At 43.7% G+C, this 61,847-nt stretch overlaps 4 protein-coding genes across 6 annotated transcripts in view; 3 read left to right on the forward strand and 1 right to left on the reverse strand.

Moving 5' to 3' along the window:
* Positions 1 to 1,327: 1,327 nt before the first annotated feature.
* On the forward strand, positions 1,328 to 21,430 carry hap1 (huntingtin associated protein 1). Of its 2 annotated transcripts, XM_062544275.1 has the most exons (15): positions 1,329 to 1,712; positions 8,164 to 8,240; positions 8,460 to 8,576; positions 9,221 to 9,318; positions 9,987 to 10,098; positions 10,404 to 10,482; positions 10,980 to 11,110; positions 11,377 to 11,451; positions 11,694 to 11,905; positions 13,252 to 13,470; positions 13,773 to 14,119; positions 15,104 to 15,307; positions 17,049 to 17,166; positions 17,689 to 17,747; positions 19,322 to 19,451. In XM_062544275.1, exons 1-14 carry the CDS (start codon positions 1,565 to 1,567, stop codon positions 17,726 to 17,728), a joined length of 1,977 nt encoding a protein of 658 aa, XP_062400259.1. In that variant the 5' UTR covers positions 1,329 to 1,564; the 3' UTR covers positions 17,729 to 17,747; positions 19,322 to 19,451. The 2 variants fall into 2 exon arrangements, with proteins under 2 accessions (XP_062400258.1, XP_062400259.1); XM_062544274.1 differs by lacking the exon at positions 17,689 to 17,747 and having other exon boundaries at positions 1,328 to 1,712; positions 19,322 to 21,430.
* A 5,372-nt stretch (positions 21,431 to 26,802) lies between these two features.
* Positions 26,803 to 40,566, forward strand: LOC134091020 (keratin, type I cytoskeletal 19-like). 2 transcript variants are annotated; one of them, XM_062544300.1, is made up of 10 exons: positions 26,803 to 26,884; positions 26,918 to 27,155; positions 27,311 to 27,436; positions 27,609 to 27,691; positions 27,897 to 28,053; positions 28,712 to 28,873; positions 31,028 to 31,153; positions 31,718 to 31,935; positions 32,691 to 32,770; positions 39,357 to 40,566. In XM_062544300.1, exons 1-10 carry the CDS (start codon positions 26,844 to 26,846, stop codon positions 39,461 to 39,463), a joined length of 1,338 nt encoding a protein of 445 aa, XP_062400284.1. In that variant the 5' UTR covers positions 26,803 to 26,843; the 3' UTR covers positions 39,464 to 40,566. The 2 variants fall into 2 exon arrangements, with proteins under 2 accessions (XP_062400284.1, XP_062400283.1); XM_062544299.1 differs by having other exon boundaries at positions 26,806 to 27,155.
* Positions 40,567 to 55,865: 15,299 nt separating this feature from the next.
* On the forward strand, positions 55,866 to 59,663 carry krt15 (keratin 15). The gene is made up of 7 exons (XM_062544298.1): positions 55,866 to 56,490; positions 56,834 to 56,916; positions 57,144 to 57,300; positions 57,715 to 57,876; positions 58,135 to 58,260; positions 58,897 to 59,117; positions 59,459 to 59,663. The coding sequence occupies exons 1-7, from the start codon at positions 55,957 to 55,959 to the stop codon at positions 59,568 to 59,570; spliced, it is 1,395 nt and encodes a 464-aa protein (XP_062400282.1). The 5' UTR covers positions 55,866 to 55,956; the 3' UTR covers positions 59,571 to 59,663.
* Positions 59,664 to 59,940: 277 nt separating this feature from the next.
* The window catches only part of krt98 (keratin 98), an 8,136-nt gene continuing 6,229 nt past the window's right edge, over positions 59,941 to 61,847 (reverse strand). The window contains exons 6-7 of the mRNA XM_062544313.1: positions 60,733 to 61,291; positions 59,941 to 60,246 (exon numbers count right to left, since the gene is read on the reverse strand). Coding sequence (XP_062400297.1) covers positions 61,070 to 61,291 — 222 coding nt within the window. The 3' untranslated portion in view covers positions 59,941 to 60,246; positions 60,733 to 61,069. The remainder of the gene's footprint in view (positions 60,247 to 60,732; positions 61,292 to 61,847) is intronic.

A 61,847-nucleotide genomic window follows, 5' to 3' on the forward strand; every position in this document is an offset into this window, starting at 1 on the left:
ACACAGAACTAATGCAATGCGTTTTACAATGGCTTTTCAAATGACACAGAAATAATAATGTCTTTTGAACCTGTAATGGCAATGTTGCAAATATGACAAAATAAAAAAAATTCTAAATCTAGCACCCCCATCCTACATCAAATGCACCTACAGCGACAGATATCTGGACTTTTGTTGGTTTTCCATTCCCCTATGACAAGTGTTTTTGGAGACATACTGCTGTATGTTATTTTGACCTGAGACAATGTCATGAGGATGTCTTTGTTTGGAAATGCTCCATGCACAGTGATGCACGCAATGGAAAATCACATGGTGCAAGCATAGCTGTAATATTGATCAGCACACTCTATAATGTGATATCATCCGCTCTGTTATGTGAGCGTGCACTTGCGTGGGTTCACACCCATTAATTGAATTGGATCTCTCCCCTATGACAGATTAATGTTGCGCGTCACAATATATCAGAGGATATCTCTACACAGAATGCACACGCACACACACACACACACACACACTTGTTCATGCACACACACACACACACTTGTTCATACACACACACACACACACACACTCTTGTTCATGCACACACACACACTTACTCATGCACGCACGCACACACAGACGCACGCATGCACGCACGCACACACACACACACACACACACACACACACACACACACACACACACACACACACACACACACACACACAGTCTGAGTGCCTCAGCATGCCTAGCCGAGGGGGGCAGTCTGAGTCTCTGCTGCAGCATTACGTCTCCAGTTCCAACACGGCACTTTCAGAGCGTACCATCTGCCGCAGCATCACAGGGGGGGATCCCGGCATTTAATACCCTCTCCATCCTGCCTGCAGCAATGCTTCACCCTCTTCTGGGAAAAGGTAATCGAACATCCTGGATGCAGTATAACTGAATGCGACTTGCTCAGTTATTGATTTTTGTTGTGGGCCGAGGGATTTTTATTTGATTTGATCCTCACACAACAACCCCCCCCCCCCCCTCCTCCCTCTTTCCCTGAGCAGAGTGGTGCAGTCCTGCCTCTCCATCTGCCCAGGTGAATAAGAGCAGCAGAGCCGTATGCCGTCAGCACGCTCTAGCCCCGCCCACTCTTATCGGATTTGCCACCTATCTCGGAGAGAGAGGCTGACCAACATAGCACCGACTGGGGCACCAGCACACACACACACACACACTTAGACACACACGCGTACACCAACTCTCTCTCTCTCTCTCTCTCTCTCTCTCTCTCTCTCTCTCTCTCTCTTTCGCACACACATTCAAACACCCACAAGGGGGTGGGAGACGACCATGCTGCCAAAGCAGGCGGGCATCAGACAATAGGAGTGTAGCCTCGAGAGTGGACGTACACGTCTGTGGTCAAGACCCCATCTAAAGGATACCCGCAAAGGAGCCGTTATCAGTGAGAGGATTATACCAGCGACCGCGTGCCGCGTATTCGAGACCCGAGAGGAATAGGCAGAGAAGAGGGGCGCAAGGGGGAAGAATTACGAGAGGACGAGAGGAGCGTCGCGGTCCGGCAGCGGTCAGCATGGAGGTGTGGAGCTCGTCGTCGCTGGAGGACAGCGAGAAGGAGGAGAGCAGCAGTAGCTGCAGCCAGGACGAGGAAGAAGAGGAGGAGGAGGATGAAGGGCAGCAGGGGCCGGAGGCTGAGGCTCTGTGCAGGGAGCTGATGCAAGGTAACACGGACGGAGGGACAGAGAGAGAGAGAGGGAGAGAGAGAGAGAGAGAGAGGAGAAAAGAGAGGGAGAGGAGAACGAGATAGCAATAGAACGCAGGTGTGTGTGTGTGTGTAACACGGATGGAGGGACAGAGAGAGAGAGGGAGAGAGAGAGGAGAAAAGAGAGGGAGATAGCAACAGAACGGAGGTGTGTGTGTGTGTGCAAGGTAACGCGGACGGAGGGACCGAGAGAGGAGAACGAGATAGCAATAGAATGGAGGTGTGTGTGTGCGTGTGTGTTAGTGCGTGTGTGTGTGAAGAGAAACAGACTGAAGGAAAAAGGAGGGAAAATCCGATGGAGTGTAGAGGAATGAAGCTGATGGACAGACGATAAGAGGCAGACAGAGAGAGAGAGAGTGATAGAGAGAAGATGAGGAGGAGAGGCAACACGAGAGGCAATGATTGATAGATGAGAGAAAGGGAACATAATAGGAGGAGGAGAGGGAAGGAAAAGTCTTTGTTCTCTCTCTGAGGTGAACTAGGCGGTTACTAGCACACCATCACATGGGCAAACACCCATTCAGAAATATTGTGAATTAATTAAAGCTTGAATTGATGAATGGACGCTGAATGCAGTAACAGCGTGTGGGTGTGTGTGTGTGTCTGGTGCACATCGTTCCTCCTGCTCTCGTCCTCACACTTTTGAACGCTCACACTCCTGTGAAGCGAGACCCTCTTTGCAGAAGCCATGGCGGCGTGCCCAAATGCGTTGGTTCTCTGTGCCCAGTTGTGTTGGTTCTCTGTGCTGTTGGTTCTCTGTGCCCAGTTGTGTTGGTTCTCTGTGCTGTTGGTTCCCTGTGCCCAGCTGTGTTGGTTCCCTGTGCCCAGCTGTGTTGGTTCTCTGTGCCCAGTTGTGTCTGTTCCCTGTGTTGTAACGTCCCTGTGCCTGAAGGTCATCACGCTGGCAGTGAATGGCACACAGAGCCCTCTGCAGGGGCTGCCACTGTGATTCATTCACAACGAGCCGCAGCACTGACATCACACTCGTCTCCACGGCAACTCTTTATGCTCAGCAGCACGTGGTGGAATAGCAGGAATATTCAAAATATTTGTGTTGTTTTGTATTTGGTTCTGTCGTCCATTTTAATAATACACAATTATAACCAAAGGAGTTCGTACAAGCGAAAAAATAATAACATGAAGAAAATAGGGGAGTAAGAAGGTGCTTTCTTATAACTGTTGCTTGTTATATTACTGTAATACTAATATTATCATCTAATAGTGTTTGTGCTGTTTGTGTTGTGACTATAGTTGATCTATTAATAAGCGTCTCCCTTTTCGCTTGTCCACTGGACTCAATGTAAGTCACCTGGTTAGAGCTACAGTACGTGTGTGGCGTCAGCGGTAGACCGTTATGGCTGCAGTCGGAGGTGAAGCTCGCGCTAAGCTGCTTATCGGCGCCCACAAACCAACTGGGCCTGCATGGGCCCACGAGCAACCAGCCCTGTGTTTGGGCTGCCCGGCTCAGGTGCGCCATGTTTGTGCACTGCTCTTAATCTATGGGACAGGGTCAGATAAGCATAGACACACACACACACACACACACACACACACACACACACACAGGCCTCATTTGTTTCTGGTTGAATTGAATCAGTAGCACTTGTCTTCGTATCTTACTTCTGTCAACAAAGGCAGGCAGTTTTGCATTTCTGTGTGTTTACTTTCGTCTTCTACTTTTCTTAACCATCTTCCTAGCAGTAAATCCGAGAAAAGATGTGGAGGTGAAATGATCTCACTTTATATAACATACCACACAGTATGGTAGGCTTCTCGTGCTGTTTATGGTCCAGTTGTTTTCACGCTGTGGTGAACTGTGTGCATGTTTAAGTGTTACAGTTATATAACAAACAGCAATTTGATGCTGACTTTCCCTTGTACTCTGTCCAGATTCACAAGCAAACAGCACTCCTTGGAACTGACCATACTCATAGATGATTACATTTTGAGATGTCTCTAGTCATGTTTAGCCATGTATATTTTTGATCCCCTTTCTGTCAACTAGTTTCTCTACCAAAGCTGCTATTTCACACTCACTTCAGCCTGACATAGGTCAATATTCTTTCCCATTTTCAAAATGATTTCAATCATAAGGATAAGTAAAAGCATATGTCATTATGTGCACTGTCTGACCTATTTTATCTGGTGAGCTGAAACAGTAGTAGACTTGCTTTCTAGATCTTTCTACAACCTGACTGTCATTCACACCTCGTATCCTATCCAGCTTTGAAAAATCCCACGAGTCTAAGGTGATGACATTGATGAGATCTGTCATTTACTAAAGGAGAAAATGTGAACACTTATAGCTGAGAGAGAGGGAGAGAGAAAGAGAGAGAGAGAGAGAGAGAGAAAGGGAGAGAGAGAGAGAGAGAGAGAGAGAAAGAGAGAGAGAGAGATATTCATCTCATCTCAGGTGGGGTTGTGTCCGTATCATGTCAGCCCTCACTGGGCCGAGCGTGGCTCAGGCGCTGACAGGGTCATGTTGTGGAAAGCATGAATGAGACGGCGTTAGTGCAGGAGCCTGGAGGAGGCTATAAGAAGGTGGAAGGTGGCTGAGGGGATGGGGGGTAGGGGGGGGGGGATTAAGACCAATTAAGCCCATCAGCTGCCCCACCGTGTGTGTGTGTGTGTGGTGGACACAGGTTAAAAATAAACGTGCAGCCAGGCTAAGCGAGCTAATGACTTCATGGCTACGTAGCGCCGTGAGCATACTTGTTTTGGTTGGATGTTTTTAGGCTCGCACAGCTAAGCCCGGTGGGAAGTGTTGGCAGCACAGCGCCTCTCCCATCTCGGAGACGTCTGAGGAATGCCACAGTCATCCGTTCAGCTTGACGTCGCACTGCTGTACTGTACCTGTTCTGTTTGTTTTATCAAGCGATATTTATTTACCTTGAGCACTTAAAGTCAGGGTGTATGTACACCGATTGATTGATTGATTGATTGATTGATTGATTGATGGATCTGACTACTGTTCAGAAGTTTGGAGTCACTTAGAAATGTCCTTGTTTTCGTCATTAATGTTGTAAATGACTGCTGTAGAAAGATATGGTTGATCTTTAATGCAATAGCCGCATAAGTATACAGATGTCCGTTATCAACAACCATTCATCCAATGTCCCATAGGCTCATTCTGTTTAGGCTAAATGAGAAAAGTATGCACAGTAATCTGAAAACTGCTGCCCTAATTAAAAAAAAAATACAACTGATCTCTAATTCTGTCTATAATGAAGTGGAATTGACATTTCTAAGTGACTCAAAACCTTTGAACGGCAGTGTACAGTATGCTTTGGCCTTGCTGTAGGGCCACCATTGTCAGCCAGACACATTTATGTCCTTCAGCTGATGATTGGAAGCAGTTGTGGTGTGGGCAACAGCCCTACACGTATGGACTACTCAGTGGATGAGGCAGGAGGAGGTTGTGTTGGACAGCTGACATGGTCTTGGGTGTAGAGCTTTTGTTTCTGTTTTGGACAAACTCTCAATGAAAGGATTGCCTGATGGCTTTCACATATCCGTTCGCTCAGTGGACAACACACAGGCCATGCTGGGTTTTACACGCTGGCATTTTTGAGTCATGGATAATGCTGATCTGCGCCGCTAGTTGAGGCTATGTTGAGCAGGGTGAGTGGTAAAGCCTGCTGAAACAACACAGTGTGTTCACCCTGTGTGGGCTAATCTGGTTACCCGAGACAAGAGGCTGGGTAGTGTGTCACAGCCACGGCTTCAGGAGCTCATGTTGACAGCTCTGGCCTCCTACAGGGAGTCTTCAAGAGGTTGGGTGAATTGAATTCAGGATGGTTTCACACTAGTCAGTCATCCTATGTATGTCTGAAGGCATCAAGCTTTTATTTCAAAAATATCTTTTCCTATTTAGTCTGCAACAAAGTGCTCTTTCCCTTATCACATCATACAGTATGTCTGGCAAGACATTGACTTGTGCACACTTTACCATTTTTTCATCAAGTTTGATCCACTGTGAGAAAAGCTGTGGCACAAGCACAGTATGTTCTCCTAAACAAGAACTTCTGTTTGTACTACGTTACATGAAGTCAATGGATGTATTTTCATATCATACTTTGGCAGCACTTTATCATAACCACACACTATTAAGCATTTATCAGCATTTCCTCATTTATAAAGCGTTGTTCCCACATTAATTCTCACCAGTAAAGCATTTGTACACATGGTTATAAATGGTTTGTTCATAATAAATAAACCTATATCTAAAATATGTGTATAAATGCGTTTATATTTAATAAGTGCGGAACAAAACATTTAGTAATAGTTTACAAATACTTAACTAATGCTTAATAGGGTGTAGTTATTATTAAGTGTTACTCGACGTTTTTCCATAACACTTGCGTGTGTAGCTGGTTGTGTTTGTAAACGGCAGGAGTGTGTTTGTTAATGGAGGGCAGTCTGTTTTCAGTGTGTGAGAGGAACTGCAGCACTGGAACGCACTCAGCACCAGCTGTCCTCCTCCCCCTGAGAGACGGAACTAGGTGTCCTTGTCATTTTTATGCCCCTTCTCTCTCTCTTTCTCTCTCTCTCTCTCTCTCTCTCTCTCTCTCTCTCTCTCACACACACACAACACTCTCTCTCACCCTTTATCACTCTCTCTCTCACCCTCTCTCTCTGTCCCGCATTGCAGATTAAACTCACCTTTGAAGGGTACAGTGTGTTTGGCACACACACTCAGGCCCTGTGATATACAACACTGGCCTGCTGGGGGGGAGTCTGTTCCATTTAATCACCAGTCTGTTGACTAATGGGTGTTGGTGCAGATTGCAGAAGGGCAAAAAAAAAATCACTCCCATGCACTGGAGCACTCAGGCGTAATGTGTATACTCAGTAAATACAGCCATCGATGTGCTCAGAGTGCACACTGAACAACCCTGGACTGTGACTGTCCTGCCGTGTTCTCTATGAATGAGACTGCCTCTGCAATTCAGCCGTAATGAGGAAGACTCATTAGTCCAATAACTTGTACTTATGCTCCTGATGACAGTCTTGTTATTTAATATGTTGTGTGTATGTCTTGTGTGTATTTTGTTGTGGGAGTTCAAAATGGTCATACGGCGCACATTAACGCTTTCAAAAGCAACAGACTCGTGAAAGAATCTATCTGGTATTTAGGCTGACTGCAGGTGAATTGAAGAACTCTGGCCTGTTGTCCTGGTGTGTTGGCTATGAATGAGACTGCCTCTGCAATTCAGTCATAACGAAGAAGACTCATCAGTCCAATAACTTGTATTGTACATACTCATGACAACAGTCTTGTTATTTAGTATGGTGTGTGTATGGCTTGTTCTTTAGTATGGCGTGTGTGTGTCTTGTTATTTACTGTGTTGTATGTTGTTGTGGGAGTTCAAAATGCTCATACGACACACACAATCGTTTGGAAAAGCAGCAGATTCGTGAAAGAATCTGTGTGATATTTAGACTGGACACAGCAGGACAGGTGAATTGGAAGATTCAGCTGCTTTGTGGACGGCATTGGCAGAAACGCATGCACAGGCTGCCATCTATGTCAAGTCCATCCTGAGGGGACAGGTGCAGGAGGGCAAGACGGCGTACGTGGAGATGGATGACGTTCTGTTTATAGGGCCACGGATAAACAGAGTAACGGAGACCTGTCAACAGCGCCAAGTAAACAAGTGGTTAATTGGCATAATGTCTATAACTGGCATTAATCCCATTGATAGACACTCTTCATGACCTGCTTTTAACCCTTGCTGAAGAGAGAGAGAGAGAGAGAGAGAGAGAGAGAGCAAGAGAGGGAAAGATGAAGTGAGCGAGAGAGAGAGAGAGAGAGAGAGAGAGAGAGAGAGAGAGAGAGACTCAAAGGAATTAATCCTCCTAATCTGGATCATGATAAGAGAGACTCAGTTCTTGGAGCAGTTTTGTGTGCATTAGGAGTTGTATAAGGGGATGTGTTATACAGGAACCAGTATGCATAAACATTGCCTGTCTCCAGTATTCCCTATGCCCAAAACAATGGCATGTTTACCGGGCACCTCATTTCCTCTTCTGCTATTGCCAAAATAGGCCCGGTTTGGACCGCAACGTTGTTTAGTATGAATGTAATACAATGAGTTGTGTAAAGAGTGTTGTCTTCCAATAGTGTGAAGCCATGCGGCCTTTTGAACTCACTACGACAAAGTTGGCTTCCCAAATTAGAACAGAAAATGATCTGAGACTGAGTGGTCTGTTGTTGTTTTTATATTGATTTATTTATTTTAAGTTCTTACTACTGGATTCCATTCAGACTGGTCTGATTAATGTGAAAGGTTACTAATGTTTTCATTTTGCTGTAAGGTTAAACGTATAATCTCTCTTTTTCTCTCTCTCTCCCTCTCTCTCTCTCTCTCTCTCTCTCTTTCTCTCTATTTCTCTATTTCTCCCTACAGTGATCTGCTCAGAGAGAGTGGGCCAAGTCACCAAGACCTACCATGACATTGAGGCAGTAACACACTTGCTGGAGGAGGTAAGGCATTTTCATGGAAGGATGACTACTAGCCACATGACGTACGCTCAACGTCCATACTATTTGTGGGTGGTATAAACATCCCTCCCCTTTGGCTATTGGATAATTGGTGCCACTCTCAATCTCCTTCGGATTTAGCCCTTAATAACCAGTTCATTAGGGTGCTGCGCTCTCATGTCCTGACTTAGTCCTGATTCACGTCTGGCTTCCGTCCAACAGAAAGAACGGGACCTGGAGTTGGCAGCGCGAATCGGCCAATCGCTGCTCAAGCAGAACCGGGAGCTGACGGAGCGCAACGAGCTATTGGACGAGCAACTGGAGATTGCCAAAGAAGAGGTAGGCTGCTCGGCCAGTGTTATAAGGCAGTGTGCTCAGCTGACTCTGACTGGCCTGTTATAGGTGAACTAGTGGAGTTAAGCACTCACTAAACCCAACTAAACTCTTGTCTCAACTAAACCAGTTGTTCTCAAAGTGCGGGGCGGGCTCCACTAGTGGGGAATAGAGGTGGGGCGCGAGGAACAGGAGGGAACCGTTTTTTTGTCCCTTTCTTTATAAATACTTTTCTTTTTTTTACCACATTCTATACCACGTTCCTAGCCATCTGTCAGCATCTTTTAGGATCGGCACAGTCATACAGTGCATGTAATCATCGGAGAATCATGGATAGGAGACAACACATAGTAGCATTGTTAGGTTAGAATCACTAGCTCATTCCAGGACATGCAATGTAATGTTGATGACCAGACATGTGTAATGACCAGACATGCTATACACTGGACCTGCATTTACCCACATGTCTCACTATGGTCATTGATGTGGTCATTTCTATTGTTCGTTGGATATGAGGAGACACGTAAGAGAGCAGTGTTGTGAGACAGGTGCATTTCGGGCCAGTTTACGGTGTTAGCAACAGGTATGATGGAGTCCATGTTGACCTCGGTCCACTGACCCGTGCTTGGTCCGTCTGTGACCCCGTACAGATTTCACAGCTGCGCCACGAGCTGACCATGAGGGACGACCTGCTGCACTTCTACGCCAGCACGGAGGAGCTGGAGGCTGCGGCCGAGGCCCGCACACCGTGAGTCACACACACACGCACACACACACACACACACACACACACACACACACACACACACACACACACACACACACTATTCCTCATAACATCAAGTTTAAGACTGCAGTACTGCTTGGTAATACTGCTCTAATGCCTGGGAAGGTTATGAGTTCATGTTAAGGAGGGGATCAGTGTAATCTTTACAAGGCGAGCAGGACCCTTACAATAGAGTCTGCTTAAGCCTGGTTAAGCAACATTATGACCCAGAGAGGTGGACTCTCTCCAGACCAGTGTTATCCCCAATCCACTGGCACGGATCCAGAATCGAAAGAGATTAATTATTAATGCTTAATTATTCATTATTAATTATTGATATTAATGCAGCAAAATAAATAGATAACTTCCCATGTTTCTGTCATTAATGATTGACGAAGTGAAACGAGCCTCTTGAGAAATAATGTCCAAAAACCCGCCTCTCAGGTTTTGTGCAGGTTGTTCCTCAGAAATGCCAACACCCAAGGCCCACAAATAAATGTCAATCTGTGGGTTTAGTTTGAATTTCATCCCATACAAGTCGCAGAGTTCCCGGGAAGAACAAGTTTTACAGTCTTATTGCAGCCTTTTATGGTATTGTGAAGTCACTGGTTGAAGTCTCACCTGACCTGTGTAATGGCATGTGTGTCCAGATTGAAGAGGAACGATTCGTCGTCGTCCTCACTCGGTCACCTCATCCAGTACGACTTCCTGCAGCAGAAACTCAAGGGCCTGGAGGAGGAGAACCTCAAGCTGCGCTCGGAGGTGAGTCAACACGGACATACACAAACATACGCACATACGCACACACACACAGACACATACACACACTCACTCACTCACTCACTCACTCACTCACTCACTCACTCACTCACTCACTCACTCACTCACTCACTCACTCACTCACCTATGCAAATACATACAGTGCACACACACTCACACACACACACGCACACACACACACCGACAAACACACACGTACAGACACCCAATCACATGCCCTGCATTAGTTTGTGTTCTTGAGGAAGTGCCCGTTGTGATGCCATGCCCCCTGCCTCTTCCCACCGCAGGCGCACGACCTGACCTCCGAGACCACCGACTACGAGGAGAAGGAGCAGCAGCTGATGATGGTGTGTGTGGAGGAGCTGTGTAAGTCCATCCCCCGATACAGTCACACTATCACACACACACACACACACACACACACACACACACACACACACACACACACACACACACTCGCGCACGCACACACACACACACACACACACACACACACACACACTATCACAGCACACATGCAAAACTTCACTCATTTGCCTGACCTGCTGTCTCTTAGAATAGCCAGAGGTCAAAAACTGACCAGGTGTTGGACTCATAGCATGGTACTCACACTGCTCAATATGCTGTAGTAATACTCACCTTAGTGTAGGCAATGCAATATTATGACATTATAGGATTATGGGGCCTTGCTTTTGATATTGCTCACTGGTATTACTCTCCCTTTCTCTCTTTTCTCTCTCTCTTTCTCTTGCCCTCTCTCTCTCTCTTTTGCCATCTCTTCTCTCTCTTCTCTCTCTCTCTCTCTCTCTTCTCTCTCTCTTTCTCTCTTCTCTCTCACCCCAATCCTCTCCTCTCCTCCACAGCCTCGGTGAATAGGCAGGTGGTGGATCTGTCTGAGGAGCTGGCCCGTAAGGTGGAGGACTCGCTCCGACAGCAGGAGGAGATCAGCTCTCTGCTCGGACAGATAGTCGACCTGCAGCAACGCTGTAAAACAGTGAGTCACACACACACACACACACACACACACACAGATATGTGCGTGCGCGTGCACACACACAGACACACACACACACACACACACACACACAAACACAGACTGTACACATAGACAAACCCAAGCTTTACATACATACACGTACACATACATAGGTATGCACTCACTGACTCACTCACTCATTGACACACATTTCAAACACAGTGATCTGAATGCATCCATGTGTTCCATCTATTTCTCATCTATTTCTCATCTCTGTCTCTCAGCTCACCAATGAGAATGAAGAACTCAACCAGCACTTGAGTGCCTCCCGAGAATGCCAAACCCAACTCACTTCTGAGGTGAGAGCTGCCCCTGGTCATTTAGTTTTAACAATGATTGAAGAGCCCATTGAGTTTAAATGAAAATATAAAACCGATGTTGATTTGTTTGATCTCGAAATGCTGTGTGAGATTTTTCATGAGCAAAAGGCGTCCATTTTACAACTCCGTTTTATTAAACCCAATCAATAGCAATAAGGGCAGTTAAATAAGCAGGGCAGGTCAGGAGCGAGAGACTGACCTATATCGCCCCCTTGTGGCAGCTTCGAGACATTCAAGAGAAGTACTCTGAATGTGGAGACATGCTACGGGAAGCCAGGGAGGACATCAAGAACCTGCGCAACAAGACCCTCCCCAACAGCACAGTGCAACGCTACAGCGCCCTGGAGACGGTGATTCCAATGGACTCTCTGGCTGCGGAGATCGAAGGGACCTTCCGGAAAGGCATAGACAGTCCCGCACCATCCGAATACAAGTGAGTTGGGTCTACTACAGTCAGCATAACAAACAACTGCCTATCCCTAACCATAAGGTCTTAATGTATGCTACTTTTGTTGGTCTAAGAAGTTAACTTTCTAATGTTTGCACAGTGCTATTCAAAGCTAGAGATGATAATATGCTACTCAGATAAGCCATTTTAAGACAAGCTATTTACATGGAACCACAGAGAGAGATTAAGTAATTTGCTCACACTTGATCATCAGATTATTGAGGAAGATGATCCAGGACAAGATGAGTAACGTGTAGGTTGCTCAGTAGGTTTGGCCTCAGCTTTGGCAGGGACAAAAAGTGGTCGTCCTGGAGATGGACACTTATGAGGATTGAGGATGCATTCAAATGGATACGACTTCACAACAAAAGTAATACAAATGAGTTCACTAGGATGCCTTTATTCATCCCCAAAATTTTGGTGTGGAGTAGGCATGACCCTATGCTCTATCTAACATATGCCCCCTGAGACACACAATACACTCCCTCTCTCACACCAACCCACTCACTCAACCACATGGTTGCTTGCTCACCCACAAAAACAGTGTGCCTGTGTTTGGCAGAACTTAAGGACAACTTTGGGACAACTTTGACTGCGATGTGCATTGTGTCCTCCAAAGCTGTTGACACACGAGGCGCCTTCATGGGCGACGTTCCTGTGCATTGTTGTTCTGGCACATTACCAACTTATTTTTCTTGAGAACTTATGAAAGAACAACCATAAACGTAATCAGCCAATCAGAACGCAAGGAACCAGTTATGAGGTTGCGCTGCTCAAAAGGTGTGCCCATGCATCACCTAAAGCATACATTTGGGGAATTCATTCTCTGTAAAGATGTCAGTGTACCATGAGTTCAGAGAACTCTTTGTCCACAGCTTCAGCTTTAAGCCCACATTCTGTGGCTAATTGTGGCGGTTAGTTTGTACCACCTTCAGTGTGACGTCAGTTCAGTAATGGCTTTTTGAGTGCATCTCAGTATTTAGGCTACAGGCAGGTTAGCATAGCTGATCTGTTGACTGTTTACAGTTTATGGCATGTCTCCAGAAAAGCTGTTGCTCTCAAACTCTGTCCACTTGATCCACTTAATGAGTCAGTGTGGTGATGAAGGAACAGATTAATGGAAGGTTTAAAAAGTGATTTCATGCTCCCTTTAAAGAATACGACATGCCATCTGATGCATGCAATCATTAACTAATTATATACTGTACATTTCTGATCACGATTGGTAGATGTGTGATTTTATAGCGGAAGAACATAACTGATTGTTTGCGCGCCGGTGTGGATATAATAGACTGACGCGTGGCGTGTGTTTGTTGTGGCCGTGCCAACAGGACGCACCCGCTGCGCGTGTTTGAGACGGTGAAGGTGGTGAACCAGGCGGCGCGCCTGCGCTCGCGGTGCCAGTCCCCGCAGGTGCCCGGCTCCAGCCCGGTGTCGGCCCGCTCCAGCCGCACCAGCACGCCGCGCACCAGCTACTACGGGGGCAGCGACGGGGCCAGCCTGCAGATGGACGACAAGGCCCCCGCCACTGGACACACTGAAGACCAGAGGTGAGGGTCAACTAATTATTAGTTCACTTTAGTTACTTCATTAGTTAAGTATATTACTGTTTTCTATGTAAGCTATATGACTTTATTTCAAACTGTTCATTTTTATGCTTATGTTGAGTATTGTATGTCACTTTGGACATAACATCTGTTGAGAACCATAAACATAAACAATAAACAAAAGCAATAAACATGAACATAAAGGGATGCTTGTATCGTCTTACTACTACTGTACTGCTAAGAATCTGGAGTCTCGTCAGATTGGTTAACTCTTTCTCTCTCTCTCTCTCCGTCTCCTCCGTTAGCTCCACCCCCGGCCGGCGTCTGATTGGCCAGCCGGGCACGCCCGGGGGTCACGACCTGGAGGTGGCCCTGGCGAGCCTGTCGGCGCGGCAGGAGAGCCACTCATCGGAGCGGCCCTTCTTCGAGGTGGAGCGCGAGCGCAAGCTGCGGGCGCTGGCCTGGCAGGGCGGCGAAGGTGGCGAGGGTGGCGAGGGCGGCGAGGGCGAGACGTCCAGCGGCTTCCTGACGCCCTCGTCCACCTCCACGGGCACCAACTACTCGGGCAGCTCGCGCCACTCCTCGGGCCTGTCCTCGTCCACCTCGCGCTCCTGCCTGCCCGACCGCCTGCAGATCGTCAAGCCACTGGAGGGTGAGTGGACGTGACGACGATGATGATGATGATGATGATGAGGAGGAGGATCAAGATGTTGATGTTAAACACGGCGAAACACGTTTTACTTTTCGTTATTTACTTAGAATAAGGAAGCTATTTTCATGTGATTCGCAAAAACATTGCACACAGCCTACTAAAACATTTTTGCTTTAGTTTTCGAAATAATCCCGAATGGTACTTTGTAGTGTAAACAGAAGTGAAGTGGAGTGAGTTGTGTTTGTTCCCTTCGCCCCCGTATGGTCTCTCTAGCCTCGTGTTCCCACACATATAAGCCCCCCGCACTCCTCCTGAGCCTGTGATTTGGCCGCCCCCACGTTCACTCAGCCACACAATAAAAGGGCTTTGGGCCTCTCCACTTCAGATGTCTCGGCGGCGTGTACTTTTTGGTGCCATCTCCTCTTAAGTCATGATGATGACCTGTCAGCACCTGCACAGTCTATGTGTGCACTCCATTTTGGATTTTGAATGCAGCATGTGTCTCCCCACCCCCCGACTGTGCCATTTGTCGAGCTTATTGTAAGTGGCTGCTGTCAGGAGCGCTTGAAGTGAAAGAGCAGAGCTTAAGTTCAGGAGTTCAGCTGTAGGGTGGCACAAAGACCTGACAATGGCGTCTTCTGAAAAGCTGAAAGATGCCGTGTCCTCTCCCTTTTTTTTCTCTCCGAGCCGACTGTGTGTGAGAAAGTTAAGTGTTTTATCTACTCAGCGTCGGCTTCTCAGGTTTCTTTTTGTTTTGTGATTGTTGTTTTTTGGGGTGTGTGCTTGTCAGGCAGAAATCACCCGTAGGCTAACCGGCTGTGTCTCCCACACAGTATGTTCACTGGTACTTTAGTAAACTCATCCTCCTCAGATACTGTATATGAACTGAGTCTCATCGATTTTTAAACACAAGTTATATGTTTTAAGTTACAAGATACACATATATATATAAAATAACTTGTATTAATCCCTCCCCCCTCTCAGGCTCGGTCACTCTGCACCACTGGCAGCAGCTGGCCAGACCCAACCTGGGCGGCATCCTGCACCCGCGGCCGGGCGTCCTCACCAAAGACTTCCGTGAGCTGGAGGTGGACCTGCAGCACGTCTACAGCCTCAACGACCTGGAGGAGGACGAGGACGACGCCGCTCCGCTGGCCAGGCTGTCCTCCGCGCAGTACAGCAATATGGGTAAGGAGGGCACCTGGGTCTGGGGCAGTACAGCAGTATGGGTAAGGGGGGGGCACCTGGGTCTGGGTCTGGGGCAGTACAGCAATATGGGTAAGGAGGGCACCTGGGTCTGGGGCAGTACAGCAATATGGGTAAGGGGGGGGCACCTGGGTCTGGGTCTGGGGCAGTACAGCAATATGGGTAAGGAGGGCACCTGGGTCTGGGGCAGTACAGCAATATGGGTAAGGGGGGGGCACCTGGGTCTGGGTCTGGGGCAGTACAGCAATATGGGTAAGGGGGGGCACCTGGGTCTGGGGCAGTACAGCAATATGGGTAAGGGGGGGCACCTGGGTCTGGGGCAGTACAGCAATATGGGTAAGGGGGGGGCACCTGGGTCTGGGTCTGGGGCAGTACAGCAATATGGGTAAGGGGGGGCACCTGGGTCTGGGGCAGTACAGCAATATGGGTAAGGGGGGGCACCTGGGTCTGGGGCAGTACAGCAATATGGGTAAGGGGGGGCACCTGGGTCTGGGTCTGGGGCAGTACAGCAATATGGGTAAGGGGGGGCACCTGGGTCTGGGGCAGTACAGCAATATGGGTAAGGGGGGGCACCTGCGTCTGGGGCAGTACAGCAATATGGGTAAGGGGGGGCACCTGGGTCTGGGGCAGTACAGCAATATGGGTAAGGGGGGGCACCTGGGTCTGGGGCAGTACAGCAATATGGGTAAGGGGGGGCACCTGGGTCTGGGGCAGTACAGCAATATGGGTAAGGGGGGCACCTGAGTCTGGGTCTGGGGCAGTACAGCAGTATGGGTAAGGGGGGCACCTGGGTCTGGGGCAGTACAGCAATATGGGTAAGGGGGGCGTCTGGGTCTGGGTCTGGGGCAGTACAGCAATATGGGTAAGGGGGGGCACCTGGGTCTGGGGCAGTACAGCAATATGGGTAAGGGGGGGCACCTGGGTCTGGGGCAGTACACCAATATGGGTAAGGGGGGGCACCTGGGGCAGGGTCGAATAGGGGAGGAGGGAGGTAGGGAGGGGCAAGATGGTGAACCAATGGTGAACCAAGGACAAATCTGATCGACATGGTTGTTGCCTACTCATGGGAGAGGTTGACTCATCATTCTGATTGTAGATCAGAGTAAAGATCTGTATGAAATCACACACACACACACACACACACACACACACACACACACACACACACACACACACACACACACACACACAAGCACCATTCATTATCAAAACCATGACCCTCTACCATGGAATCATTTAGTTGGAGGAGGAGAACTCCATTGTCATAATTCTGTTGAACTCATCCCTCATGGTCATTGTTGTCAAACAGGTTGTGTGGTGCAAAACTATCCTACCAAAATTAGTTAGTATCAAATTAATTTGGTTATAATTATCAGAATTACCTTAATCCGGAGGAGATATTTTATGAAAATTAGATTTTCAAGTTCTTCTCTCAGAGAATTGGGTGTGATTTATAAACGCTATCTGTTTTCTCTAATGATAAGGCTTTGATTGATAATTCTCCTCTGATAATGAATTCAACCGCTCTTTCAAGTGCAGGACTTGCGGGTAGTGCCTGAAGCATAATTTAATAGTTTAATTATTTTCTTTGCACCACAAAAACTGCCCTCCTTCATCGTGTGTACCTGTGTCCTCCGTTGTGTGTGCCGTTGGTTGTGTGTGTAGCCGTGTTGTGTGTGGTGTGTAGTTCAGTGTTGCGTTTCTCATCCCTCCATCACCACAGCCCCTCCGCCCGGCCCAGGTCCCGGCCCCCACCTCCCTCACACCTCCCCCACCTTCACCGTCACCACCTGTCGGGTCGTGCACCACCCCTCCCTGTTCATCCCCGCCCTCTCCAACAGGTAAGACGTCCTCGTGCGCTCCCTCATGCATCTCCTTCTCATGTCACACATCTCCATTCTTCACACTCAGCAGCTCATAAAATAGTTCATAAGAGTGAGGAAAACGGTGGAGTTTTTCAAGGTTCCTCAAGGTCAAGGTCTTTTGATGTTGCGATCATTCAACACTGTATTAGACTACTGCATTGTGTGTTTACCCAATTATTATTCATGAAAAATGTCTTAAAATGTTTTGGTTTCTGTGAATGCACTCTTTACAAGTGTGAAACATTTTCAGGATTCAATGCTTCACCTTTGCCTCTTAAAACTTATGTGTTACTATTTTTGTGAGAAAGTCTCATGACAAACCTGAAAAACAGCAGTAAAGAAAAGTAACAGGAAGGAAACGCCTTTCTCCCTTTTGTTGCATTGTGTTAACAGTTTCCAGGGTCCTTTCTGAAAGGAAAGCTAAAAAGCTATTTTGATTGGTCCTTCCCTCACCCAATCCCTTTGTTCCTTTCCCCCTCCACCTTTCCTCCCAAACAGTAGCAGGAAGCGCTGGAATAGGCTCTTCCTACAGCTCTGACATGCCTTACCTCCGCAAAGTAAGCACCAGCGAGAGACGGCCGAGATCATCAAAGACACCTCTTACCTACTCATACTGCCCACGCTAATACTGTACTAACTTCACACTAATATTAATTTAAATTTTCCTCTAAGACTACTAACCTACTAACCCTCGGAATGAAAGGTGTGGACTAAACCTTCATTCCAGGCGTCTGCCACAGCAAAGCTAGCTATTGAGCACTACTGATGCATGCTACTGATTTAGAAATCTGTCTTGCGTTCAGCCTGCGTGTGATTGATGTTAGCCCTGCTGTGAGTCCTCGCAAGACAGGAATAACCTCGTTGTCCTTGTCCGCAGGCCTTTCATTGGTAACTAACTGAATAATTGCTAGGTTTGTTATCTTGTTGCCCAGACACATTTGTCATCTTGTGTGTGTCTGCTCATGGCTCAGACGAAGTAATTGTGAGAGAAGCAGTGAAAGTCTTCTCTGAGAAGACAGACTGAGTTCAGGCCAAACTCGCAGTGAAAGTCTTCTCTGAGAAGACCAACTTAGTTCAGGCCAAGTTCAAATACCTCGTAATGCACAAGTGCAATCATTTGTTTGTGTTCATAAGAAAACAACTGCTGAATTTGTCAAAGCCAAATACAAGTACAAGAATACCTACTACTATTTTAACCCTGCAGACATACAGTACATTCCAAAATAAACCCTTAAAAAACCCTTAGAAAATAACTGCACTACTTCAAGTTTGTATGTGAGAAATGCAGTATTTTTGACATGAACATTATGTTCTTTGAAAAAACTGCTGTCCTTTTTTGTAAGGGAAACGAAGCCATCATGATGGTGTGGTCAATGTGTTCCTAACACTTTTCAGACTAAAGGTACTATAAGCGATTCAAAGTGAAACACTTTTTGTCACATTCAAGGAATACACTGTTCTGAGTACACTGTAATAAAAAAAGAAAAAGAAAAAAAAGTTGCAAAACTGTTCCCGAACCCAAGGCCCCAGCCGTGGCGCAACTGGCTGGGGCACCTGCACCGCACGCCGGCGACCCGGGTTCGATTCCCGCCCCGTGGTCCTTTCCGGATCCCACCCCGACTCTCTCACCATTCGCTTCCTGTCTCTCTCTACTGTCCTGTAAAAATTAAAGGCACAAAAGCCCAAAAAATATACTAAAAAAAGAAAAAAACTGTTCCCGAAACCATAATTAAACTGTCCCTGCCAATGAATGGGCGGGGTGGGAGTTAATGGCGGCTAATGGTGGTCTGGAACAGGTGTTTTGGGGAGGGGAAGGGTGAGGCACCACCTGGTGTGGCGTCATCCAGAATCGCTAATGGTACCTTTAAATGCATCTCTCTAACCTATTAAACATGTCCTATTAACCTATTAAATATGTCTCCATTGCCCTCTAACCCTTGAGTAAGCTAATGAGTCAATGATCATATAATTCTATATTTGTTTCTGGTTTAATGTTGTCAATTGAATGTCTGTTGTTTATATTTCAATGCCCTTTGGTCATCTTAAACTGTATCTGAATGTGCTCTGGCAGTGAGCTGACTTGTGCTGTGTGTCTAACGGTCACTCCTGTGTCCCTCTCTTGTGTCCTCAGCCTTTCCGCTCACGGCGTGTCCGCTGGTGGGAGCTGTGAGCATGTGACTCGCACCTCCTCTTCCTCCTCCGTCCCCTTCCTCCGCACCTCCTTCTCCAGCCCCTCCCTCTCCCTCAGCGCCAGGACTCCTCCCCCTGCCGCTCCACTGGGCCTCGTCCACATCCTCCAGAAAAAAGGGATCTCGGCCCGGAAGTACCGGCCGACCGGCCCCAGGCCGCTGCCGGCCCCGTCCATCCCGCTCGCCGGGCGAGTGCTGCGGAGCTCGGGGCCTCAGGAAGAGGAAGAGGAGGAGGAGGACGCCGGGGCGCAGAGCGTGTTCAGCTTCAACCTGGTGGAGAAGCTGCTGAGCCTCGGGCTGCACCGCGTGGCGGCCAGAGGGATGACCTCGACCTCGGCCTCGGGCTCAGGCTCGGACTCCGCCGAGACGAGAGGCTGGCCCTGGCTGGCCAGTCTGGGAACTTTCGGCCCCTGACAAGGACCCCCCCCCCCTCCTCCCTCCCTGCTCCCTTTTTTTTTAAGTCCAGCTACAAGGCTCCGGGTCGTCCGAGGAGCCCATCGGGGAATATTCACAGAGCCATAAAGACTGTTGCTGTAGTGAACTCACCGTTTTTATTCTGATCCTGACCTTTGTCTATACCACACTGTACACTGTAGATGGTTGAGTGCCATTGTATGATCAAAGGCTTTGGCATCGCGTCGACATCTGGCTTTTTTTTTTGGGCCACTTTGTTGTCAGGGTTGTCTTTCGTTTCAAATCAAAACCTATAGGTGAATAATGAACGCTTTTTTTTACCATTTTATTTCTGGTGTCCTCAGGCACTCTACGAAAGGGAATAGCACTTTTTTTCTGTCTGTATTTAAAGAACCACCAAGTGTGTTGTCAATACAAATGTAAACATAGTCATGTAGACAATCCGTTTGCTGGATCTACATACGTTCACTGCTTCTTATATGTGTCATTATGTAAAAAAAACAAACTGTTCCTCACAACAACAATGTAAACAGGTGCTATCAATTTGGTTAGATAGCGGTGTTGTCCCATCTAAGGTACTATACCAATTGTCACTGAAATCCATTGTCCTTCATTAGGCACAGAGATTAGCCAGGAAGTGGTTCTGAGTAGTCATTTCAAACTCACCATTTCCTTAGTAGCAATACAGACATGAGACACAAAATGACTGAAATATTGTATTCAAACTGCTGTACATATAACTTGACAGGCTTGTGATTTTAGAGCTCTCACCCACGTGCACAGTAACTGACTTGACTATATACTCACACACCTCACACACTCCTCCTCTCCCCCCCCCCCCCGTAGTTCAGATAGCTAATCGTGGGATGGACCCTGACTCTGCTGTCTGGAGACCAGCTGATGTGTCGTGGTCCTAAGACATATACCCCTGCATGGCGTAACACTGGACCTCCAGTGCTTTCTGATGCTAGCGCTCACTGGGGTGTACGGAAGCCATCACGCCATCACGCCGTCATTTATGATGTGTATGACATACGATCAAGTCAGCTCTCACCAAATACGCTGAAATGCATGTAATAATGTGTCTCATGTGGGTATCGGCAGAGGAACAGGGACTTCGTAAAGATTTCATACTGGCGGACTGGGAGCCCAGTGCGGCCCCCTTTGGCCAGGGGCCAGTGTAGACGTTTGAGATTTTGACTGTGTGAGATTAATATCTTTTCAGGGGATCCATCAGTTGTGGCTACACCCTAAGACTGATGGTTGGTTCCAACACCGTCCAGTTCAGGCAAAAAGAAAGAAAAACAAACACACACATACACACACACACACACCTCAGCTGCTGTCAACTGTTGACTACTGACTTCACCTGCACTTCCAAAGCTTTTTCCTGACTGATCAAAGTCAAACTGTACTATGTAGCTCTCTCAATGTAAATGATACCAGCCAGCCCTATGGAGTGGCCAGTCCATGCATGGTTTCAAAAACAGAGGACGCAAACGCATCAGGACTGAGTTGACTAGGAATTTGTTTTAAGTCATTAGCAGTGCATGCTCGCTTAAAACTACGCTCAGGCAAGATTGTCATTGGGAAACAATCAGTAGTTTATAAAGACGTAGGATTTTGCTGATCATTTTTTTTTTTTTTAAAAAGGGAAAGCAGTGACCATAAATTGCATTGTCTTCCGTGTGAACAAAAATTAACCTCCATGCGGCTGTGTGATAATTGCATAGAAACCTGCTGAAATGGTCTTGTGCATTCTGTACTCTGCATCTCTCAAGTGTACCTGTGAGCGTTCAAGGCGTGCACTATTGTATAAATTATATTTCATGTGAATAAATGCTCAACCACAGCATTTCTGCAGAAGACTTTGTACCTTATTTGTTTTTGTTGTTTAAGAAAATATATACAGTAGGCCCTTCAAAAAATAAGTCAAGTCAAGTCATGCTTATGTCGCTAAGCTGTGCCATTTATTTCAAGTGAACAAGCAAATGTATATACACGGCAGGCCACTGAACCTTTATACATAGTAGACCTAATGCAAACACTAGCAGCTGCTTCATTTCCCAAAGTCTACCCAGCCTTTGTAGTCCCGGTCTACGAAGCATTCGTCTCGACTGATAATTTCTGTGGATCAAATGACAGTGACAGTGAGATTTCAGCACATTAATAGTAGTGCCCAGTGGTCCTGCTTTTGCGTCCATTTTACTGACACACACCTGCTAGGGCCTTCATGATCTGCCGGTTCATGAACTCGCGCTGGTCATCGGGAAGGGTGACCATCCGCTCCATCCGCGCGTCGCGAGTCTGGACGTCGTTGTCCCGCCGCGTCAGGGCCTTGCTGAGGACGTCTCTCCTGGCGCGGAACGCTGGCTCGGTCTTGGCCTCCGTCCCAGGTGGAGACAGAGGGGAGGCGAAGCACGAGACTCCGAGAAGTGCAATGAGTGCAATCACGTAGAGACGTTGCAGAGCCATACCTGTACCGAAAGAAAAGACCAAGGACGAGAAAAACTGAATTGTTGTTGAGTAGAAACGGGTGGATAAAATTACCACAAAAAGAAATGTGAGAAAAACAGAGAGGCCCGAATGTGTTGTTGAAGTAATCCTGTTAACTAACAGTCAACTAAAGGTCAACTGTTTTGAAGTAATCCTGTTAACAAACAGTCAACTAACCAACAAACACAGGTGAAAACATTACTTCCCATTATGTTTTCAGAATAGCCTGGAGTTTACTAATGTATTAGTCTCTTGTAGCAGAAATGAGTCTAAATCAGGTGTTTGTATGGTCTACTACATGAATCTGCAGTGGTGAGCTGTATTTTAAATGTTCAAAGAAAATAGAGAGACTTACCTGTGCCAAGGAGTGAATGATGAACCAGCCAATGTGTGAAAGGTAAATCAGCCTCTGCTATTCACTCTGATCTGAAAGAAAATCTCAACTTGCACCCTTTAAATAGGGAGCTGGCACTGATACTCCCAAATCAATTATCCAAACATATTGTGCTATGCATGAGACATGAATGAGACTTAGGTGAAGTTGGTGCGTAAAAGGAAATGGTAAAATTGACTAAAACAGGAGGAATGGGCTTTTAAGGGAGTTTCCGCAGACATTAACCTGAAATTAATTCTTCACTTTTACGAGGCCATTAGCCTACTCCTCCACCTCATTCAAACGAGAGAGGCGAGAGCCAGTGAGGCCATACACCTGCCTATTGATCCACAACACGTTTAATTGCAGGAGTAACGCAACTGTCAGTGTCCTTATCTAAACCGAACCACTGAATGCATCCAAAAGCATCGGCTTAACGGAAGATTCTGGAAATATTGATGATCTGAGTGGACTGACGAATAGAGCGCCCTCTGCCAAAATCAATCAACTGACTCTCTGCACTTTTATTTCTGTTCGAAGTGATGCCATTATAGCGCATCAAAGGCATTGGGGCTTTTGCATTTACGTATACAGTATATCTTACTTTTATACCATGTCACTTGATTCGCTAATCTACCATTATGTCCTGGACATGTGGGAAATGTGCATTTAAAAAAAAAAAAAAAAAGAGAGAGAGAGAGAGAGAGAGTAACAATTACTTCCAAAACATTTGCAACAACAATAAGTAAAACTTCCACAACTCTGGCGAAAAGTATCAAATTACTTTATAGGTGTGGATTTTTGTAGTTACTGGCACCAAGTTTTGCCACTTTTAGTTCTGATTTAGTCATTTGCCCATACTTGTAATGTAATCAGAGTATTGAGATTCAGGAAGATGATCTAGAGCCAGATGAGTATCGTGTAGGTTGCTCGCACATTCTCACATTCTCTCTCACACCAAACTCACATTTATTGAGAATTTGAATCATTCAACCGAAACATATGGAACCGGTTATGTGATTGCAGCACTTACACGGTATGAAGGTAGTTAAAAAAAATAAATAAAAGATTGAAATGGTCATGATTTTCTTGCTTCTTGGTCAGTAACATTACACAGTGCAAAATCAAGCAATCTGGGCATGCATTGAGAATCTTCCACTTTGTACCACTTGACAACTAGTTTGTCTGTTGACTGTTTGCAGGTTATGACATGTCTATAAGCAGGGAAAAGCTGCTGCTCTCAAATACTGCTCGCTTAATCAACAGAGTCAGTGTATCAGTGTGATGAAGGAATAGATTAAGGTTTGCAAAGTGGTCCACTCATGCTCCATTAAAGAGTATTTTTTAGCATTTTCAAAATGTAAAAATACAGTAGCCTATATTTTGCTATGTGTCGTGGCCACTGTATTTTGTAGTTTATTTTGATACACTTAAAACTGGGGTATTTGATATATGTTTTAATGTATTTTTGCCCATCATTGCCTAACTGGTATAGCCATTGCTGCTTTTTAAAAGTAGCATATTTTTGGGGCTTTTTATGATAGGACCGTGGAGAGTGACAGAAAGGGGATGGGAGAGATGAGAGACCAGGGCTGGGATCCGGAAAGGACCATGAGGCGAGAATGCATCCCGCCGGGTCGCCAGTGTTTGGTGCAGGTGACCCAGCAGTTGTGCCACAACTGGGGCCGCCTTTGCTGCTTTTAAACACAGGATCTGTATGGGTGAAGGTGTTCAAGGACCTGGATCATGGACAGAGCCTACGCCAAAGACATTTAACATAATCATCAAAAGTCAAGATTATCATTAATCTTGTCAAGATTATCATTAATCTTGTCAAGATTAAAAGTCAAGATTAATCAGTAATCTTTTATTTCCTTCCTGTCCCAAGTCTTTCAGTTAGAACTAATCAATTATGCTCCATAAAGACTTAAAGACCTTTGTACCTTTTCCTTTTCTTTTTAATTCCCCAAGTTAAAGTCTTTGTGTGGGAAATTACCCCAAAATATCTTTGGAGTTTACTTAGGTGGTTCTTGTTGTTACTGCTACACGCAAATGTGTAGTCAGCCAGCTGCACATCATTAAACTCGTAGGTGTGATGCCAAATTCAGCTTAAATGATGATGGATCAAGTTCCACGGAATTGTCCTCTATGACTTTTAGCACCCTGGGTGGTGCTGTCATCAAAGGTGTGGCGAGACAGGTGTACTTCTTAACACTTCATATGACTGCAAAAGGAACGTTAATTACCAAACATGGCTACAGCTCAAAAAACCATTAAACTGAAGGACAAATTATAGGGTTTCCTCTGTGCTCTGTAACTCCTGTGAGTGACAAACAACCAGGAGGATTTTTTTCCCCTTCCAATCTCCGTTCACACAGTTCTCAAGAACTGACAGTCTCTGTTGGTTACAGAGGCGTGGAGTTGAATGCTGTCTATAAATGAAAAATAACTTGCAACATGGGTGCAGTTGATAACAATTGAGTTTCTTAGATGTTTTGCTGTTGCTGTCATTGTTATTGTGGGTGGTGTCTTGTTTTCCTATGGTCCATTTCATGTGGTAGAATCTAGATTCCATAGAGCATCTTTGCTTAGTTCTTACATGCCGCTATCTGCAAGACTGATCTAATCCTGAGTAAGGTCATCTGATCGAACCATTAAAGTGCACTGAAATGCTGGGTTGACTATCTGCTGCAGAACGCCTTATCACTAGTACAACTATCTGCCCCATATACATCTTCTACAACATTATCTATTGTATAATCTGTACATTCTCAGACTGGGAAACTAAATGAGTAATAGATGTAGGCCTATTGAAAGAGGTACTTCTATGGTGAATGTCAGAACTAAGTTTACAATTCCTGACTATAACAAAACAATAAACAAAGAGATTGAAGAAATAAGAGAGTCTCTGACAAATATTTTGGACACCTGACCAATCCCATACTTACATAATCAAGAATACAAAAATGATGGGAGAGGGATTTGAAGGAGGACAGGTCTTTGCCTCAGTGGTCCTAGTGTTGGACAGATATCCAGTATGCATGCCCTGTAATTGTGTCATGTGACCTGCTGCTGAAGAGACACCCTTGCTCTACTTGAGAAGACACCTACAGTTTATTCCCATGCTGAGGTTCTGTCTGTGGCAGAATCCTCGAATGACTGTTGGCCTGAGGCTAAGCAAAAGAATTAAGCCCCACCTATTTTATGCGTAATGTTGCATAACGATATTCCAATCACAAAGGTGCGACACGACAATATGTTTTAAGTGGGAGGGTCGTTTCACTCGTCTGCACGCATAGCGATGGCTGCAGTCACAACATGCATCTTCTTTGTTCACGGTAATCCTTCTCAGTAAATCAGTGTTCTGTCAATCTTCCTGCATAAGAAAAGAAATGCATGTTTCCCTTTCAAAACGACTGGTCCATTTTATTTGAGCAGTCTTAAGGTCTAAATACTTAAAACCGTGGACTGTGGAGAGACAGATTCATAACGTCTGCCATCAGCGAAGGGCATGATCATTTCTGTCTCAGGCAACAGCTAATGCGTGACTAATGGCTTTTTGACAGCTCTCCTTTGTAAAATAGTTTAGATAGCCACACGCAGACAGAATTGAACACATAGATTCTGTTCGTAGAAACACACGTGTTATTAATGCACATTTCTCAGGAAATCTTCACCTGCTGATCAAATATCCAACTGACAACACAGAGCAACTTTTAGTGCAGAGCTGCCGGGCAATAATGTTCCTGAACATTGTGTTTCTGGCCCATCCCCATTGACTGTGACCATTGGCCAATTTTCATGATCATCCAATGAGAACACACGATTAAACGAGTGATAAACCACTTTGTGTTTCAACTTGGATGGAAATTTAAAATGTCATTTTTTTGACTTGGCATTAAGGAATTTCTTTATGGTGCCAACAAGGTGTGTGTTTAACAGTTTATATTGGCTGTAAATAAATAAAGCAAGCAAACAAAAAAAGACCCAGGTGAGGCGCCCACGCAGGGATTACTTAGAAATAGCTGCGTAAAAAAGGTTGTTAGTATGACAGACGTGACGTGCAAAATGACAGGCCCCTCCAGTGACGCTATATAAAGAAGTCACTGGGAAAGTGAGAGCACACTTTCAAAAGAAGAAAAGGACACGTCTGGGTAACTACGTCCGCCTCGAGCATCATCATGTCCGTGAGAGTCAGCCGAAGCAGCAGCAGCAGCAGCTACAGTAGCAGCGGTGGAGCCTACAGAGGCGGCTTCAGTTCCGCCAGTGGGATGCGTCTCGGCGGAATTGGCGGCAGTGGCTCGAGCATCTCCCTGTATGGAAGCCGCCGCGCGCCAAGCGTGTACGGAGGCGCGGGAGGATACGGCACGCGCATTTCCAGCTCTGTTTCTTCTGTTTCCATGGCAGCATCAGGTGGCGACATGATGCATGTCGCCAACGAGAAGCACACCATGCAAAATCTCAACGACCGCCTGGCGTCTTACCTCGAAAAGGTATGATTCAACATTGAGAAGGAGATCAGGATGAAACGCACAACGTAGAGAACGTGCCACTTAGTGTTTCATGTTTGCTCTATTATTTGGGCCATAATGTCAGGGCAATATCTGGGGAAGAACTAAACAGAATTTGCCCGCGCTTACCCCCGCAGGTAAGGTCACTGGAGGAAGCCAATCGGAAACTGGAGCTACAGATCAAAGGATTCTGTCAGAAGATAGCACCTGAACGCAAGGATCTCAGCGGCTATCATGTCACAATCGAAGACATCCGCAGGAAGGTAGAGTGTTATGCACTGCACATTGTAAATAATGGTTGGTGTTGCATTTTTAAATTAGTGAAAAGGTAGCCTAGATCTTGTCATAGTCCTCATACAGTATAGCCTAATCCTACTACAGTAGCCTATATGTTTGTTTTATATGTTCCATATATCTATATATTTTCTTGAAAAGATTTTGGACGGGCTGACAGAAAATGCCAGAATAACTCTGCAGATTGACAATGCAAAACTTGCTGCTGAGGACTTTCAGCTGAAGTGAGTGAATAAGCTACATTTGTTATGTAATATTGTCTTTAAACGATTAACTGTAGCTTTAGGCTACCACCCAGTGTGTCTTGTAAGTAGCCTATGGTTATGGTTTTATGGCCTATAAAAACATCAACCGAACCAATAATGTCATGCAGAATTTATTGTAATTTATTTAATATGTTCATGCTTCTCCAACCTTGTGGCCTCACAGGCACCAGAATGAGATGGCCATGCGTATGTCTGTGGAAGGAGACATTGCAGGCCTGAAGGCGGTCCTGTCGGAGATGCAGATGAGCTGTGGAGATATGAACATTGAGATTAAGGGGCTGAATGAGGAGCTGGTCTGGCTCAAGCGCAACCACGAGGAGGTAGCGTTAATTTCCCGACTATCAGCCGCAGCTTATAGTCCTACAGTACATTGATTTTGCAAAATCTCATCATCTATGAGGTTAATACATGGGGGCAGTTAATATGGTGTTAATATGGCTTTGTCTCTTTTAACTTGCATAAAACACTGTCCTGCGACTTATACACAATGTGGCTAATACACAGGAAATGACTGTAAGGCCACTCTCACACCACACTGCCCATCACCTCCTTTTATCTCTCGGGTGTTTTCAGTGGCATGACAAGACATGAAACCACAGGGACTTTGAAGTTCCTGTCTCAAGAACAAGTTACTAGATGTAGTTGCTGTCAATCAATATAATGGAAGATAATTAAAAGGGGGAGGCAGGTCACACTAGAGGTGCTTTAGGGTTGAAGTTTATCACCCATCACCCTGATTTTTTTTATCACCATAAGTCTCTCTCTCTCTCTCTCTCTCTCTCTCTCTCTTTCTTTCTTTCTCTCACTCACACACACACACACACACACACACACACACACACACACACACACACACACACACACATTAATACTCTCTATCTCTCTTTCTCTCTCGCTCACACACACACACACACATACACACACACACACACACACACACACTAATACTCTCTCTCTCTCTCTTTCTCTCTCTCTCAGGAATTGCAGGCGCTGAGGGTGCAGCAAAGTGGTTCTGTCAACGTGGAGGTGGACTGTGCGCCCCCTGTGGACCTGGAGAAGGTGATCCAGGAGGTCAGGGAGCAGTACGAGGCTGCCATCCAGAAGAGCCGGAGCACCGCAGAAAAATGGTTTGAGAGCAAGGTGAGCGACCGAACGAAGGTGAACGTTCTGGTAACGTTCGGATCAGGAACATTGTGTCTCGTAAAACAACAAAAGGAGAAAGGGACAGATGTTATGGTCACATTTTGATGTCTATTATGGTAACACCAGTATATTAAAATGAAGATTATCCCCCTTTATACCACTGCTTGGTCAAATTTCCTGTTGTGATACGCTATTTGGAACGTGCATTATTTTTCGATATACGCACGGCTATGAAGTAGTTCCTTATTTTTGGGCTTACTTGAATATTAATTCGCCAATATGAATTTAACGGTAAAAACAGAAATGTTGTATCTAAGACAGCGGCAATTTAAACGAAAATGATAGTAGCAGTGGTATAAGCGGGATAACCAACTCCGCGCTGTGCGTTTATAGGAAAATAATGCACTTATCCGTCTGCAGCGTTGGGACCTTATTACCACTTCGAACGTGCATTATTTTCCAATAAACGCATGGCGCGTTGTTGATTATCCCTTACATAGCATGGATATGCTTTGTACTGGTGACTGTACAGGGCTTTGATGCTGAAACTTGTTTATGGATAAGAGATGGATCTAAGGATATGATGTGTGCATCCATGGTTCCATCTTTATGATTCAATGCGAAACATGTTCAACTGCATTGTGTCTTTATCTCAGGTGGTATATTCAGTTTCCCTTACAGATATTTCAGGTTTCTGGTGAACAGATGCAGCAAATGTTTTCACATGCAAATTAGGTTTCTGGCAAACAGTTGCGGTTCACTTTTGGCACCAGAAGTTCACTGGAAGATTGCCATTATTGGTTAAGTGTGGTTGCAAATCACTGGTGAACCCATTTGCCACTAGTGGCAAACCTCTCATTGTTGCCAGAAGATTGCCTCTAGCGGGCAATTTTGGGAAACTTCTGGCAGTATTTTCTAGTGAACTGATTTGTTTCCCACAAATAACCCACAAGTTTGCCGCAAATCTGCCTCAAACATCGGATTTTTGTAAGGGTTAGCTTGTTAAGCTTGTTGCTTACATGAAAAGAGAAGTAAGTGAAAGATCAGAGCATGGAAAATTATGTCATATTTCCTTACCGCAGTAAGGCAAAGATCTTGCATGACCAATCAAAGAACTACAATAGCAGTTAATCCACCTGGACTTTGCGTAAATGTCAGCAATCAATCATGTTTTTTGTATCATTCTGATGATGACACAGCACACAACTGACGGGCAAAGCTGGCATTGACGTACCCCACCTATGTAGGTGTATGCTTTCACTCAGTGGAAAATATTGTCAATTGTCAATGCACCTGGCACGCTCTGTCACCTACGTTTAACTGATTCTTAAGCTCTTTCACGCGACGTTGGTTTAACATAGTAAAAAGAAGCGACAGTGACAGTCAATCGGGTGCCGCGCCCCCAAACCATGGCTGGGAGTGGGTGGCTGAGGTAGTTCCAGTTTGAAGTACCACACTCAAAGGAGGAACATGCATTCACCAAACACTGCTGTATTGATAGCGTAGACTTATTTAATAAACAAATCGATGGAAAAGTGCAAAAATCAGCAATGGAAAAGGATCTGACAGGGCATTCACACCAGCACACCAAGTGGCAATGACAGGTGGCTCATCACAGTATGTCCACCTTTCTGATCGATCGATCCTTGACGATACATAGATTAGAAGATTGAGTCAAAGATCCTTAAGATATTAGTCGGAATGTCATGGGTGCGTCATGGGCATGGGTACAGAAATTAGAACGGGCTGTCGGCAAAGGCCGAACCTGCATCTACAGTACTTTAATAGATTGCGTGCCAGTGGATTACAGAAACAGACAGAAAAGTGACAAACAAAGTCGTTTTTCTCCTTTATTGCTTATTTAAAAAAAACACCATGTCGGTGTCAGAATGTGAAAAACACATGTGATTTACAGAAAATGCATTAACATTTCCAATATCTAACTGTATAAATAAGGGCTGGGGCAAAATCAAAGAACAAAAAGATTTCTTCCATAGGGTTACATTGTAAAGAATCTCCTGCTAGTCTCCTAAAAAGGCGTGGCGCAATCAAATCCTACGTCATAGGGGAATAGGAAGAACCCTTCTGTGAATTGTCTCGCTTTTTCAACCGTCTCTGATTGAGTCCTTGTTCCCTGTGTCTGTTGTGCAGGTTGCGACGCTACAGACCCAGATGACCACCAGTGTCACCGAGGTCAAGACCTGTCAGTCGGAGGTGACCACCTTGCAGAGAACCTACCAGTCCCTGCAGATCGAGCTGCAAGGACTCCATTCAGTGGTATGGTCAACCCACGCAAATACAATCCGTATCCATTCAGTGGTAGACTGACTATGAGCTAAACACTGTCACTTCTTACCCAGTTTCCATTTCAGACTATTCATCTTATCTACATCTTCAGTTCTTCTTCTCCATGACCAGTTCACAACCCCACATGGACAACCTCCCCACCTTCCCAACACTCTCTGTCCATATCTCTCTCTCTCTCTCTCTCTCTCTCCCTTTCTCCTCTCACTCACATCCTTAAAATTGTCGTACCATAGTTCGTTCCTCTTCCTCTTCCTCTCAGTTGTCTAGTTGTTAGTGATGTTGATATGATATTGTTGTTGATCATCCTGTTTACATTGTAGTGTATGTTGTGTGTGGTGTCTTAAGCTGCTGGGACCTTGAATTTCCCATTGGGGATCAATAAAGTATATCTATCTATTTATTTATCTATCTATCTATCTATCTATTGTCTATCTATATCTATCTATCTATCTATCTATCTATGTATCTATCTTGTCTGCTCTGACCTGACTCTCTCTCTCTCTCTCTCTCTCTCTCTCTCTCTCTCCTCTGCAGAAAGGTAACCTGGAGCGCCAGCTGTCGGAGGTGAGCAGCCGCTACGGCATGACGCTGAGCCAGCTCCAGATGCAGATCGACAGCCTGGAGGCCGAGCTCAAGCAGCTGACCCTCAGCATCGAGCAGCAGGGCGCCGAGTACAAGATGCTGCTGGACATCAAGATGCGGCTGGAGCGGGAGATCGCCGAGTACAGGAGACTGCTGGACGGAGACGCCTGGTGAGAGAAGGAGGCGGGACAGGAAGGAGGCGTGGGAATAAACGAGGAAGTGGAGAACAGACAGGAAGCATGGCAATCTGTTGGTGCTCTTAACTGAGGTTGACTTGTAGGGGCACTGTGGTCAAGGGACATGTTTTGACAGCGAATGGCTGGGTTTCCCAGAATCGTTAAGAAGCTCTTAAATGCTAAGAACTTCTTAGGAGCGTTCTTAAAACATTCTTACAACGCTCCTAAGAAGTTCTTAGAACTTAAGAGCTTCTTAACGATTCTGGGAAACCCGGCCAATGTCAGTTACAATAGACTAGTGTAGCTAATATCCAGTGAAGTGATTTTCTTTTTTTGGTTTGGTGTTGAATTTAATTTAAGACAGTAGGTACTGTAGTTTACATGGACAGTCTTTTTGTTATTCTGATTAAGCTACTCCGAATGACAAATGTGTGCCGTCTGTGTCCATGGAGTTGGTTCTATTCCGATCAGCTGACCTCAAGCACGTTAGAATATTTGATTGGTTGCTGCTTTGCTTTAGCTTGAGAAATACAGTATGCACGGCTGCTGAAACAGAATAAGAACGGCATACACCGTCCCAGATTGGCAGTTTTATTCCAAACAAGGTGTTTATATATTTGTCATTTTTGTCCCAATTCTGATCGGAATAAAAGAGTCTATGTCAGCCCACCGACAAACACATCGTAACTTTGTAATGTATAGGAATGGAGTGAACATTAGGACCGACATTGACTTTGTCTCTTCAACAGGGTCTCAACAGTGCAGCAGGTGACGCAGGTGACGCAGGTGACGCAGGTGGTGGAGGAGGTGGTGGAGGAGGAGGAGGATGGTAGGTCTAACCCCACCCTCTTATACCAATACATTTTAATTGTTACATAATAATGATGATAATAATAATAATAATTATATTATATTATATGATTATAATAATAATTATTATTATTATTATTATATTATATTATATTATATGATAATAATAATAATAATAATAATAATAATTATTATTATTATTAATATTATTATTATTATTATTAACAATAATAACAATCATAATAATAATAATAATAATAATTATAATTGTCAGAAGTCTATCACTGTCAAATAAAAGAGTAAAATGTCTTGACTGCCCAGACAGGAATGGAGTGATTACAAGATTTGTGACATTTTAAAACCAACTCCAATGGGTGCCTCTCATGCAGCGTTTACTGTATACGTCCTCCCTCGCTCCTCGATGCCTCGATCCTCACTGATCTACATAAAGAATGATGGGGGGGAAACAGTGGGATAGTCTATCCAGTGTTAGTCATGGATCAGTGGGAACGCCCCTCGAGGATCGAGCATCGAGGATCGAGGAGGCATGTTGAGAGGCACCCAGTGTCTCTTGGAGAAGGGTTAAAAGTCTTTCTAAGAGCAGGGAAATGTCAGGGTTAAAGGTGGGCCTTCTAAGAGAAGTCAGCAGGCTTAGCCTTTTTAGCATATTTCTGAAAACCCCTCTTTTACCAATCAATTTTAATTGATACATAATAATGATGATAATAATAATAATAACTAGAAATGCAATTCCAAGGAATTACCAGTGCATGAAAATGCAAAAAAAGATAGATAATGTAGATATGGTTACTAAGGTGAAGCTAGGGTAAACATGGTGGTTGCATAGTTTACAGAGAGTTGATAGTGTGAAGGTAGACAGTTTAAAGCTGAAACATTCCAGTTCTAACTTAACTAATGATTTCTATTCATGTTAAAATGTTGATAAGCTAACTTAGCTAATGATTTCTAGCAGTTGTGTTAAAAATGCTAATTATGCTAGCAATGCTAACTTTACTAACCATGCTAACCAGGTTGATTAGCTAACTTAACCGATGATTTCTAGCAGTAATGCTAAAAATGCTAACTATGCTAAAAATGTTAGCAATGCTAACAATGCTAACCATGCTAACTAGATAACTTGCTAGTGAGGACTTTTATTTTGAAACATTTGTTGCTAGGGTATCCATGGTGCCCACCATCAGGAAACAAGAAGTTACTGCAGTATGATCATGTTGGTTGCTATGGAAACAGTCATAAACACTTAATTTTAATGGTTGCTATGTTGGTTGCTAGGTACATGGAGGTTTCATGTAGTTGACTGGAGGCATAGTGGATGATAACTGACAGTTGGAATGGTTGAACAGTTCAATAGTTGAGTAGTTTCAATGGTTAAATGATTTAATAGTGTATTATTGCAGTGAGGACTTTTATTTTGAAATAGTTGTGGACAGAGGAAACAGTTAACAGGATATGTAGTCTTCTGAGAGACTGTATGCTAAAGCCAGAGAAACTGACAGTTGGTGCCCAGGTGGCCGGCCACCTGGCCTAAGATTCTAATTGCTGCCGTGATGTCATAATGAGCAATGTTAAGTCTATGGGGGAAATTGTAATAGTTTTTAACTAATAGTTTAAAAAGTATAAAAGTTACAAAGTTGATATATACAAAGCCCACATCGCGTAAGTAAGATCTACGTAACACAGTTTGAATGAAGTTTCTACGTTAAACGGTTCAAGCTGAATTGCGTGCGTTAGAAGAAGAACTAGAAATGCAATTCCAAGGAATTACCAGTGCATGAAAATGCTAAAAAAGATAGATAATGTAGATATGGTTACTAAGGTGTAGCTAGGGTAAACATGGTGGTTGCATAGTTTACAGAGAGTTGATATTGTGAAGGTAGACAGTTTAAAGATGAAACATTCCAGTTCTAACTTAACTAATGATTTCTATTCATGTTAAAATGTTGATTAGCTAACTTAGCTAATGATTTCTAACAGTTAAGCTAAAAATGCTAATTATGCTAGCAATGCTAACTTTACTAACAATGCTAACCAGGTTGATTAGCTAACTTATCGATGATTTCTAGCAGTAATGTTAAAAATGCTAAATTTGCTGACAATGCTAACCAGGTTGATTAGCTAACTTAGTTGATGATTTTTTGCAGTTATGCTAAAAATGCTAACTATGTTAACAATGTTAACTATGCTAACTAGCTAACTTGCTAGTGAGGACTTTTATTTTGAAACATTTGTTGCTAGGGTATCCATGGTGGCCACTATCAGGAAACAAGAAGTTACTGCAGTATAATCATGTTGGTTGCTATGGAAACGGTTATAAACACTTAATTTTAATGGTTGCTATGTTGGTTGCTAGGTACATGGAGGTTTCATGTAGTTGACTGGAGGCATAGTTGATGATAACTGACAGTTGGAATGGTTGAACATTTCAATAGTTGAGTAGTTTCAATGGTTAAATGATTTAATAGTGTATAATTGCAGTGAGGACCTTTATTTTGAAACAGTTGTAGACAGAGGAAGTAGTGAAACAGGATCTGTAGTCTTAATGAGATTGTATGCTTAAAGCCTGAGACAGAAGGTGCCTCTCATAGCGTTTACGCGTCCTCTCTCGCTCCTCACTGATCTACATAAAGAATGATGGAGCGGCAACAATGGGATAGTCTAGCCCTTCTTCTATCTTTCTTTATGTAGATCATTGAGGATCGAGGAGCGAGGGAGGACATATAAACGCTGCTTGAGAGGGACCCACAGTAAATACTTTAAAAGTTGTATGTAGATAGTCTAATTAATGTTGATAGACAGAATGTTTAATGGATGTTGATAGGCAGATTGTTTAATAGATATTGATTGACAGTTTAATGGGTGGATGAGTGAATGGTCTGAAGAAGATGAGTGGATAGAAGGTTGGATGGAATGTGCCTTATATTCTTGTTAAGAGAGACACTGATACAGCTCTCTGAGAGTAGTTGACACAGGTGTAATCAATTTAACTGGCTAGTCTTAAGAGTGCCAGAGTACTCTTAAAGCCTGAGACAGAGTAAATAATTTAAAAGTTGAATGTAGATAGTCTAATTAATGTTTAATTTAAAGTTTAATGGATGTTGATAGACAGATTGTTTAATAGATGTTGATAGACAGTTTAATGGGTGGATGAGTGAATGGTCTGAAGAAGATGAATGGATAGAATGTTGGATGGAATGTGCCTTATATTCTTGTAGAATGGAGAGACACAGCTCTCTACTGAGAGTAGTGGATACAGATACAGGTGTAATCAATTTAACTGGCTAGTCTTAAGAGAGCCAGCCTGAGACAGAGTAGATTGTTTAAAAGTTCAATGTAGAGCGTCTAATTGATGTTGTTGATAGGCAGACTGTTTAGAATGGGTGGATGAGTGAATGGTTTGAAGAAGATGAATGGATATAAAGTTGGATGGAATTAGGAGGACTTATTTTGATACTGTTGTGCGCAGAGGATACAGGGGAACAGAATATGTAGTCTTCAGAGAGGAGCCTGAGAGAAACTGACAGTTGGTGCCCAGGTGGCTGACCAGCTGGGGTAACATTCTAATTGCTGCCGTGATGTCATAATGAGCAATGTTAAGTCTATGGGGGAAATGGTGATAGTTTTTAACTAATAGTTTAAAAAGTATAAAAGTTACAAAGTTGAAAAATATAAAGCACATATGGCATAAGCAAGACCTACGCAACAAAGTTTGAATGAAGTTTCTACGTTAAACGGTTGAAGCTGAATTGCGAGCGTTAGAAGAAGAAGTTTAATAATAACTAGAGAATGTAATTCCAGGGAAATTACGAGTGCATGAAAATGCAAAAATGTATAGATACAGTAGATAATGTAGATATAGTTACTAAGGTGTAGCTAGGGTAAACATGGTGGTTTCATAGTTTAAAGAAAGCTGATAGTGTGAAGGTAGACAGTTTAAAGCTTAAACATTACAGTTCTAACTGAACTAATGATTTCTAGCAGTTATGCTAAAAATGCTAACTATGCTAACAAAGCTAACAATGCTAACCAGGTTGATTAGCTAACTTAGCTAACCATTTCTAGCAGTTATGCTAAAAATGCTAACTATGCTAACAATGCTAACCATGCTAACTAGCTAACTTGCTAGTGAGGACTTTTATTTTGAAACATTTGTTGATAGGGTATCTATGGTGGCCACTATCAGGAATAAAGAAGTTACTGTAGTAAAATCATGTTGGTTGCTATGGAAACGGTCATAAACGCTTAATTTTAATGGTTGCTATGTTGGTTGCTAGGTACATGGAGGTTTCATGTAGTTGACTGGAGGCATAGTTGATGATAACTGACAGTTGGAATGGTTGAACAGTTAAATAGTTGAGTAGTTTCAATGGTTAAATGATTTAATAGTGTATTATTGCAGTGAGGACTTTTATTTTGAAACAGTTGTGGACAGAGGAAACAGTTTAACAGGATATGTGTAGTCTTCAGAGAGATTGTATGCTTAAAGCCTGAGAGAGAGAGAGCTGCTGCAGGTGGTGCTGGCCACCTGGCATAAGATTCTAATTGCCCTATTATGATGTCATAATCCAATGTTAAGTCTATGGGAGAAAAAATGTTTTAAAAAATTTATATAAATTCAACGATAAAGTTTTCAAAGTTGAAAAATATATAGCTGAAGTCACCTAAGTAAGACCTACGCAGCGCAGTTTGAATGAAGTTTCTACGTTAAACGGTTGAAGCTGAATTGAACGCACAAAAAGTGTCTGAAGAAGAATAATATCGATAATAAGAAGATGTCGGATAACAGTAGAGTGCATTTGCATGCACTCTAACTAGAAATGCAATTCCAAGGAATTACCAGTGCATGAAAATGAAAAAAATGTATAGATAGATGATGTAGATATGGCTACTAGGGTGTAACTAGGGTAAAGATGGTGATTGTATAGTTTACAGAGAGTTGATGTGTGAAGGTAGACAGTTTAAAGCTTAAACATTCCAGTTGTAACTTAACTAATAATTTCTAAAAGGTATGTTAAAATGTTAACTATGTTAACAATGATAACCAGGTTGATTGGTTTACTTAGCTAATGATTTCTAACAGTTATGGTAAAAATGCTAACAATGCTAACTATGTTAACAATGCTAACCAGATTGATCAGCTAACTTAACTAATGATTTCTAACAGAAATGTTCAAAATGCTAACTATGCTAACAATGCTAACTATGCTAACAATGCTAACCAGGTTGATTAGCTAACTTAGCTAATCATTTTTAGCAGTTATGCTAAAAATGTTAACTATGTTAACAATGCTAACTATGCTAACCATGCTAACTAGCTAACTTGCTACTGAGGACTTTTATTTTGAAACATTTGTTAATAGGGTATCCATGGCTGCCACTATCAGGAATAAAGAAGTTACTGTAGTAAAATCATGTTGGTTGCTATGGAAACGGTCATAAACGCTTAATTTTAATGGTTGCTATGTTGGTTGCTAGGTACATGGAGGTCTCATGTAGTTGACTGGAGGCATAGTGGATGATAACTGACAGTTGGAATGGTTGAACAGTTCAATAGTTGAGTAGTTTCAATGGTTAAATGATTTAATAGTGTATTATTGCTGTGAGGACTTTTATTTTGAAACAGTTGTGGACAGAGGAAACAGTTAACAGGATATGTAGTCTTCTGAGAGACTGTATGCTTTAAGCCAGAGAAACTGACAGTTGGTGCCCAGGTGGCCGGCCACCTGGCCTAAGATTCTAATTGCTGCCGTGATGTCATAATGAGCAATGTTAAGTCTATGGGGGAAATTGTAATAGTTTTTAACTAATAGTTTAAAAAGTATAAAAGTTACAAAGTTGAAAAATACAAAGCAGGCATGGCATAAGCAAGACCTACGCAACAACGTTTGAATGAAGTTTCTACGTTAAACGGTTGAAGCTGAATTGGCTGCGTTAGAAGAAGAAGTTTAATAAGAAGACTTGGAATAACAGTACAGTGCATTTTCATGCACTGTAATAATAAGAAGAATAGGAAGAACAGTACAGTGCATTTTCATGCACTGTAATAATAAGAAGATGAAGAAGTTGAAGACTAGGAAGAACAGTACAGTGCATTTTCATGCACTGTAATTATATTATATGATATAATTATTATTATTATCATTATTATTAATAATAATAATGATGATAATAATACTAATAATAATGATATTATTATTATATGTCAGAAGTCTATCACTGTCAAATAAAAGAGTAAAATGTATTGACTGCCCAGACAGGAAACTGCTATGAAATGTGGTGAAATGGGAACCACAGCTGATAATATTGGAGTGATTACAAGATTTGTGACATTTCAAAACCAACTCCAATGTCTCTTGGAGAAGGGTTAAAAGTCTTTCTAAGAGCAGGGAAATGTCAGGGTTAAAGGTGGGCCTGCTAAGAGAGGTCAGCAGGCTTAGCCTTTTTAGCATATTTCTGATACACACTTATGAGGCCAATGAAGAGATGTGTGGAAAAACACAAAGGAATCTTACGTCTGTGATCATCAATCAGCGCTTGCGTGTCCACTTCATACTAAAATGGCCCTTTTCTCTTCTTCCTCCTCTCAGAGTACAACCCCCACAGACAGCGGAGGGTGAAGGTCATCGTGGAGGAGATGGTGGACGGCGTGGTGGTCTCCTCCTCCGTGGATGAGAAACTCCAGGAGGTGGCCTAGGCTTAGCACTCGGGGACGCGGTGGACAAGCCTGTGTATTTTTGTCGAGAAACATGTGGTGTGTGTGTGTGTGTGTGTGTGTGTGTGTGTGGCGGCGGGGGGCTACAGTGCTACACTCTGGGGGCATATCCTTGAGCCCCCATGTTCATGCCCACAGAGTGTGGTGCTGACTTAGCTGCTGGCCGTAGCAAGTCGAGCTGGGTAAAACCGATTGTTTTCGGGCGGGGGGTTCTTTCAACTTGCATAAAACACTATTCTGCGGTTTATACACAGTACGGCTAAGACACAGGAAATGACTGTACTGACAATATTCGGTGACCTTGAGAAGTGGAGATCTATGTTAAAACTTGCTGGATTTATCCTGCATTTAATGGCATAGCCTACTGTAACCGTCTGCCTCTAACAGTTTTCTTTTGCTATCCACTTCAGACTTTAGCCATAGCTAGACTTTAGCGAGTCTAACGCTTTATTAATCTATTCGATGTAGGTTTTTAAAAACGTGATCATCGACTTAACAGTACAGAAATACCATTTTGCAAGAAATGAGTGATTCAGACAAAGACTAAAAATATGTTTAAAAAAGAATCAGATTGTACTTACAAGATCCAAGAAATCGCAGTCAGTCGAGGTCGAATGGCAAAATATCTGTATGAACATCTATCAGACGAGTTACAGCAATGTTCAGGGCGTCCAACGTCACAAAATGAGTTTGAGTCTGCGCAGTACGATGAACAGGAAACGATTTTTTGTTTCAGCCCCCTCTCATTGAGAACGACGGAGTCTGTTGGTCCATTTCTTTTAGGTCTATGACTGTAACCCCCCCCCCCCCTCCCCTCCCTCAAAAAATATATTAAACATTTGGTTTTCAGTGAAAGAGACAATCTTTATGCATCAGTGAGGTGCAGTGTTTTTGTGCAACACCAATGTTTTATCTAGATTTCTTCTCTATGAACACAGGGTATTTTTTTTATATAAATTATTATTTGGTGCCCCACATGTCGTGACTATTGTGAATGTCCTGCATAAGATGAGTACATTCCTATTGTAAAATGGTGTTTTGGAGGTGGGTTTGCTGCAAATTAAAGTGTTCCTGTTAATTTCCTATTGACGTGTATGAGTTTGTGTTTGATATTGCCAATAATGGCCACTAGATGTCAGGCTCCCCTTTGTCAGACAGTTGCATAGTGCTGCAGTTGACAATGTGGAGAAGTATACTGTGATAGTCTCACTGAAATTAAAAATCCGCTTCAACCCTCTCTGCTATAATCTACAGGGTACAAATAAGTATGCTTAAATATTTGAATTCTGAATTGGCACTTGCAGAACTTTTCCTTTACAATGTGAATCTGAATTATCACATCTAATAATAGCTAGTTGTACAACTTAATTGAGTAAAATTTTGATGCCCTTTATTACCTAGCGTGGTTATAGTTATGGCTATGGGACACTTTTGTACAAAGCAACAGACAAATAAAAAAGCAATACAATAGTTTAAGTCGGTGGTGCCTTATCATCGGTTTTTAATTTCCTTCACTTGCATCACAGCACCTGGTCACACGAGTAGTTTTGTTTGCTTTGACAATCTCAGTTGTAAAGAGAAATAAAATCATCTTCTTTCATTCAAGTTTGAAGAGGTGAGTTTTGAGGGCCTGTTTGGTGAGATGCTTGATTGTCTGATGTGGTCGGGGAGGAGGCAGCAGTTGTCCACCCCCTCTCCTCGGCCCTCTGGCTCGTTCCCACTGATCTATGAAGAACACTGGACAGACCATCCCATCCTTGTCGTCCCATCATTGTTAATAGATCAGTGGGAGCGAGCCGGAGGACCGAGGAGGGAGGGTTGAGAAGAGACCCCTGTCGCTCCAGGTCCGGAGCTTAGCCCCTTAGATGGTCTTGAGTGCATATAATAAACATGTCTATTTTTTGCATTGCAAAAAGAAGGCAAATCAAAGAAGAACTTGCTCATCTGTTTCATGTGACACGTCTGGATCTGACGGAGAATCGTCATAATTAGTGGAGCTTTAGACAGAGAGAGAGAGAGCGAGCAAGGGAGAGAGAGAGCAAGAGGGATAGAGAGAAGGCAAAAGAGAAAGAGCATGCATATAACAACCAGATTTACAGCAGTGAGATGGGAGCAAAGTGACCTGTTAGGAGGAACACGCCTCTACACTGGTGCAGCCAGGAGCTGAGTAGAGATGCGTTTAGGGACTGGAGGCTCTAACAGTGGGTGCAAGTTCATGCAAAGACACCATATTACTGTAATCACAGAGAAAACATTAGCGAAATAAAACACAAAGAAATTATCCTAAAAGCCATTAAAGCGAATTAACAGATAAAGCTTTAGAGTCATCCGTCCAACTTGCCCCAACAAGGATAGAATCAGAACTTCAGATGTGTTCGCTATCGTTGTGTGTGTTCTGCCACAGGCTGTCTTTCACGCCGTAAAAGGTAACGCTCTAGAGTGGGGAGTTGCCTCTGCTTCGCATGGGCGTGAGTCGTCTTAGCAACAGGGCTGGTCTTTGGGGAGGGAAAGTGAAGCAATGCTTTTTTTGAGGTACGCTAAGAGCAGGGCAAACATGCAGCCCTGCCCAGGTAAGATTACCTGAACGGAACACCCGTACCATACCTCTGAAAAGGAGCCACTCTACACTGAAAGGAAGGAGGTTAAGAGGCCCTTAGCACGCACTTGGCAAACACAGAGAACACTGAACTAGCCTTTCAGACGCAAAAACACTCCGGTCATTAATAACCGACCGCAGCCTTCATTTCACATTATTGCAATAGGACTACCTCCCTGCCTATGGGCTATATTCTTATATCTGGCTATACTGCAGTCGATTTCGATCACTTTTGCATGAATAGCCTGTTTTAAATTGTTAAAAAGGATCACTTTGTTGGTGAAAAAAAGCGATCTGTCAGTAATATATATCTGCATACACACACCAATATACCGCTGCCACACATAACCCCTAACAGGTATCCTGTCGGCACATGCCTGCAGGAGAGATGAGATGAGATGAGTTAACTCTTTCTCACAGTCCCTTCAGTTCATTTTGTAAAAAAAGCTTTGACTTTGTGACACCTAACATGCATTACAGCAAATTAGTAAAAATGTTAAAATAAATAAAATAAGTAAATTAGTGAAAGAAACCTATGTTGGAGAGGAAGCTTAGTTGGGCCTACCATTTCTTTACATTACTGTATGATTATCATAATGTTTTCTTAGCATTGGCTGACAGTGCACATCAGCAACTTAGAAGAACATTAAACACTGCTGTTCAACGTTTTTCTCATGTTTTAACTTTGAACTTTACATACTATAATGTACTGTATTTACGGGCAAAGTTAATCAAGGTAATGCCATTGCAAAACATTCATATTACTTGAGCTGACCACAAAGGGAGTTTGCTGACAAATCACTTGGCATGATCAAACTCAGAGATAATGTAACAATGAAGAGTTGTGCTGTAGTCTTGGGCAAGTTGAATCCATGAGAGAGTACATAGCACTAATATAGGGGCCCGCTTTGCTGATGAATCACAGAGTGACTCATGTGGAGGCTGGTTTTCAATATTATGCCATGAAAGTGTAAGTTTCATTACCAAAGCGTACTTTCATGGTCTACCTCTTCAGTGTTCTATTGGTTGTTTTGTGATTCACCTGAACGACTTGTCTGGGCACAGATAAGACACTATGTGATGAATGTTTGAATGTTGAAAGGATGAATGTTTGTGGTCTTTTATTTGCATACAGTTGTTGCCAATTATTAAGAGATAGTGAGTAAGTATACGCAAGCAAAATCTATTTTTACAGCACATTTATACACAGCTTGACCAAGGTGCTGTTTTCTAAACAGAAAAAAAAACAATAGTATATAGTAAGTAGCCTATATAGCAGAATTTTTGTAGACACAGTTGAACACATTTGTTGTTGAGCACTGTCATAACAAACCCTTAATTTGACACCTGACAATAAATCATATAATTAAACAAAAGGTAAAACAGATGCCTTCTCAGGTGTAGTAATGCTTTCAACCACACAGAGGTGCTGTAGAATGGGAAAAGCAGGGTTTCATCGGTGCAGTGGACTTGCAGCTACAGCATTCTGAATAGTGTTTCTCAACGTAATCTCCTGTGTCCCTATGCTTTATTCGCTGTCTTTAGAGATGCTCTAAAGTACTTGAATGAATAAGATTTCCATTCAAGCATTATGAAGATGACATCACTGTCAGAATTGCATGTATAATTAGGACAGTGCACAGAACAGCTCCTACGTGGATATACAGTACAATACAAACATGACACTCCCATCTTCCAATGGCTACTTAATGGATGTTTATGCTTTTCGAGTGCTTTGAACACAACAAAGCCATTCTGTGGTGCTACATAAGTGATAATTATCTATTTATTAACAGCTCCCTTTTATGACTAAGACAGAACTGATAGCTCACGCCACAGCTCCCATCCACATGAGTTAAGTGAAGTTAACTCAGTGTTACTTTACTCTTATCAAGTGCTACACTCTAGTATGAAACTTTACTTGAAGATTAAATGATATGTCTCCACAGGAATCACTTCCCATTTTAAATCTCTCTTAAAAGAGTGACGAGTCTTTACTTGCGGTTTGACTGAAAGACAGTTAATGCAGTTTTGTTTTGTTTACACAAATGTATTATAGGTAGAGCAATGAAAATCTGGTGACTTGATGCCCTGATGAAGAAATGTATGTATATAAAAAGTTGACCTTTGACCCTAATATAGTATACACACACACACACACACACACACACACACACACACACACACACACACACATTACAAGCCATCTGGCCTGACACTTATGTTGTCAAAGTGCTCAAAAATAAAGATGTACATTACAGGGTGTGTAACAAACATGCAATCACAACTTGCATCGTGCAACCACGTATTAAAAGAGAATATTTCTTAAATGAAATGGTTGAATATCTGCCTCGCCTCCCACTTCATCGATAAGTGAGAATGGCCAAAAACTCATTCATCTTCTATCATGCACTAAGCACATGTACACATTACCTGGATTGCTCCAAAGCACAGAACTCTTGAGCAGGAACCTGCAGGAACCAGCGGACACCAGTACAAAGAATGATGGCCCTGACCACAAACAGTCTCTGAGTCACCATCTCACATTTTCAACTAGAGAGAAATGATATCATGATACCAACATGTAAAAACAACAACAACTATATCTTTCAGCACGTAGCGATTTAGTGCTTGAATCTTGGGCGTGGTTGCATCGGGGGCCCTTGGATATTCGATGATGTGTCGTGACAAGGCAGATCATAGCAAAATGGCATAGCAACTAAAAAATTCCATTGGTGAAGCATGACTTTAAAGGCAACATCCATTTTAGCCGCAGTGTTTACCTTCCTCTCATTCTACATCTTTAATATATATTTCTACTGTAAGTACACTTTAAATGCACTCTTCCATCACAAGCAAACCACATCACAAGGTCACAAGCAGAAACCGGTTGTGATGATGAACATTTCCACATACTGTAGTCCTAAACCAGTCATCACAGGAACCACCCTTGAATGTTGTCCTGAGGTGATATCTAGCCTACTTCAAAATGTCTGAAGTCGTCTTTTGTACTTATTCTACCTGTTATCAATTATAAACAAGTAGGCCTATTGACGTGTCTAATCACCTTTGAGGAAGCAAATAAAGAAAGATGACCTAAGCCACAATTCCACTGAACATATAGACCCTCTCAATCTGTTCCAAGAATGTTTCCAGACAATCAATACAGCCAAGTGGAAGTGGTTATGAAAATTAATTTGGAGTAGTTCTCAACAAAACGTCAACTTCCAAAAACACTTTTTTCTTTCAGTTTTGTTCATCCTCGAGACAATGTTGTTGTCTGTGGCACTGGAAATGCCTTAAAAATGCATGCTTGTTTACATACAGTAGTTAAAATGGTCTATAGGCTACTGAGCAGCCAGAATGTTCAACCTCCAGCTGACTATTAAAGCAACACTAAAGCACTTTTCCTCTGTCGAACACACGCTATTTGTTTATCCAGCAAATAACAGACAAGGTAGAATATGTTGCATGATTTTATTAAAGTATGATGTATTGCGATATCGAAGCAAGTCAAATTTGTAGTTTCTGATGTCTCATTTCATCGAACTAGACACACTACTCCACCTCGTAAAGTTACATAGTGCGGTTATTCATGGGTTTCATCAGGTCCCTTTCCACAGGTGTATTAGGCTGCGTTTAGACTGCAGATCGGATATGCCGATTTCCGATTTTGTGCTCATATCCGATTTTTTTGATTGCATGTTTACATCTACTTTCGCCATTGACCCAAATCCGATCATGTGTGTTTACATTTGCCAGACAGTTGAAATAGCCCGCATGCGCATGGGCTAAAAGTTTCTTGTAGGGGAGAACCAGCACAATCGTAACATTTTTTAATTTTTTCAGTTCAAATAGCTTTACACAAAGACGATAGACTTGAGAGCAGTGAAACTTGACCAGAACAGAGTCATTCATCTCTACTCCATGAAAGTTGAAACAGAATGTAGCAAATATGTTGCAGTTTGTTAATAACTTAACTTAACAGTGACATTTAGGCCTTTGTTCCAACCTACGCAGCCATAAAAAAGTGCGGTAGGCTACAGTTGTAGGCTAACAGTATAGCGTCATGGTGTAACAGTGCTAAAATCGTGAATCCTATAACATATTTTAACACAAAACACTACTGGCTTAAACAATGAACATCTGTTTTCATATATAATCAACAAAAAAGGTCCAAATGTATGACTGTTAAAACTAGTTGTATGAGTGATTAGCCATTGCAGACCATACGGTATTATGCTAGCTCACAATAACCTTTAAATAGGCTTATGTTGGTCATATCGACTCGATAAAACCTGTTAATATAGTTGATGAGCTGCTTATTTCTTACATGTCTGAAGCAATTGGCCCAACAATGATATTTGAAGTTGCTGTGTTAACTTTATTTGGGTGTGATCGCGGCACATACAAATAATCCATAACTCGCAATCATAATTGCTCGTGCATGCGCTATGATCATGATAATCCATAACTCGCAATCATAATTGTAAAAATCAGTTCATTTTGCCAGAGACGGGTGTTACAACTAACTCTTTTACTGTCTATGCAACTAACCCGCACAGGTCTAGGTCATGTTTTTTATTTTCATTTAATTGCATTTGCTGTGACTATATAAATCAAATGGCACTCATGTTAACTTGAAACAGATCGAGGGACTGACGAAATGAATGACGTGATTGAAGTCTACACATTCAAATTTCACGAAGCAAAGTTAAACAAACAGAACTGCAGTTGCAGTTTTAAAAATAGGCTAATAGCCTACAAATCGCGATGCTTGAATTTGCCACTTTTTTGCTTAATATCTCTGGTTGTAGGCTATTTACAGTAGACCATTCATATTTGGATGGCTATAGGCCTACGATTGTAGATAATTAGGTAGGCTACAAATGTTTTATTCTCAATACATGGTCTACGGAAACGTAATAGTCCATCAAAGTATCAATAGGGCAACTTTTAACACGCTCCGCCAGCGCGCCCACTTGGAATTGTAACCTAACGTCACCAGGCGCAAAATTGTCACAGATTAATGACGTGTGGGACGCATTGCACTGGAATATCCGATTTGTCTGTTGACACATGCACACAAATCCGATCCATATCTGATTTAAAACCACATACGAAAGGGGCCTGTATCCGATCTGAGGAGATCCGAATTCATGTGTTTTTTTTCTGTTTACACTGTCGTGGCACAGATTGGATGCATGCCACATGAGAGCAAAAAATCGGATTTGGGTCACTTCAAACTGGTAGTCTAAACGCAGCCATAATCACCATGCAGTCTGCATTGATAATCAAGGTGCTTGATTTCATACTCCTGTGGAAAGGGACCTGATGAAACTCATGAATAGACCTCTGAAGTTCGCCTACAAAAAAGCCACCATCTTTGCCCAAATAAGGAGATCCGGTATCTTAAGATTTTTTCTATGGGAAAATAACATGGGGATTTTCAATTATCACACCTGTTAAACTCTAGCGGGGATGATGACATTGGAAATGCAGACGTTTTTCACTACATAGTTTTGTCCACTGCCGTCTAGTGGCTACTGTGATCTTCGGTAGGTGAGGACGGCACACTTTGATCTTTGCTACCCCAGAGCTAACTTACCATGCAACTTGCCATAGGCAGTTAGCTTCAATTGACTCCCGGATCTCTTTATATGGGCAAAGATGGCAGCTTTGGATCCTTTTTGTAGGCGAACTTCAGAGGTCTATAGCCGATAGAGGGCTGCGAAGTGAAAGCAGAAGTACCGCTCACTCTGTTACGAGTTGATAAACCGCTGAAATTATTTTGGGAACATTATTTTAAAGTACGAAAAACTCTTGTTGCTTTAAACGCCTCATTTTAACTCCAGATAAGTTTACCAAATATTTTTGCAAGAAATAAAACCCTCCCAATGACTCATAGGTAAGACAGCTGCTCATGTTCCTCTCCAAAGAAAACAGAGTGACAAAGGCGTGGTGCTTTATAGCCTCAGGGATGAACAACAGGGACCTTGAACAAGGGCTACTGTAATATGGAGTAATTGCAGGAAGAGTTGACAGATAAATGACACTCTATTGCACTTTTTAATTTGTCACAACTTACAGAAGGTGGCTATACACACTGCTAAAAATAGAATTCAGCTCCTTATCCTCTCTGGAGGTCAATGATGCCACGGATTTTCTCTGATTGGGCTTGTGTCTGGACAAACTGTGCCCTCTTACTACAAGGCCAGCACAATCCAAACACTCTCATCCATGGCTAACTGATACCCTCTGATCGCAGTGCACCAAACTCAGAGCCATGGAGAGGAAATGGCACAAATCAAAGGTAAATGCAGACCTCAAAAACTACCAAACACTCCTATCCTCCTTTTCAGGCAGTATCACTGCTGCTAAGACGGCTTTCTACAATGACAAAATCAACAGTGCCACAAACTCTCAGAAACCTTTTCCAACTTTGAAATCGCTACTCAACCCTCAGCCACCTCCTGCTCCGTCTAACCTTACCGTCCTGTGTCACTCCTGCCTTTTCTATCTAAAGGTATAGAGCGAGCAGTCTTCAAGTCTCTGAATTTCTTTCGCAGAACAATCTTCTGGATCCAAATCAATCTGGGTTCAAAAGCGGCCACTCTACTGAAACAGCTCTGCAGTCTTTAACGGAAGCCAGGGCTACCACTCGGTCATCATTACTCATTCGGCTTGACGTATCGGCTGATTTTGACACGGTTACTCACCGCATCCTTCTCTCAACACTCTCAGGTATCCGGCTCTGCTCTCTCCTGGTTGGATCCTACCTCACAGGATGCTCGTTTAACCTCTCATGGCTTGGGCAGCTGTCCGCATCTCACTTTCTCACCACAGGGGTCCCCCAGGGCTCAGTGCTAGGCCCCCTTCTCATTGCTATCTACACCACCTCTTTGGATAGATCAGCCATTCGCATGACTTCTCATACCACTGCTATGCAGATGACACAAAGCTCTATCTGTCCTTTCAACCTGATGACCCATTGGTCTCGACACAGATCTTAGATTGCCTCTCAGACATACACTATATTGACAAAAGTGTTTGCTCACCTGCCTTGACTCACAGATGAACTTCAGTCACATCCCATTCTTAATTTATAGGGTTTAAAATATGATGGTGGTCCACCCATAACAGTTTCAACTCTTCTGGGAAGGCTTTCCACAAGGTTTAGGAGTGTGTTTTTTAGGAGTGGGAATTTTTGACCATTCTTTCAAAAGCACATTTCTGAGGTCACACACTGATGTTGGATGAGGAGACCCTGGCTCAAAGTGTCCGCTCTAATTCATCCCAGTGGTACTCTATTGGGTTGAATAAACTGTAGTGTGTCTACATGGATGAATCTACCTGGGTGCACGTGTGGGGGCGCGGCCCTGCTGCTAACCCTGAGTTTCACCTGCGTTTGTTTCTGTGCGTCTTGTCCGACTTTCTTGTGGATTTTATTGGTTATGCACTGTTTGTAATGTCCTGTCGTTCATGTATCCTTGTATTGTATTGGTGAAACCGAAGGCAAATTTTCACAATCTGTGGACAATAAAGTTTTCATATTCGTATTCGTATTCGTATTCTTATCCAAACATTACGGTTAATCTCCCTACTGTGCGACGTCGAACGTTAGCTTCCCTCTAACTGACATGCTGACGGGAAACCAACGGTATATACGAGGAAGACATGAATTAGACATGACATGTCTACGACATGAGGACATGTACAGTATACGAGGAATGAATTAGTTGTGCCTTCGATACCCGATACAGAAGCTATAAGGGCGACACAGGGCACATGTTAAATGAAGTTATGGGATCGCAAAAAAAATCTGCAATCTATGGCCGTCCTATGGGGGTTAGCAGAGCGTTGATCATCAGCTCAATCCGTGTTTCTACTTCCGGGAATATTCCTTCTCCCTTGGAATGACCTCATACAGGCAGATGCAACCACCCAACCATTGCGTGCCTCAGACGAACTACGTCTAGCTCTGCCACCGCTACACTCAGGTCAATCCAAACTTTTTTCATCTGTTGTTCCTGTTGGTGGAACACACTATCAGATCATATTAGGGATGTCCCTCTCCATCTTCAAAAAAACACAGCCAGTGAAGACAAGTCCTCCCACCCACAGTTTTACCCTCCTGCCATCCAGTAGCCTAGCCTGGGTGTTCCCATGCTGCCTTGCACGCGATTTGCTAAGGCAGCCTGGAAACTACTGCCCTAGTTTTTGCCTCAGATAGGGGACCAATCACAGAACAGGGGGGAAAAGCAAGACGATGATGAGCTATGCACAGATGCATTTGACAGACATCCGTGACGCCCAATAAATGGATCTGGGCATTTTTTTTTTCAAATATGAGAAAATCTCATTGAGAAGTGGTGGCGCTAGCCAGGCTAGCCATCCAGAGCATTCAGACAGCTTCTATGCAGTAGCCATCAGGAATGCTGAACTGTCATTAACATTTACATACCCACATATAACCATACAGTTACAAACAACATACACGTTGCAATTACTGCCCCCCCCACACACACACACACACTTTTAACTATTTAAATTGTTCTCTGCACTTCGATTCATATCTCACTTTTTTGATTTTCAGACTTGAATCCATTTTAATATTCCTATTTATTTTTAACTTAGGCCTACTCTGTGAAGTTTAGTTGACTGGGAGTCTAAGAATTGTATTTCTGGTAATGATGTTGGATATTTATTGAGTAGTGTATGACAATAAACATGAAATTGGAAACATGAACTTGAGCTTGAAACAATAAAAGGACAGTGAGGGGATTGGATATAGGCTAGCAAGCTAATCATTACTTCATTGATTTTCAACATTATGATATTTGCCTATGGTGTCATAAGTGTTAGGTCTTGTTTTAATTATGTATGGTGGCATAAATCTTCTTCAACAGTTAGCTCAAGTTAGAGAAAAACCAAGCACAGCATTTTTAAAGACAGTTGCAGCAACAGCAAAATCGACTTGCCAATTTCACACACTCACACACACGCACGCACGCACGCACGCACGCACGCACGCACGCTCGCTCGCTCGCTCGCTCACTCACTCACTCACTCACTCACTCACTCACTCACTCACTCACTCACTCACACACACACACACACACACACACACACACACACACATAGAGAGAGAGCGAGAGGATCTGTCACATCTGCACACAGACATACTGTAATGAAGAATGGAGAAAGTTTCTTGTTTCATCATTTTGTAGATTGTCATGAGATTAATATGACTAAGCCTATTGCCCAACGGTGACACACCCTTGCGGGTCACTGAACATCTCTGCCCTTCATCAGATGCCTTATATGAAAATGTGTACATCTCCTGTGCAAGAGGGCCAGAAAAACCAGTTCACGCAGACTTGCATGCTTACTGACATGCACACAGGTTTGGTTTCGAGAGAATCCAGGCGAAAGACAAAGAGTCCCTTGATTCACAGCAGAGCTGACAGTAAACATTGTGCTTGCCATGTTGGTATGGGCCTCTTGAAGCTCTTACATTGGAACGACAGTACTTAACAATGCACGCTACCAACATGACCAAAATAAAGGAGACAAAACATACAGGGCAGAAGGGCGTTGAGTTTATTTGGCCAGCATACAGTTTTATTTTTGTTAACAACTTTTTATATAGTCCTTTGAAGTTGTGTATGACATACAAGTATTCTTGTATACTTTGCCTCACATTATACACACGACGACACACATGCATAGGGAAAACAAACTAAAACAGACTACTGTTTCCCAGACTTCCATGCTAAAAATGTCTTGTATATAGCACACTTACACATAGCACACACATTACAGTAATCTAGAGCTACAGTGCTACACTTTGAGGGTATCTTTTAACATCATGCCCCTAGTGTGGAGTAGCACTGTAGCTGCCCGGCTGTTCTAGCTGTTGGCTGCAGCGACCCGAGCTAGGTAGCATCGACCACCTGCCAACCAGACTCTGAGGACTGTTGAACAGACAGTCCCAGGTGACCTCAAGGAACAGATCTATGTGAAAATTCGCCACAGTTGTCACAGCTTCAAAACTAGAGCAACATTAGTTTGCTAGTTCAACGTCATGGGCTAGACTATGAGGCGCAAACATCAACGAGTCCGCTCAATGCTCCCACAAGTCACACGATAGTTCATGCACGAGAAGGTTGCTCGATGACAGACGTTCCACTCTGCCTGCCAAACCAATTAGGGCTCATTATCTTATTGGAACAATACGGCTCCTGCAAAGAGACTAGAGACAGATGACGAGGAACTGAATCAATCCAGAGATAGAGTAGACAGATATTTTCTTGAATACACATTTTCTTGAATACACTAGATACATACTGTATAAGGCTCATGGATCTTTTTTAAAAAAAATATCACTGCTGTAAAATTGCTGCCCCGATTAAAGAAGCAATGCAACTGGGATTATTTTTTTAGATGAGATGAATATCTGGAACCTCAGTTATCGTGGGTGCGATTAAAGGCACGCAATGGCCAGAAACAAAGAGCTGTCCTCTGAAATAGTGTCAATCTATTCTTGTTTTGAGAAATGAAGGCTATTCCATGTGCGTATAAATGGCCAAGATACTGGAGATCTCTTACAATGATGTGTGCTACTAACTGGCTTCAACCAGTTGAAGGAGTGGGAGGCTTCATCGTATACAGCTCAGTAAGAGGACGAACACAGTGTCCAGTTTCAGAAGCAGATGCCTCAGCCTCACAGGTCCCCCACTGGCAACTTTGATATAAAGTACCCACACACCACTGTCAACTTCAACAGAATAGGTGACTTCACGAGTCGTAAAGAGAAAGCCATATCAAAATATTACGATGGGCATGAAGGCTAGTAAAAAAAAAAAATCCTGGGGGTAAACTGGCTGAGCTGTTGCCAGTCTTGGGCAAGAAGAAAGCCTCCAAGCAACTGGCAGCAGTTTCTTCATTCTTCCACTGAACTGGTGGTGATGGTGATGGGAAATCGGGGGTGGGGGTGGGGGGTAGGATATCGGTTCCTCTACACGCTCATTCTCCATTTGACTGCTGAGGTCCAAGGGAGATTGACTGTTAGTGTAGTATGTGGATATGATCTGTAAATGAGGTCTATAGAAAGCTACATACAGTAGAAGAGGCAATGCCAAAAGGGTGTGATAAGCACGCCTGAATAGAGATTGGGCCTGCACACTTAAAGCCTTTCATATCAGCAGCATTCTCAAGCGCTGGCTTTAACAGCTCAAAAAACAAACACTGATGCCTAGATGGAGGTGTGCCAGTGTCCCACACTATTCATCTACAGAACGTGGGAAGAGTGAACAGTAAAATAGATCAATGCTGACAGAGCTGAAACTTGAACTTGAGTTATCAATATGCATAAAGCAAAAGCATTGCATTGGTCATAAGATATGGTAATGTGTATAATAGTGTATAACTGTTTAACTATGTCATGGCTCGCCTAGCATTGTTTTGCAAGACCGTTACATATGGCCATAAATCACTTGTAAAGACAGAGCTAGTCATTTCGATTGGGGCGCTGCCAGCTTAAAAAAATATTTGGAACAGCATTTCAGTCTGTTCAGGTATACTTTTTATTTTTCTGGCACAATCATGTCAGTCGCACAGGTTTGTGGGACATGTGTTCGTGGTATGATTGTGGTGGTAGTGGCTAAGGAGTTGGGCTAGCGTGGAGCAGCCTGAAAATGTGTCAGTTCAGTTCCGGACTTCCACCGTTGTGCAAGATGCTTAATGGCCCTTGTAATATGATTGCTTTGGATAAAAATGTCTGCTAAATGAATAAATGTAAACCTAAATGGTGATCACAGCTATCCTGCTATCTTGTGATAAAACTCCTCCTGTTGTAATGGTTATATGGTACATATATGTAAGTCAAAGTCAAACCATGATGTATAACTTTAAAGTCATCAATGACAAATGATAAGGGGAAGTTAGCTGGCAGGACTGCATTCTAGCTCTGGTAAATGTGTGAAATGCTTTGTTTTTTTAATGCACTTTAGATTTATGTCTGATTGTCAGTTTGTAAAAGTTCCCAGCTAGGGAGGTACTAACAAAACAAGCAACAGCATGTTGCTGCTCTGAGCAAGCCATGAGCAATGGATCACTGGTATTTTGCATCCAGAGGTACCGGTATGTGGAAATTAACTTCTCGGCAAGAAGCCTGGCTTGCAAAAACAGAACTTGCAGATTTGAGGTGACTTACTTTCCCTCTGCGGTCTTTGCATCTTTTGTTCCCTTCCTTTCCACCAAATCAAAACACTCGGGGGGAGGATGTTTTTGGTTCCTGATTTGTCTCTTAAATATCTAGTGTTAAAGAGAAGTACAGAAGTGTATAGTCTTAAAACTTGTTGGAAATGACATCATGTTGTCCCTAACGGGACACAGAAATGTGCTGAAAACAACACACAAGTTGTGTTGTTTTCGATGCAAGCTGTGCTCTGCACAAAAGCAATGTGTTGGAATCAACACAAACTGTGTTGTCCCTATCTGGACACAGAGATGTGTTCAACAATTTTAAGAGTGTACCCTGCTATTCACATGAAAGTAACAATCTGAGGTCTCACAACACTGATTTAGATTCCCACCATATAGGCATGGAATGCATTTCTGTTAACAAGTAACTAGTCTGTACTCTGTACATTATGATTCTTACGTGGATCAAGGTGTACTCTCGAGAGTAAACTAACCTTATGCAATACTTATTCAAAGCGGCAACAATTTTACTACTGAAAATGTTGCGATGGAAAAATAACATGCTGCCTCTCCTTAGCCTTGAGACAAAGCAAGGTTTGTTCTGGTGGAGCTGGCGTACTGTCAATTCGCCGAGAGCTTGTGCCCGAGTATTTGAATTTGCAGTTTATGAGTGCTGAACTGTTGATTCATTCCAGCTGGAAGTTGTCTTGGCAACACAACATGCATGAATTGAACTGTCAGTCAAGGTGTCACTGACAATAGAAGACACTAAGTTCACGCGCGCTGCAATGTCAATATTAAGATACTGATATGAAGATGCAGTCCTCAGGCAGTCTGTAATCACAAGCGTGCCAATAACCCAGAAACTCACCCACTTTTGTAAACTATGTGTGCATACTTTTTTCATGCATTTTAACACACCTGTGTGTGTGGATATAGGTGTGCTTTTGCTAGGAAGGCAATCTGCACGTGTATGTACATGCATGAGGGAAAGTGTTGAATGCAAATGTGCATTGCATGTGTGTTATTTGTGGTGTAATTGCAAACGTGTGTTTCTCCGTTCAGTCAGTTGGAAGAAAAAGCAACGAGCTCAGGGAACGGAAAGGCAGAGTTTGCATACACATGCACACTGATTTATGCATGCACGCATACACACACACACACACACACACACACACACACACACACACACACACACACACACACACACACACACACACACCTCACACCTTTTGCACCTCTTTCCATCCTCACAGCACTTCCATCTCCTTGCATCGCTTCACCTGCCAGATATCTTTCCCCGCAGGGCACCTAGAGGGGTGGAGACTCGAATGATGTCATGCCCCCTTATTCTTTCTTCCATCCATCCGTACACTGCCCCTCATCACACCCTTTCTTAACGCCCCCCCCCCCCCACACACACACACACACACCACCACATCCACCCATCGTCTCGCTCTCCCTCCTCCCCCTCCTCTCGGAGCATATAAACCACCTGGCGTCCAGACCTCCGCTACTCCAGAGCTTCTCTCTCTCTAGCTCTCTCCGCCGCTGCACACACTCCTCTCTCTCCTCTCTCACACGTGTGTGTGTGTGTGTGTGTGTGTGTGTGTACTTCCTCCACCTTCCGACAGCAGCAGCAGCACCAGCAGCAGCACCAGCAGCAGCAGCCATGAGTTCCTACAGCAGCCGCAGCTTCGTCTCCTCGGGCGGCTCCATGAGGGGCGGCCCCCTCACCTCCTCCCGCGTCTCCATGGTGTCCAGCAGCATGGGCGGCGGCGGCGGCATGGGCATGGGTATGGGCGGTGGCATGGGCGGCGGGCGCATCAGCGCCATGCGGGCCGGCAGCGTGTACGGGGGCGCGGGGGGATCAGGCGTGCGCATCTCCACCGCCTCCTCCTTCGGCTCCGGCGGCGGCGGCGGCGGCGGTGGCTACGGCTTCGGTGCAGGCGGTGGCGGCGGCGGCGGTTACGGCTTCGGCTCCGGCGGCGGCATCGACATGGGCGCGAACGTGGGCACCAACGAGAAGGCCACCATGCAGAACCTGAACGACCGCCTGGCCACGTACCTGGACAAGGTGAAGTCGCTGGAGAAGGCCAACGCCGAGCTGGAGGTGAAGATCCGCCAGTTCCTGGAGAGCAAGAGCGGCCCCGCGGCACGCGACTACTCCGCCTTCTACGCCACCATCAGCGACCTGCAGGACAAGGTACCAGTCTCGCCGCGTCTCATAGCCGCACGACACCCTCGGCTGTCTCGACTGCTTTTTTTGTTTATACTTTATACTAGCTTTTTTGTTTATTCTTTATACTAACTTTTTTGTTTATTCTTTATGCTAACTTTTTTTGTTTATTCTTTATAGTAGTTTTTTGTTTATACTTTATACTGGTTTCTCCTCTGTTAGTCCATTGTTTCTCTCAGTCCATTGTTTATTGTCTTAACTGTTGCGCAATATACTGCTATATATAAGTTGCACAGTTTGTAGCAACACTGACCCCTGCTGAAAGCAAAGGGAAATAACAAGTGGTTGTTCCGTTCCTCGACGCCTCTAGATTCAGGACGCCACCCGAGTCAATGGAGGAATTTACCTGAGCATCGACAACGCAAAGCTGGCAGCCGATGACTTCAGAACCAAGTAAGTCATCAAGGCTTATGCATAGAACGTAGATATTGTTAATGCATAATGAGGCATAATTCATTCTGAGACACATTTACAGTCTGAAATAGCACACATATGATACTTCTCACTGACAGTTTGCCAAGAATCTTGAATCTAAGACCTGTCGTACATTTCCAAAAGCCAGCAGTGCAGCAGTGGGTGCTGGTACAGTTGTGAAAATGCTGTGAATGTGCTCACTGCAGGTATGAGAACGAGCTGACCATGCGCCAGTCCGTGGAGGCAGACATCGCAGGGCTGAAGAGGCTCCTGGACGAGCTGACCATGAACCGGTCCGACCTGGAGATGCAGATCGAGGGACTGAGGGAGGAGCTCATTTACCTCAAGAAGAACCACGAGGAGGTGAGAGACCAGGGCTGAGCACGGAGACTAGAATAGACCAATCTGCCTGGAGCAGGAATGCTGTTTAGAAGCCGCAAAGATGTAGATCCAAAATGCAGGATGGAACATGCAGTCCCTTGCACAGATTGCAGCTAAATTTTGTATTCCTCTTTCAAGTTTTCTAGTTTTAATCAAGGCGTGAGAATTATTTATTTTTTATGACACATTAACCTATACATTGATATACAGTATATTGCCACGATATATTGATGCACTGTATATGTGGAATATGCTGCTCTTTGTGCCCCTGGGGATGAATAAAGTGAGTTGAATCTAATTGAATTGCATGTAAAACTACATTAATGGAGTGGTAGTACTGGAGTGGTTGGAGTGACCTTCTCTGAAGGCTGCGTCTCTCTCTCTCCCCGCCCACAGGAGCTGCTGGCCATGCGTGCTCAGATGACCGGACAGGTGCACGTGGAGGTGGACGCCGCGCCGCAGGAGGACCTCTCGCGCGTCATGGCCGAGATCCGCGAGCAGTACGAGGGCGTCGCCGCCAAGAACCAACGCGAGCTGGAGTCCTGGTTCCAGACCAAGGTACGGTGGGCCATCATCGTTTACCATGACGTGGTGTTACACTGAAGTCCATTCACAGGGCCAATTCACATAGACTTCCCTTTGACTTGGCTGAACAAGCACTCTGATATTAATATTGAGATAATGCTCTCTGCTGCAGAATATTTTGCGAAAGGTAATATAGACTTGATCAGGCACCCTGATACTGGGCAGAATCATTTGCGAAACGTTTTCCCAATGCTGCTGGTGATAAAAGATGTTTCTCTCTGTTTTCCGCAGACGGAGACGCTGAACAAGGAAGTAGCGGTCAGCACAGAGACCCTGCAGACGTCCAAGTCGGAGATCTCCGAGATCAGACGCACGCTCCAGGGCCTGGAGATCGAGCTGCAGTCACAGCTCAGCATGGTAAAGAGACCGCCACTCACTCTGGCACAAAGCCATCATGTTACATTCACAACCACAACAGTCCATCGGTATAAAAGTAATCCCTCCAAGTGCCTAGACCATAAAAACGAGCTTGTGATAGATGTACCAAGAGCTAGTCTTGGGAAAGCACTTGCATGGCTTAACAAGATCTAGCACGTGAAGCGTTTAGTGTCCGTTCTTTCTCGCATGTCTGTCACTTTCACTCCTCAACTCTCAATCCTACTACACCAGTTAAGATCAATATGTCTATATGATCGAATATTAGTGAAGCCATTACTCTCCAGAGGTGTAAAAGTCAGGCTTCAGAAAGTAGAAAGTCCTGCCACACTTTTGCTCCAACTATTTGCTTAATCAACTGACTCTAATTAGCACAGCACTTAAGTGAAGTGGATCAGGTAATCGCTGAGATCACATGTGTTTAAGCGCACAGGTAGAACCAACAACACATGGCAGAACTTTAACCTTCTGATGCCAGACTCATACTGTACATCTCTGTTTCTCCTCTTATCTAGTGCTCTCATTTAAAACCCAATGAACCACTTTCCCTTCATTATTCTCATCTCATCATGGCCTCCTTCTTCTTCTTCTCCTTCCCTCTCTGTTCTCCCCCGACAGAAATCGTCTCTGGAGGGCACCCTGGCGGACACGGAGGCGCGCTACTCCATGCAGCTGGGCGGTCTGCAGAGCCAGGTGACCATGATGGAGGAGCAGCTGATGCAGCTCCGGGCCGACATGGAGCGCCAGGGCCAGGAGTACAAGATGCTGCTGGACATCAAGACCCGCCTGGAGATGGAGATCGCCGAGTACAGGAGACTGCTGGACGGAGAGGCCAGCAGGTGAGCGGGAGATAGTGTGTGTGTGTGTGTGTGTGTGTGTAGCCGCATTGTGTATAAACCGCAGGACAGTGTTTTAAGTTAAAAAAAACAAGACCATATTAATACCATATTAACTGCCCCACGTATTAACCTCATAACTGAAGAATTTTCTTTGCAAAATCCATGTATAAACCACGGCTAATAGTTGGGAAACTACGGTATGCACTGTATATGACTTACATTACTGTGATTTGCGTTTTTCTGAGTTCCTAATTGAACCACGTTGTAATTTGAAACATGTTTCTTCTTCTTCTTCTTCTTCTTCTTCTTCTTCTCCTTCTTCTTCTCCTTCTCCTCTTCAGCGTCATCTCCTCCAGCAGCAAGTCCTCCACCAGCACAGTGATGGTGAAGACCATCGTGGAGGAGATGGTGGACGGAAAGGTGGTCTCGTCCTCGTCCTCCATCACCAACTGAGCAGCCTTGCACTCTTCAGAACATCAGAACAACCTAACAGCTCCAGACTGTATTGTTTGCGCCAGAGAGTGAATAAACTTGACTACTCGCACACTACCTGTGTGTGCCTGTTTTTTTTTGTTTTTTTTACAGTGACACTTATTTGACGTAAATGTTGTGTCAAATTTGTGCAAACTGATTCATAGATTTAATTCAACTGGTAAATTATCTGCTAGTGGTTGTTTTTTCTGAGGGTTGTCATAATAGAGATGACCAACTCAAGAGAAGTAAACTGTGACAGTACACATACAGTATGACCCTATCACCATCACCATAAATCAACACTGACATTCTTTCTTTCTTTTGAAATGAGACAACCACAGTTAACAAATTTTAGTTGAATCCAAGTCCAAAATGTCATTCTGGATCTTTTTAATTTGCAAATCACCATACAGAAGCATGCGTAGCTTTAACTCAGTCAGAGACAACAGAAGCTCTTTGAGCCTGAACGTGTTACATGTGAAGAGACAGAGATAAACTCTTTTTAGACACTGAAGCAGAGTGACTTTATTCGGTCTTCCTGCTGCTATCTAGTCGTCATCGTCATCGGACTGCACGTCGATGTCAACAGTCTTGCTGGACTCCACAACTCGTCCATCCACAATGGTCTCCACCACAGTAATAGTCTTGGTCACAACTAGGGATAGTAAAATACAACAACAGGTCAGGATTATCATTGATTAAAAAACGAAACAAAAAAATCGGATCAATTCCAAACTCATCTAATAACATCTAAAACATCTAATAATATCTAATAATATCTGCTCATCTTCTTTGCTTCAGCAGCACATTTACTATGAAATACACACAAGCATTTTAGGCCTGTGTGGAGTTCTAATAATGAGCAGCTGGACCACAGGAGCAGGGCACACATGATGATGCATCTTATTTGACTTAAATGTTAATTAAATGTTAACCAAAGGAACACTAGTAAACTCTACAAATGTTTTATATTAACATTTAACCATATGTTGATTGCAAAACACTCAATCTTTTAGATACAGTACTCCAACACACCTATAACATTGATATTTAAAGAAGTTTTCATTTTTAGATCCTGAATTTTCAAGTAATCCCCAGATTGTGAAACTACCCATATAATAAGAAAATAAAAAGTACTTACTTTGAGTTTCACTGTGAATGACAAAAAGACAACAGAAAAGTGTATTAGAAACAATTACTCATATCCTGGACATCATGGATACAGTATACACACTGTACATATATACTGTACATGGACAAAGGCATCTGACAAATAGCATAACCATAACCATAGCATAACAATAACATATCTATCTATCTACTGTATCTATCTATCTATATATATGTATGTATGTACAGTATGTATGTATAATATCTATTTCCCATAATGCAACCTAATCTGTGAAACTGCACAGGAGCTAGAGTGATGTGCTGATGAAGATGTCACTGGTCAGTAGCCCCCACATGGCGCTGGGGTCTCACCTCTCCTCTCCGTCCAGCAGTCTCCTGTACTCGGCGATCTCCCGCTCCAGCCGGGTCTTGAGGTCCAGCAGCTGGTCGTACTCCTGCCGGGTGTGGGCGATGTTGGCGTGGAGCTGGCTGAGCTGCGCCTCCAGTCCGCTCACCGTGGCCTGCAGGCCGGCGAGCTGCGCCGCGTAGCGCTGCTGGGTCTCGGCCAGCGTGCACTCCAGCGAGCTTTTCTGTCGGCGGCAAAGCAAGGGGGCAAGCCGTGAGGGGGCGGGGAGGGGTGTGTGTGTGTGTGTGTGTGTGTGTGTGTGTGTATGTTTGTGTGTGTGTCATACTGAAACTCATACATGCTTTGGAGAAAATAGTTAACAACTACATCTATAACCATAGAGTAGAAAAATACACTTACAGTATATGCAAACACTGAGTAGCCTATTCATTGTGTCCTGCAGACACACACACACACACACACACAGACACACTAGCAGTTTGCATCCAGCATTTGATCTGTGTGTGTGTGTGTGTGTGTGTGTGTGTCTGTGTGTGTGTGTGTGTGTGTGTGTCATACTGAAACTCATACATGCTTTGGAGAAAATAGTTAACAACTACATCTATAACCATAGAACCAAAATACACTTATATGCAAACACTGAGGATCCATTGTGTCCTGCAGACACACACACACAGACACACTAGCAGTTTGCATCCAACATTTGGTCTGTGTTTGTCTGTGCGTGTGTGTGTGTGTGTCAGCACATTGACTAAATTAAATGTCACCCGCTAGTAATG

Source organism: Sardina pilchardus, chromosome 1 (genome assembly GCF_963854185.1).
Source record: "Sardina pilchardus chromosome 1, fSarPil1.1, whole genome shotgun sequence".
Lineage (NCBI taxonomy): Eukaryota > Metazoa > Chordata > Actinopteri > Clupeiformes > Clupeidae > Sardina > Sardina pilchardus.

Bases quoted from the DNA above. Each gene is read 5' to 3' on its own strand.
- hap1 (XM_062544274.1), top strand. From the start codon at position 1,565: ATGGAGGTGTGGAGCTCGTCGTCGCTGGAGGACAGCGAGAAGGAGGAG. The intron at 9,319-9,986 runs GTGAGTCACACA...ATGTGTGTCCAG, and splicing joins GCGGCCGAGGCCCGCACACC to ATTGAAGAGGAACGATTCGT. The intron at 13,471-13,772 runs GTGAGGGTCAAC...CTCCTCCGTTAG, and splicing joins GGACACACTGAAGACCAGAG to CTCCACCCCCGGCCGGCGTC.
- krt15 (XM_062544298.1), top strand. From the start codon at position 55,957: ATGAGTTCCTACAGCAGCCGCAGCTTCGTCTCCTCGGGCGGCTCCATG. The intron at 56,917-57,143 runs GTAAGTCATCAA...TGCTCACTGCAG, and splicing joins GCCGATGACTTCAGAACCAA to GTATGAGAACGAGCTGACCA. The intron at 58,261-58,896 runs GTAAAGAGACCG...CTCCCCCGACAG, and splicing joins TGCAGTCACAGCTCAGCATG to AAATCGTCTCTGGAGGGCAC.
- LOC134091020 (XM_062544299.1), top strand. From the start codon at position 26,844: ATGTCCGTGAGAGTCAGCCGAAGCAGCAGCAGCAGCAGCTACAGTAGC. The intron at 27,437-27,608 runs GTAGAGTGTTAT...TTTCTTGAAAAG, and splicing joins TCGAAGACATCCGCAGGAAG to ATTTTGGACGGGCTGACAGA. The intron at 27,692-27,896 runs GTGAGTGAATAA...GTGGCCTCACAG, and splicing joins GCTGAGGACTTTCAGCTGAA to GCACCAGAATGAGATGGCCA.